Source organism: Hevea brasiliensis, chromosome 17 (assembly GCF_030052815.1).
Source record: "Hevea brasiliensis isolate MT/VB/25A 57/8 chromosome 17, ASM3005281v1, whole genome shotgun sequence".
Classification (NCBI taxonomy): Eukaryota; Viridiplantae; Streptophyta; class Magnoliopsida; order Malpighiales; family Euphorbiaceae; genus Hevea; species Hevea brasiliensis.
This window is the reverse complement of record NC_079509.1, coordinates 9,718,412-9,777,200: the sequence shown is the minus strand read 5'-3', so window position 1 is coordinate 9,777,200 and position 58,789 is coordinate 9,718,412. Positions and strand designations below refer to the sequence as shown.

General features: G+C 34.9%; 5 protein-coding genes across 13 annotated transcripts; 3 read left to right on the top strand and 2 right to left on the bottom strand.

Moving 5' to 3' along the window:
- Positions 1-16,413: 16,413 nt before the first annotated feature.
- LOC131175335 (transcription factor bHLH79-like) lies at positions 16,414-19,890 on the top strand. The gene is made up of 6 exons (XM_058139107.1): positions 16,414-17,089; positions 17,776-17,979; positions 18,140-18,205; positions 18,449-18,517; positions 18,624-18,701; positions 19,449-19,890. Exons 1-6 carry the CDS (start codon positions 16,790-16,792, stop codon positions 19,575-19,577), a joined length of 846 nt encoding a protein of 281 aa, XP_057995090.1. The 5' UTR covers positions 16,414-16,789; the 3' UTR covers positions 19,578-19,890.
- Positions 19,891-19,985: 95 nt separating this feature from the next.
- Positions 19,986-24,762, bottom strand: LOC110660520 (germin-like protein subfamily T member 2). Of its 7 annotated transcripts, none has more exons than XM_058139111.1 (8): positions 24,280-24,738; positions 24,000-24,167; positions 23,187-23,228; positions 23,017-23,062; positions 22,871-22,951; positions 22,467-22,535; positions 22,216-22,342; positions 19,986-22,123 (listed from the first exon to the last, which is right to left on the bottom strand). In XM_058139111.1, the coding sequence occupies exon 8, from the start codon at positions 20,818-20,820 to the stop codon at positions 20,158-20,160; it is 663 nt and encodes a 220-aa protein (XP_057995094.1). In that variant the 5' UTR covers positions 20,821-22,123; positions 22,216-22,342; positions 22,467-22,535; positions 22,871-22,951; positions 23,017-23,062; positions 23,187-23,228; positions 24,000-24,167; positions 24,280-24,738; the 3' UTR covers positions 19,986-20,157. The 7 variants fall into 7 exon arrangements, 6 of the variants coding, with proteins under 6 accessions (XP_057995094.1, XP_057995091.1, XP_057995092.1 ...); XM_058139108.1 differs by having other exon boundaries at positions 24,004-24,167; XM_058139109.1 differs by having other exon boundaries at positions 22,467-22,951; positions 23,187-23,253; positions 24,004-24,167.
- An 878-nt stretch (positions 24,763-25,640) lies between these two features.
- On the top strand, positions 25,641-29,121 carry LOC110660516 (serine/threonine-protein phosphatase PP2A catalytic subunit-like). Its single transcript, XM_021818854.2, has 6 exons — positions 25,641-26,067; positions 26,944-27,058; positions 27,486-27,594; positions 27,693-27,770; positions 28,396-28,587; positions 28,681-29,121. The coding sequence occupies exons 1-6, from the start codon at positions 25,815-25,817 to the stop codon at positions 28,852-28,854; spliced, it is 921 nt and encodes a 306-aa protein (XP_021674546.2). The 5' UTR covers positions 25,641-25,814; the 3' UTR covers positions 28,855-29,121.
- An 11-nt stretch (positions 29,122-29,132) lies between these two features.
- On the bottom strand, positions 29,133-34,385 carry LOC110660515 (probable myosin-binding protein 5). Of its 3 annotated transcripts, none has more exons than XM_058139105.1 (5): positions 33,380-34,385; positions 32,228-33,115; positions 30,647-30,875; positions 29,821-29,937; positions 29,133-29,713 (listed from the first exon to the last, which is right to left on the bottom strand). In XM_058139105.1, the coding sequence occupies exons 1-3, from the start codon at positions 34,110-34,112 to the stop codon at positions 30,670-30,672; spliced, it is 1,827 nt and encodes a 608-aa protein (XP_057995088.1). In that variant the 5' UTR covers positions 34,113-34,385; the 3' UTR covers positions 29,133-29,713; positions 29,821-29,937; positions 30,647-30,669. The 3 variants fall into 3 exon arrangements, with proteins under 3 accessions (XP_057995088.1, XP_057995087.1, XP_057995089.1); XM_058139104.1 differs by having other exon boundaries at positions 29,133-29,689; XM_058139106.1 differs by having other exon boundaries at positions 29,133-29,648.
- Positions 34,386-36,475: 2,090 nt separating this feature from the next.
- LOC110644149 (serine/threonine-protein kinase AtPK2/AtPK19) lies at positions 36,476-39,128 on the top strand. Its single transcript, XM_058138937.1, has 6 exons — positions 36,476-36,828; positions 37,959-38,106; positions 38,221-38,247; positions 38,350-38,421; positions 38,622-38,729; positions 38,844-39,128. Exons 1-6 carry the CDS (start codon positions 36,476-36,478, stop codon positions 39,126-39,128), a joined length of 993 nt encoding a protein of 330 aa, XP_057994920.1.
- Positions 39,129-58,789: the final 19,661 nt, after the last annotated feature.

Genomic DNA, 58,789 nt, shown 5'->3' with positions numbered 1-58,789 from the left:
CCTTGGCCAGCGAAAAGATAGAAAACCTTATGCCATTTACTATGCAAGCCGAACCCTAGATGAAACTCAAGTCAATTACGCTACAACTGAAAAGGAGTTCCTTGCGGTAGTATTTGCACTCAATAAATTTCGTTCTTATTTGGTCAACTCAAAGGTAATAGTTTTCACTGATCATGCAGCAATAAGGTATCTAATAAGCAAGAAAGAGGCTAAATCTAGGTTGATTAGATGGATTTTATTACTTCAAGAATTTGATTTGGAAATAAGAGATAAAAAGGGTGTTGAGAATGTGGTGGCTGATCACCTTTCTAGGATAAAAACTGAAAATAAAGATGATGAAATTGTGCCAATTGATGAATTTTTCATGAATGAGCAGTTGTATGTGTTGAATTTTGCACTTCCATGGTTTGCTGATATTGTGAATTTCTTGTCTTGTGGTGTTTTGCCACCTGATTTATCTTGGCAGCAAAAGAAAAGATTCTTGCATGATGTTAAATTTTATTCTTGGGAAGAACCTCTTTTGTTTAGGAGATGTAATGATGGAATAATTAGGAGATGTATACCAGAGGAAGAAATACATGATGTTATTTACCATTGTCATTCCTCTGAATATGGTGGTCATTTTAGTGTCTCAAAAACTGTTGAAAAAGTCTTGACATCAGGTTTCTATTGGCCTAATATGTTTAAACATGTGAGAGACTTTGTAAGCAAATGTGATAGGTGCCAAAGGGTAGGCAACATTTCCAAGAGAGATGAGATGCCCCAACAGTCCATATTAGAAGTTGAATTGTTTGATGTGTGGGGAATTGATTTCATGGGGCCATTTCCATCTTCTTATGGGAATAAATATATCTTGGTAGGGGTGGATTATGTATCTAAATGGGTAGAAGCTATTGCTACACCTACCAATGATGCAAAAGTTGTGGTGAAATTTCTGAAAAAATTTGTTTTGACCAGGTTTGGTGCCCCACGTGCCATAATCAGTGATGGTGGTAGCCATTTTTGCAACCACCAATTTGAAAAATTGATGAGAAAATATGGGGTAAAGCATAGGATTGCCACACCATATCACCCTCAAACAAATGGCCAAGTAGAAATCACAAATAGAGAAATCAAGCAAATCTTAGAGAAAAGCACAATAAGTCCAAAAGATTTGTCCCTTAAATTAGATGACACTCTTTGGGCATATAGAACAGCATTTAAAACCCCCATAGGAACTACACCTTATAGGTTAGTTTTTGGGAAATCATGCCATTTGCCCGTAGAGTTAGAACATAAAGCTTATTGGGCCATTAGAGCAATCAATTTTGATTTACAAGCTGCTGGACATAAAAGACTTTTGCAACTTGATGAATTAGAAGAATTGAGACTTGATGCTTATGAAAATGCTAGGATCTATAAAGAAAGAACTAAAAAATGGCATGATAAGCATATCAAGAAAAATGACTTTAAAGAAGGAGATTTGGTTCTCTTATTCAATTCAAGGTTAAAATTTTTTCCAGGAAAATTAAAATCAAGATGGTCCGGTCCATTCAAAATTGTGAAAATTTTACCTCATGGTGCTGTGAAAATTTTTGGTGAAAAATCTGGTAATTTCAAGGTAAATGGACAAAGGTTGAGGCACTATTCAGTTGGTGAGCCAATTGAGAAGATAGCAACTTGCTATCTCTCTCATTCTCCATAAAATTTTGATTGAGTATGGTCAAGCTAAAGACCTAAACTTAGCATTTTTCTGCATAACTCATAATTTTTCATTGATTCTTTATTTCTTTCATATATTTGTTTTAAGCTTTTCTATACTCCTTATTCAGAGTTTAACATTGTTCTAATTTCCTTGTGCAGATGGGATACAATTCATTGCAAGCAAATGAGCATAAAAAAATTTTTGTTTTTGTGTTAGCTTTAAATTTTAGCTTTAAATTTTAGTTTTAAATTTGTTCACTTATAATTTTCATCTTTTTTTTGTTGAGTATTTGCTGGTGATTTTTGCTGGATTCATTGCCCTTTTGGTTAATTTCAAGAGAAAATTTTTCCAAATTTTGACATCTTGGATTAAAAGGAAAATTATTTGAATTTGGATGTGTGAATTGGTGCTTTGAAAAATTATTTTGTGTGAGTATTTGATGAACATGACAAATTGAACAATTAGAATTTATGTTATAAAGGTTTAATCATTCGAAATCTAATTTGTTTCAATTTTTTTTAGGTGCTATGAAATTCGGTCATTTTTGGGCAGCAGACTGCACAACTTGCGACATAACCGAGATAAAAACTTCCTTCACCGGAATGGGCCAGCAGTAAAACCCAAAAGCCCACACCGAAAAATTAAATCTAAAGCCCAACCGATTAAAAAAACCCAAAGCCTACAAGCCCGAAACCAAACCTAAAACCAGCCCAACCGACTAAACCCCAATCCCCAAGCCCACAACCCGTAAACCCATAACCCCTTCTCCCTCTCGACATCGCTCCCGACACAACCCTCCCATCCCGCCGTCACCTTCATCTTCACCGTCGCCTCCACCACCCACCATTCTTCCCATATTTCTCTTTCTCCGATCAAGACCCTCCATTTCGCCATGTCCGACTCCCCATTATCCTTCGAAAACTCGCCTCCCCACTCCTCCCAGCTGGCACAGCCCCAAGGCACCCCACCCATGTACGCCGACCCATCGCCGGCCCATTCTGCTGACGCTCCGATCGCCACATTCAATAAGAAAAATGCGAAGAGTATTAAACCTCACAAATCAACGGGCGGCGTCAAGAGGAAGCGACATGACCCGACCACACAACAACCCCCAATTCCGCCCCCAATGCCGGCCGCACCTGCTGTCCGACGTGGCATTCCGAAGTCAGCGGTCAAGCGCCCCGGTACATCTAAAGGTAACCTCGCATTCCCCTCCTCTTTGCCTACTGCTACACACTGGGTATTACCTACTGCCGACATGAAGAAAAATAAGGCAAGAGTTGTAGCCCGACAAATGGTTCAAACTCGGTATTTGGATGTGTCTGCACTTAAATCCTTGAAGATTTATGATGAAATGCAGACTCTGTTAGAAGCTTTAGGTTGGGTGCGATTTGCACATAAACAGGAACTGGTCTACCCCATTTTAGTGCAGGAATTTATGGCCTCCCTATCCACTAATGAGCATAAAATTGCCTTGGACAATGACTTGACAATCCATTTTAGATGCCTTGGTCAAGATAGGGTGCTGTCTATGGATAATTTTCATCATATATTTGGCTTTCCACCTGATGGTATGTTCAAAATACCTACTAGCCAATGGGACTACAATGCGTGTGAATTTTGGAAGCGAATTGCACCTTCAGCAGGTACCTTCAAACCAGGACACAGTAAGGCCTCCAAGATTGAGAATCATGCCTTGAGATTGCTTTAGCGACTAATTGCAAATACAATTTTAGGCAGAGGATCTAGTGTTGGCACAATGTCACAGTATGATCTCTTCTTTTTGTGGTGTGCAAAAACTGGCAAAAAAGCTTCCCCTGGTTATTATTTCTGCCGCCATGTGATCCGCCAGACCACTAGGGGTACTGGTAATATTGTCTTTGGAGGATTGGTCACACCCATTGCCCATTATTTTGGCTTTAATCCTCAAATGTACAAGTGTCCTGCTCTTCCAACGGGTTTGTTATTTTTGGATGGACCCCATCTGGCCAACCAAAAATTTTGTATCAAAAATGAGGCTACCAAGCTGTATGAGATTCCTGCACTAACAGACCCACCACCTGGTTCTCCCACTGCAATTAGCTCCTCCTCAGCATCTGAGCGACCATTTGCACAGCCTTTTACACAACCTTCAAGCCGAGCTCCACCAGCTGCTCAACCTGCTTCATCAACAGCTTCTGGACCATCCATAGCAACTCTTTTGACATTCATGGAGAATCTCAGTGATGAAATTTATTCTTTTCGGCAAATGACGGATGTATCTTTTCAGACACTACGAGATTTAGCTGACATATATTTGGATAGAAGTGCTGAAATGCAAGACGAGTTGAAAGTCATGCGAGCTAAGCTGGAGAAGATCGAAACAAACCAAGCACTGATTTTGAGCATCATCTCTCCACAGCAGCCACCACAAGCACCACCACATCCACAAGATGACAAGGGCAAAGGACTTCTCATACCTGACTGACCAGCTTTTATTCTCCATTTACATTTCATGTCTTTAATTTCGTTGCTTAATTCATTAGTATTTTGAACTTGTTTAGTTAATATTTTGCTTGTGTTGTTTTTATTTTACTTGAACCATTTACTCAGTTTTTTTTTAGTTCCTCATAAAATACATTTTTCTTTTATATCTTTAATACATTGCTCACTTGCTTTTATGTGCTACTTCGAATTTACACTTGATGGTTACATTTTTGAGCTTAATTGATTTAATGGATTCCATTGCACTGTTTCTTTTGCAATGAGTGCAGCAGCTGTCCAAATTTTATCTAATTAAATTGGCTGCACTTCAATGAGGTAACTATTCTCATCTCAGCTTGTGTCACTGTCAACACAAGTTGTGCTATCGCTTATGCAACAGGGTAATAATTCTTTATGCACATATGAGCTACCCATTTTTTGCACATTATCCCATTCCATGCACTCTTTTAACATTGAGGACAATGTTCATTCTGAGTATGGGGGAGAGGGTAAATTTTTTGCAAAAATTACTTTTTCTTTTTTTCAATTGCATATAGTGACATTACTTCATACTTGTACATATTCACATACATACACTTGCATATAGCTTCATACACTTAGTTATGCATACTTAGTTACATATAGGTTGACTTGACATTTACACTCATGCATTTCATTTGTTCATTTAAAATTTTTGAATTTTTAAAACAGTCTTTGAATTCCATAAGTCACTTATTCAAGCAATCCAACTTGCCTTTAGATGGTTAGTGGAATGAAAGTTCCAGCTGGGTACAAAGTCTTAAGCATTATTCTTTCTCTTACTTAATAGCTGAAAATTAATATATCAATCTAGGTATGCAGTACTAGTTAGTTATTTTGAGTTTTGAGTGTCTGGATAAGCCTTTAAGGAAGAAAATGGTCCTTGTCGTCTCACCATTCCTAGAACAAGCATCTTAGATCTTTCAAAGCGAAATTTTTAACTTACATTTGATAAAAATATGATTTAGGCATTCCTTCATATTTTAAACCTCACATTTAGCCTTAACCTACCTTAATCTCATTTCAACCCTTGCAAACCCCCCTTGAACCTTAATTCCCTAATTTCTTTGGAACCCAAATCATTTACCTAGCCATAAAACCTAAACACTACCACCTATTATGAGAATAATACTTTAGCAATTAAGTGCATAAAAAAAATAAAAATAAAATAAAATAAATAATGATATAAAAAAAAAACTTGGAGGATTGAAACATCTTGAAAAGTGCTAGAGTAATTGTGAAAAGTTGATAAAAAAAAAAAAAGAGTCACAAAAATATCCCAAAGGTAATTTTGGGTGTGACGTGAAATAGAGACACATACAAAATAAAAAATATATTATAAAAGTAGTCCCTTTATTGTGTTAGCACTTAAGATTCATTGTGAATTTCTTTCCTCTTGATAAAAAAAATTACTAAAAAAAAAAAAATGGATGCACTTTGAGTTTCATGATTAATATTATTCTCATATTTTGTTTACCTTATTCCCTTTCTTTGTTAACCACAATCTTACCCTATTTGACCCCATTACAACCCTTAAAAAGACCTAATGATTCTTTGAAAAATGCTTGTTACATTAGTAGAGTTAGATCTTTTATGCTTACATATGGGTTTGGCAATATAATCTTCCATACATTACTCACCATCTATTTGAGACACATTGGCTATCTATTTCATTTAGGTTTGTTTTGGCACAATTGACTCTTGTAGCTGGTTGGTATTTGTTGCTTGGGTTGATTGGTTAATTCTTAGCTATTCTGTACTTGTTGAGAATGCTTGCTTCATTCTTTGTGCTTTTGCTGGTGGGAACTTGGAATGTTGGTGGCTAGAGGTAAGTTGGCGGTTTGGATTAGTGATTTTTGTGTTTTCAAAGACTAATTCTATTCCCTTCCAAATGAGTTTTAATGAAATTTTGCTTGGGGACAAGCAAGAGTTTGAGTATGGGGGAATTTGATGCATGCATTTTAGATCATCATTTAGGTGTAATTTTTGCACATAATTTACCCTTGTTCATAGCCATTATTATAGATATTAGTATATATTTAGTCAATTTTGCAATTTTCACTTTTCTTAGTTTAATTTTTGGAATTATTTGTTTTGTAGGGTAAATTTAGAGAAATTTGATGTATTTTGATCAGAGTAGCCATTTGGAGGAGATTAAAGTCGAATTGCAAAAATTTTGAAGTTGAGTAAAAAATGGCCGAGAGCGACACAACCTGCAGCATAACCGAGTTAGCTTATGTCGCAAGTTGTGTCGATCGTCAGATATTCAGGCCGAGAGCTACACAACCCGCGACACAACCCACGACACAACTGACTCGGCTTATGTCATTTTTACTAGAAATAATTGACGTGGCATACACTTGATAATAAATCTGGATAAATCTGGAAATGCACTTGACTTGGTGAATGCATAAATCTGGATAATAAGCAAGTTGAATACATTAAATCAGTCCTTGATGCAGTCAAGTATAGCAGACTACCAACTAAACTTCTATACATTGAAGCATCTACTTTCTTAACTCTGTCTTCCTTGCTAAGTTTCTCATTCACAATTAGAGGAATTGCAACAGATTTGCATTTACCCATATTCTACCTTTTTAATATTTCAAGAGCATATTTTCTTTGAGAGACAAAGATTCCTTCAGTACCTTGCTCAATTTCTAGACCAAGAAAGTAACTCATACTCCCCAAATCAGACATTTCAAACTCAGTTTGCATTTTCAATTTAAAATCATTCAATAATTGAAAATTTCCACCTGTCACTAACATATCATCAACATACAGTGACACTATCAGCTAAGAGTCATCTCCATCACCACTCACATACAAGGTTGGTTCATTCTCACTCCTCCTAAATCCATTTTGGATCAGATGTGAGTCAATTCTTGCATACCAAGCTCTAGGAGCTTGTTTTAGGCCATAAAGAGCCCTTTTCAGCTTATACACTTTGTCTTCTTAACCCTGCACCTCAAATCCTTCAGGTTGCTGCACATAAATTTCTTCAATCAACAAACCATTCAAAAATGCAGATTTGACATCCAAGTGAAACACTTGCCATTTTTTTTGAGCTGCTAAAGACAACAATAATTTGATGGTATCATGCCTACCAACTGGAGCAAATGTATCTCCATAATCCACCCCTGGTTGTTGAGCATGACCCTTAACAACAAGTCTAGCTTTATATCCAAAAATAGAACCATCAGGATTAACTTTAGTTTTGTAAACCCATTTTACACCAATTACATTTTTTCCTTTTGGTTTGGAAGTCAATTCCCAGGTTCCATTCTTCTTAATTGCTGCAATTTCTTCCTTCATAGCATGTTGCCATTCTTTAACTTGTGAAGCTTCTTCATAGCTGCTAGGTTCTGACACAACTAAATTACAAGTTTCATAAATCTCTGAAAGAGACTTGAACTTAGGAATATGTGCTTCACCATCAGAGTTGTACTCTTTTTCAGACTCAACACATTTATTGCTAGAACTTTCTAAATCAACTCTTTGCTGAACTGAATTTGTTACTCCAACAACCTGCTCTTTTTCAAAGTTCCAATAGGCTCCTTCATCAAATTTGACATCTCTACTAACAACCACCTTCTTTGTTTTCACATTGTAAATTCTGTAACCCTTGGATATGGCTGCATAACCCAGAAAGATGCCCAATTCTGCTTTATCATCCAGCTTGATTCTTTTGACATCAGGAACAAGCATGTAACATATTGATCCAAAGACCTTTAAGTGACTTGCAGAAGGCTTTGATCCAAACCATGCTTCAACTGGAGTTTTTCTTTCCACTGCTCTAGTAGGAAGTCTATTCAACAAGTACACAAATGTAAATGACCTCAGTCCAAAACATCTTTGGTAGCTCTTTCTCTTTCAACATACACCTAGCCATCTCAACAACTGTTCTGTTCTTCCTCTCAGAAACTCCATTCTATTGAGGTGAGTAAGGCACTGATAATTGATGTTGTATTCCAGCTTCCTCACAAAATTTGTAAAATTCATTTGAGGTGTACTCATTCCCATTATCAGACCTCAAATTTTTAATAACCTAGTCACTTTGCTTCTCAACCAAAGCTTTAAATTTCTTAAAAACACTGAAAACTTGACCCTTGCTACTTAGAAAATACACCCAAATCATTCTAGTCAAGTCATCTATAAACAACACAAAGTACTTGTTTTGGCTCAAAGAAAGCACACTCATAGGGCCACATACATCAGTGTGTACACTTTTTAATTTCTTAGTAGCTCTCTTAACTTGATTCTTGGGAAATGATTGTTTATGCAATTTTCCAAATTGATAACTAGAACATACCTCATCACAATTAGAAATAACAGGCATGTCTTTAATCATATCATGAGATTGCATAAACTTCAAAGAATTCAAGTTATAATGCCCATATCTTTTGTGCCATAGCTAAGAATCATCAGATGCAGCCGTAAATACATGATCAGTACCATTGCCAGACATTAGAGGAAAGCTATTATCAACCATTTTAACCTCCATTACTTTAGAATTATTGGAATCATAAATATGACACCAACAATCTTTGAAAGACAAAGAATAACCTTTTTTCATCATCTGAGCAACACTCAATAAATTTTGATCTAAGCTAGGAATGTAGAGAACATAAAAAATATGCTTAGTACCTTTCTTTGTTTCCCTTGCCCATAGCCTAAACCATCTCTCCATTTCCCATCTTGAAACTTGCTTTCACTGATCTGTTTAAGGAGGTAAATAAGCTTTCATCTCTAGCCATGTGACTTGTACAGCCACTATTAATGAGCCAAATAAACTTATCAATAGCTCTACATGATTGAGAAACCATGAATAAATGATCTTCTTGCTGCTTTGGTTGATCATCAGTAAAATTTGCTTGCTGGCCCTGTTGTTGTTTTTGAGCTTTACTTTGCTTGATTATGCAATCTCTTGAAATGTGGCCATATTTTTTGCAATAGTGACATTGTATGGGTTTTACACCATTCTTCTGCCAACAATCCTTGTCCAGATGATTTGTTTTTTTACAAGTTGGACAAGGTGGAAATATGCTCTTCTTGACAGCCTCACTTCTACTTTCAGGTTGCTTCCCATTGTTGTCTCTTTCTTTTGAACCTTTCTTAACCTCCATCACTTGCTTCCCTTTCTGTTTGGCAACAAATGCCTCCTCAGAAGCATTTTCTTGTCTAATAATTCTTCTTTGCTCAATGGCTTGCAAGGAATTTATAAGTTCAAGTAAGGTGATCTTACTCAAATCCTTTGAATCTTCCAAGGATGAAATCTTAGGCTCAAATCTATCAGGTAGACTTACAAGAACCTTCTCCACAACCCTTTTATCTGGTAAATCTTCACTCAATAATCTGATTTTATTGACCACAGACATTAATCTATCCGTGTAATCCTTAAGAGTTTCAGATTCTTTTATCTTTAAAACCTCAAATTCCCTTCTTAAATTCAGCACTGACATTTGCTTTGAGCTTTCACTTCCATGGAACTCCTCCTTAAGTCTGTCCCAAGCTTGCTTTGCAGTTTCACAAGCCATAATTCTTGTAAAAATAACATCAGAGACAGCATAATGTATACAAGACAAAGCCTTAAACCCTTTAGCACACTCCTCACTATGTGCTTTCAATTGAGCAAGAGTGGGATCTTCCCTTAAGGGACCTAGTTGCCTTCCAGTTTCAGTGACTTCCCACAGGTCAAAGGCTTTGAGATAAGCCTTCATCTTCACTGTAACACCCCAAAATTTTAAATTTTATGAGCATTTTTGGTATTTTAATTTTATTTAAATTTTAAGAATTTTTTTGAGATTTTTCGGATTTTAAAAATCGGGTTCGATTTTCCAAAAATATAAACTTTGATGATTTTTAAAAATTAATTTAAAGACCACGTGGCAAAACTAAAAATATATTTGGAGTCTACGTATTTTTCTGAGTTTTCTGGAATTTTTTCGAAATTTTTGGACCTCGTTTTCGGTCCCGAGGTAGAGTAAAAATTCAAAATTTTGTATCTTGAATCGGACAGGCCGAATCGAACGGGACCGGATCGGACCGGTCGAATCGGACCGGCCTTTTCCTTTTTCTTCTTTCCTTCCCCGCGCGCGTCTGACCCCTCTCCCTTCTCTCTCTCTTTTCTCTCTCCTCCCTCCTCCCCTTGCCGCGCCGCCGCCTCCCCTGCCTTCCCACCTCGCCGGCGCCCCACCTCGGTCCTCCCCCACGGCCGACCGCCGCCTGGAATGCCGGAAAACGGCCTCAGAAAAGACGCGCAGCGCGCGCGCGACACCTGGACTTCTCGGCCAAAATCCGGCCGATCCGACCACTAATTGGACCGGGTCTTGTGTCTAAAATCATCTACTCGGCGAGAGCTTTCCATAGACACCAAGAACGCCGAAATCCATCGAGCGATTTGTCCAATTTTTGCTCGGGAAGTTTTTAGCCCATTTCGACTTTTGGGCTAGATTTCTCGAAAACCGTGAATCCCAAGAGAAAACCGAGAGTACCAGAGCACTCCACACGTTGAGAGCTTCGCGGGGATATAAATTTCAAAATTTTCCGACACCATTTTTCGGTGGGTCCCACAGAACTTCGCAGTGTTTTTCCGAGCATTAAATGAGCTTAGAAAATTCTGAAAAGTTTATGTACTAACCCCCGTGTTATGGGCTTCGTGTAGGTATCCTCAATTCGCGGAAATTCGGCGGTTGTGCAGTGCGTGAATTTCCAGGCACAGCACAGTTCTGGAAAAGTCTCCGAATTGGATCGAGGTTTTGGCTATCCCCCCATTGTCAGACGTCCCGAGCGCGTCCCAAAAGTCGGAATCGGCAAAGGTAAACCCAAACCTTGCTTTTTCGTAATTTTCTAGTGCTTAAATAGGATTAAAAATCCATAAAATATTCGTGGTAGCTTAGAAAATTATGATTCTTTTTGCAATAGCCTAGTAATATTGCTAAGGACCGCGGGGCAAAGTTTTAGAATTTTTAGAGCTTATTTGGGCAGTTTTTGCAAAAATGGTCAATTATAGGGACTAAATTGAAATTTTACATGTTGTGATGGATGATTGATTTGGTGGGCCTAGGAGGGGCTATGTGATGTGATTGAGTTGTGGACATATGGATTGTGAATATAGAAGTGTGTTTTGAGCCCTTTTGCAGGTTGGGTAGGTCCTAGGTGTAGGGGAGACTCTGCCGGATTTTCGGCACGACTTAGGACGTATTGGTCTTTTTCTTTGTTTGTATTGAGTCAAATTTATTAAATGATTATAATAAAATTGTCGTGAGTGGATGACAGACCTTTTCCTCCGCCCGGCCACACAGAATCGTTGTTAAGTCTGTGAGTAAAATATTAATTTTAATTGTAATTTCACTATTATTATATGTTCAAGCATGCCCATGCATCACTTATATGCATATATCTATGTAGATAAACTTTAGGCACGATTTATGTTGCATTGATAACTGTTAAAGTGCCATGGATGTTGTTGTGGTAATTTGGAGCAGTGTGCGTGCGTTGGCGTGTGTGTGATGTGGTGTAGACTATGATAGGACGGGTAGTCACGGCTTCAGTTCTTCGTTGGGGCCCGATCCTTCGGGGGGTAGTCACGGCTTGAGCTCTTCGCTGGGACCCCCGATTTGGTTTATTAAGCGAAAGTCCGGCTTGAGTTCTTCGCTGGCACCAGGTTGGATTTAAGAGAGTTGTATAGGGGATCAGCTCCCATATATTATGATTGATACTACAGGGTGTGTGAGTGCTCCAAATTACCTTTTTGATGTTACGATGTGAAAATGTTGTTGATGTTGTATTTCACTCTACAGGGTGCATTAGTTTTAGATAGTTATAGAGATTATGGTTAAAATTGATATTTTACTCTCTGAGTCGAACGCTCACTCCTGTTCAATATTTTTCCAGGCCACAGGAGGATATTTTTGAGGTTAACCTGCTTCCTTTCCTCGCAGGTTGTTTATCAATGTATGTGTAATTTTATTAACTCCTAGAATTTTCGCATGTGTTAGAAGTATTTATTTGATTTTGGTCTATAATATTATTATCATGTTGGACCTGTAAACATATAATGATATGCCTGTTTGATGGATTGGATGAGGGAGCTGAGCTCCCATTTATTTTTATGCTGATGAGTATGCGGAGGGTGAGCTGAGCTCCCCAATTGATGATGTATTTTGTTTACAAGTCGGGTGAGCCAAAAACTCCCCGTTGAAAGGTCCACTTTATGGCCGGACTCCGTCCGGTTGATTTCTTGATATTGGGCCCAAATGGGCCTTAGAGTTGGATTAATGAATGGTTAGGCTTACTACGGGCATCGGGGGCTTTAGGCTGGCCCAGGTCTTAGTGCCGGTCCGGCCCATAGGTTGGGTCGTGACATTCACAGACCAAATAGAGTAACCTTCTCCAGAAAATACAGGAGGAGGTGGAGCAGAGTACCCACTTGAAGCCATCTCTCTCAACTTTCTAGTGTTTTGGTTCTTTTGTAAATGGGATTCTCACTTGTTTTCTCTCAATCACAGGCCCTCAAAGATCATGAGATGCTCGGATACCACTGTTGAATTTTGAGCAAAAAAAAAATTGTCAAGAACAGAGAAATAAAAACCAAAGCAAAACAGAAGAAAAAAAAATCTTCTTCAGCAGAACATCCCTCTTACACTGAGAGCTAGAATTTCATTCATAAAATAGGCATGAGAGAGTTGTTTACACTGATTACAAAAAACTAACTTTTCTAGCAACTAAAAATAAGCAAAACATGGCTGGAAGTGTGGTAAAAAGTTACCTAACACAGCTGCAAAATTACATCAATAAAAAATGCATTTTCAGTACAAGTTCCAGCATAAAATTAAGCAACTAAGTATTAAGGAAAAATCACATTTCAGTCAACAGGTTTGAACACTACAATCTAATTGCTTTCATAAGATTTTCCCTTTCATCTTCACTTCAAAAAGGGGTTAAATGACAAGTTGATGCACTTATTAAAAACGCAATCTAATATCCTTCCATTCTGACCCATGTCTCTTAATTCTTAATTCTTACAAAAACGTGACAGCTTCTCGTTGCTGTTTTGTTTGTCATGTATGATGTATCTTATGGCCATTGTGAGGTGCCCCGTTTCTTAAAATTTTGCCGGAGAAGAAGTTTTCTATTCTATGAGGATTTACTATTTAGCCTAAAAGAATTCAATACTCGACTCTACGACTATATATTGATGTAAACAATTTCACTTATTATCTTGTTAAAGGACCTCAAGTTTCAGACATTAGTCAATGAATTGGGTCCTGGGACTAGAGAGCCCCACTGGCCAGCCCACAGTGCTGCTATATTTCCTTATTTCCTTGCCCATCTGGGATCACCTGGCTTTGAAACTAACCTTCAACAATGCATTAGAGGAATGGAGGTGTGGGCTGGTTGTTGGAGTATGGAATGCGGCATGTAAAGGTTGGGACCAGAATTACAGGAGCCTTCACTTGCCGGAGAGAGCCGTTCTGTCCTGTCACCAAGCCATTAATTTTCATGTTTCTCTTCTGGGTTTAGGGTAACTTGTGCAAGTGATATGCCTAAACAAATCCCTAAATCCAAATCTAAATCATGAGGAAACATCAGAGTTGGGCATAAGCATGTGCATGGAAATAGTGCAACTATGCTGAAAAAACAGATCACCAAACTCTATATAGGCCATTTTCCGAAGTATTTATTGCAATTTTCACCCATATGTGTATAGGAAGTCCATGTTTGCTTTGCTATGCAAGATGGGAAAGCTTGTTGTTGGCTCAAAAAGTGGCATTCAGAAAAAGGAAAGAGACAACTTGTTTCTAAAAACTTCATCTAGATGTTTGCATTATTGATGGCTTCTCAATGAACCATCATCGAACACTCTTTGCCAGTTCTAGTGCCCTGGAGAAATGAGGCCTCTGCATTGCTCCATTCTTCCAAGAGGTGGCCCTATTAAATATTAATTGCACGAGGTGGAGGTGCTCACCACTATTTTATGCTCAATCTTTTAAGAAATTGAATATAAATTTTAAATTAAATATTTTTATTTAGATTTATATATTTATTATATATATATATATTTTAATTGATTTTGCATGTATTTTAATAAAATATTTAATTTATATTAAACTTATTTTTATATAAAACTAATTTTATATTAGATACACTATTTTATGAATATACTTACACGGTTCGGCTCGGCTTTGTAAGCCGCTTGTCATGAAGAAGCTTCAGCAATGTAACCTCGAAAAGTCCTCCAATCCAAGTAAATGTGAAATGTTTCCTATGATTAAAAAAGAAGGGTGAAATGTTTGCACGAGTAGTGGGTTGGCTGGCCTTCTGTCTCGATTATGCGTGAGACATCATTCTTTGGCATTACACTATCTGTTTGGTAAGTTTATCCGAACTGAACTTCTTCCCTTCTGAGTAAACCCCAATTTCATTTTTTAGTTTTGGTCTCTACTTTTATCCAAAAATTGACCTTTCATTTCCCCTCCATGAATAACCATTAATGACATATACAAGTACTATACGCTCATGGCCCTACCTTATCACTATCTCTTCTATAGTTACTTGAATTTAAACTATCGATACAAAATATGCATTTCACTTCTTATCTTATTTATTCTAGTTTGATTCAGTGGTCTCCGATCCCTCTCCTCAAAAAAGAAAAGGGGAAAAAAAAAAAAAGCACTTCTTGCCTTGCCGTGTGATGGGGATATGACATCCATGTTGATGTAACAGTTAAAGCAACCTTAAGGCAAACATCCCTTGTGTGTTTTGCATTTTTGTGCAATGTGTCGTGAGGACACTGGAAAAATGTGAAGATGATGCATAAACAAATAAAAGGCAAATTAATCAATTTCCAATACCCAAGTTTATTATCAAGCACGTGTTGAAAACTAAATTGGAAGAAAGAGAAAGGATTAGTCCTGAAAACCACATATACCCCATCAACGAATGGAATAAATCCTAGCTAGGCATGGAAAACAGAGGCTTTTCCAGTGATGAATTCATTTGCTTAGCTAAGTATGCATTTTTCTTCCATGCAAGTTAGGTAGCCAAGACAAGAGTGACTTCAAATCTTAATCTCTAACAATTAATGACGATAAGAAGATAGGGAGAGGGCACAAGGGTTAGGCAGTGGTGATGCACTCTCACCTGTGAAAATAATTGACAAAGATAGATGGCACCAAAACCTCCCTGTTTGTTACTTGTATTCAGTAGACACAGTGGCCATGCTCGCTTAAAATTAAGATGGTGACAAATTAAGCCTCTCACTTGTGCTTGCATTTTCCATCAAAATGTACTAAACTTCATAACATTGATAATTAGTCAAAGGGAAAAAAATAATTAAAAAAAAAACCTTTGGTCTCTATAGTCATACATTTTCCAAGTTTTTTTTTTTTTCTAAAGGCAATTTGTTTTCATAATAAACACTTTGATTGCTATTATTTGTGGGTTGATAATAATTTTGTGCTTTATTCCTTTTATTATAAAATTGTAAACTTTTCTTTATATTTTAATTATAATATTTTAAATTAAATAAAATTTATATAACTTACTCATAAAATCGAGTCAAGTAATCGAATGACTTAATCAAATAGTTAACTAATCAAATAGCTTAGCCAAAGAGTCAAATAGTTAACAGGCTCAATCAAAACAATTAAGAGAATTAATCAAGGAAGTCAAGTAGTCAATATACTCAGCCTAAAGAAACCCAATATAGATAACTTGATCTTCAGCAACAACAATTCGAACGATGACTAAGTTTAACTTAATGACTTGCATAACTCAAGTAACGAACTAATGAGGGACATGCAATTGGTAACGAATATAACTGTTAAGAATTTTCGAATCACATCTGAATAGTTTGAGATTCTGATAACTATCTTTAATGATTATTAAAGTTACAACTTACAAATATCAGAAAAATGCCATAAGACAATTAAGTTTATTCTGCTCAATTAACTATAACTCTTTGCTTACATTATTCATTTTCTCTAACTAAAATTACCAAATTGAGAATCAAAATAATTAGTTATAGACCACAAATTTTATTATTTATGTGTGTTACAGGCTAACATCATCATCAAGCTGGTCAAAGAAGTATTCTGTAGCATTAATAATTTATAAAATTTTACATCTAACCACGCTTTAATTTTAATTTTAAATAATAAAAAACATATATTTTTTAATTTTAAAATAATAAAAAATCGCAAATTTGAGGAAATTGAGAAAAAGTTTGGGGGAAAAAAAAGGTCTGATCTACGCCCCTTTGGCACAAAAATATAAACTAGCGAGTAAAAGAGTATGAACCGATGGAAGCCGTTAGCAGTATAAATGGTGCCGTGGGCGTAGTGCGCACACCATCCCCAACCTCTCAAGAGAAGTGAAAAGATCACTCATTTTCTGCTCATCTCTCTGTTAATCACTAGTTAAATAATCCATCAGGCATCACCGCATCAGCTTACTGAGCACCGAGTCATTCGTTCATTGACTTCACAAGCTCTCGAAACCAAGAAGAGAAAGGAACACGCCCTTTTCTAGCTACCCCCAGTTCGAATTTCAACTTCACACACCTGCCTTCTCTAATGAACCACAATCCCTGACAGGATTATGGATCCTCCATTGATAAATGAGACCTCCTTCTCTGCAGCTAATCCATCTTCCTACACTTTGACCGAGATTTGGCCTTTTCCCGCAATTAATGGACAGGCGGGCGGGGGTGGTGGGTTGGGTCTCCGAATGGGGAATTTGGCTGGGGTAGTTGGAGAGCGAGATGGGTCGGTGGAGGAATCCACCGTGACGGAGCAGAGCGTTGGCAGAGGTGGTGGGAATGTGAGGAAGAGGAAGGATTTGAGCTCAGAAGACGAGTCATTTAAGATGGTTTCTACTTCCAGCAGTGGCAACGAATTGGTTGGTTCTTTACAAAATTTGTTGTCTTTGGCCTGTTTTATCTCTCTCTCCTCTCTCTCCTTCTGTTTAGCTGCTGAGAAAATGGAAGAATAGTGTCTTTTTTTTTTTTTTTAGATGTTTGGCTTTTGTAGCTTTGTATTTTGGATTAAAGGGAGGTTCGAATTGACAGAATTGTTGATTTTTCTGGTCCCAATCGCTAGTTATTCCAAATTTTGCCGAGGAAGTGATTATATATATATATATATATATATATATATATATATATAAAGAGGAAGCTTTGTTTAGATTCTAGTAAGTGAGGATTAAAATAAAAGTTAGATTTATATCTTTGTGCGATGTTCTCTCGGCAATTTAACTAAGTATTTGGTTGCCTATTAGTTTTTGAGACGTTTCCTCCACCTGTGACCTTTGATCTGTAGATTTTCTTGAAACTCATTTGCTGTGTACCTCAATTTTTGTTTCTTCAATTGAAAATAGGGTTTCTAACTGTTACTATTATATGGTGTGATAATTCCAGCTCTATAGAATTAAATCTCGAGAGGTTATAAATGGGGTAGTTTCTAAATCGAACTTGATATATGTTTTTTTCGTGTATTTTTATTTTGTTACAATTTATCTTTTCTTTTTTTTTTTTTCCTTTTGATTTTCCTACTGTGATTCATCTTATATTTTTAAGTTTGTAACAGAATGATTCAAATGGTAAGCGGATGAAAATATCAGGATCCCGGAATGAGAGCAGCAATTCAAAAGCTGAAGCAGAACCAAATTCTGTTGCCAATAAGAAGCCATCTGAGCAAAACAGTAACCTATCCGAGCCACCTAAGCAAGACTATATTCATGTGAGAGCAAGAAGGGGTCAAGCAACTGATAGTCACAGTCTAGCAGAAAGAGTAATTCGCTTGAACAATCTTAAATTTTCAATTTTTAGTAATTTCTCATCGTCTAAAATGATGAACTCAATGCGATTAATAAGTTTAAGTTGATATAGAATTATATCATTTCTGTTAAAGCAGTATATTAATTCACTGTTGAGATGTGTTGCTTTGGCAGGCTAGGAGAGAAAAGATAAGTGAGAGGATGAAGATACTCCAAGATTTGGTTCCTGGATGTAATAAGGTGCTTATTATTGTGTACCTGCTGTTACGCTAGTCAAATTTCTATATTGTGTGCAGAAAAACTCTGCCTAGTTGAGGCTATGAAGACGACATACAATTAATCCACCTCGTCCCTATTATATTTCATGTTTCATAAGCCAGTATTGAGATTTGTCTGTAATAGACATTTGTTAACATCCAGGTGGTTCACTTAAATTCCTAATTCAGTCTCATTTGACTTGGAATTATGTCCTTCTATAACCAGGTTATTGGTAAAGCACTTGTTCTTGATGAGATAATTAACTACATCCAATCACTACAGTGTCAAGTTGAGGTACTCTCTACATTTTTTCAATTTGATTGTCACTTTACACGACGATACAAATTTTCTCTTCTGCTGAATCTGAACCTGGATGTGTGCTATTTTAACTATATTGTAGTTCCTGTCAATGAAGCTGGAAGCAGTTAATTCAAGAATGAACGTGAACCCTGCAATTGGAAGCTTCCATCCAAAAGATGTAAGTCTACTGTACTGGTTGGTTACTTGTCAGCATAGAAGTTATTACCCATTTAGTTTTCAACACATTGGCATCTTCAATTCCCTCTTTAAATGATGACTTTTGAGAAATTAAGGAATTTGTAGACGTTGTCAATATGGAATTTTCACCTTAGTGTGTGCACTTCTAAATAGCCTCTCCTTTATGACTACAACCAGTCTAAGACACCAATTGATGCTTGTCTTCATTGCACATCTTTTGAAAGTAACAATCTGTCTTCATAACTATTTGTATTTTCTGCATCGTGTTCTATGTTTGTTCAATTATTTTAGTATTCTATTTTGTTTATCATTTTACAGATTATTTCATCACTATTTGTGTCATACTATGTTTGTTCAATTATTTTAGTATTCTATTTTGTTTATCATTTTACAGATTATTTCATCACTATTTGTGTCATAATGCAAGTGAAAGTAAAAATTCTTTTATATTAATGTTCTGTTCAATGTGATCTTAACTTTTGTTTGATTAAAAAAACACAGACCAGCCTGCCATTATATTTTTTATATAAATTGTTTGAATCTTTGTTTGGGTAGTGGGATGGTGTTGGGCTTTAGGGTTCAAACTAGTTGGAGTACTTTAATCAAGCCAAGAACAAACTGCTGCTTAGAATGAGTAGGCTTACATCATTCCAAAATCAGATTCTTTTACATGCATTCTAAAACAATTTTTTTGTGATTTTTCTGACCAGTTAATTTCTTCTTGTAGGTTGGTGCACAGCCATTTGATGCTTCTGGAATGATCTTTGGCCCCCAGGCAGGAAGAGATTATGCTCAAGCATCACAATCTGAATGGCTGCATATGCAGATTGGTGGAAATTTTGAAAGAACAGCATAATCAATCAAGAAGAATTGTTCTTCTGTTTCTTTACTTGGAGGGAAATTCATTATTAGCTGCTTGCATGCGGTGCATAAATGTGTTGACCCATACGCATGTTCATTATTGAAGTTTTAATTTTATACCATTTGTAGAAAATGCATCTAATCCTTATTTGTACCATCAGGTTAGTAACTCAACAAAATCACCTAGTGACAAGATGTTGAATTGAAGATGCTTATAATGCAATGGACAAATTCTGTGTGGTATGAAAGACAAATGAGATCATTTTACCCTTGGAAATAAAAAAGCCAAGTGAAAAAATTGCAATGCCTGTTATTGTACCTTCATTTCTCTGGGATTTAATCTAAACCCCATCTTTTATTAGCTTCTGCTTGGGGCTGAAATCAAGAATCACCAATCTCAAGATTTCAGTAATTTGATATCATGTATTATTACATCCATCAAGGAAAGGGTAGGAAAAAACCACCATGACAAGCATACATTAAAACAGACACAATAAATCACAATCAGATGAATGACTTGTGATGCAGAAAAACAAGTGTCTTCGTACAAATTTTGGAAGGGTTTTCAAGAATGTTTAAGATCCAAACTTGGATTTTATGGTTTTGATTGTATCTTCCCCAACTTGGAAGGCCTTTGTTAACACTTGATTGGGAATTGGAGGTGTAGAAGCAAAAAGAGTAGTTGGGGCGACTGCAGAACCTGGGAAATGGCTGTTGAAAGCAGTGAAAAGGAGGGCCTTTTCTTCTCCAACATTTAGTTGAAAGTGAACAAGACCACGAGGAACAACAAACATCTGCCCAGCACTCAAAACTTTGGAGTGAAACACATTGCTAGTTGTCACAAATCCTATAAGGAGCTTCCCTTCTATGACCACCCCAGTCTCGGTTGCACGAGGATGTGAATGAGGAGGATTCAGCCCTCCGGGAGCAAAGTCTACTCGGTTCATCGAAATTCCTAGAGTATTGAGGCCAGGAAATGAAAGAACATTAGCTGCAGTCACAGACCAACCAAAGATGTTTGTTGTGTTGCCCTCTTTGCTCAAACCATCAAAGAAAAAATCATTAGAAGTTACTTCTTCTGCAGGTTTGCAAGGGAAGCCATTTAACGATGCAGAGGCTTTTAAGTCAGCAACACAGAAATCCTGCAGAGGATCTGGGTCAGCTGAATTGATATGCATAGGAAGAAGCAGCATCACTATCAGGCTACCCAGAAGGCGAATGGAGGAGGAAAAAGCCATGGCAGATATGAACTCTTGTGGCCAAAAGAAAGTATGTAATAATGGAGATTGTGCTTGCAGATATATGGCATCATTTGTGCCTCTAATTTATATCAAATCTCCATTAAGACTACTGGACTTGTAATAGCAAGTCAATGACCAAGTTGATAGATATATTAAAGGATGAAAATAACGTTCAAGACAAATTGCAATTGCAACTTTTTTTTTGAATCCAGATAATAATAAACAAGGGTTATTTCACTATTTTGCACAGAGTTGAAACGGTCAACAACAATTCAATAACTTATACTTATAGGGACATCCCACCTAATCTCAATACAAAAGGGAGGAAAAGTGGTTTCTTGTTGCCAAAACTTTGAACAGTATGTGTTTATGACCCATTAAAGCCAATGGAGCGTGGGAATTGTATAGTTGTTGTGATTTTAGTCCTCGAACTCTGAAAAGTTGATGTAGCTTACTGGGAAATTTATTGTTGGAGTGTTACTCGGGATAACTTGGGCAGACTTCTTCCAGCCATTGGAAATAATCCAGCTACATCCATGACTTTAGGGGCACATACTCTTTCAAGGTTTCACACTGTTATAATTACTTGTAGAATTTGATGTAGCTGTCACTGTCCATAATCATTTACCTGAAAAATTAACAATTGCTCTCCAAACTATTGACAGGACTTAAACCCGTTTAGGGCCCTTAAAATTATTTCAGAAGCAGCCTTCAGAAAACAAGCCTTCGCCCAGTCTGCACTTCGCAGCCAAAAGCACAAGCCTAGTGGTTGGCCAGCAGCATCTCAAAATATCACTGTTCACGTCATAAAATGTGTGGCAACCTACCATTTGGGATGTTCTAAAGGGCAATTTAACCGACTTCATTTCTTGACAATCACTGCTGGTCAAACTTTGCAGCTACAGTAACTCAATATTGCAATTAGTTCCATTTGATGATTCAAGCATGACAACAACTTCTGAAAATAAAAAAAAATTGAACAATGAACAAAAATCCTTTATTCTAATCCATATTTAGTTATTTACAAAATATCAAGTTTGATGGTTACACTCAAAACAATACAAATCACGCAAACTCATTTCACATTAGACTCTCTTTCTAGAAGGCTCATGCTTTGGAAAATTGACTATGGCCTTCCGGCAATGGCACACGGGAATCTTTTTGATGGCACTGGCACCAATCTAACATTTTTGCTCTTAACAACATATAATCCTCTTTGTCAGGTCATAAACCAAAATCAAAATTTTAGAATTCCATCCAAGAAAGCATTCTAGTGTCACTTCAACATCCAACATTAGATCTGCACTCCACAAAAATAAACATAATCATGCAACCACGGAAAGTAATAAAATTTTTATCTTTTAAAAATAACAGACAATTAGTTAGCAAAACCTTTCTAAGGCGGATGGGCTAATGGGAATCATGCCAGATGGAGTCACAAGAGCATCCACCAATAAGTCATGCAGAGTTACTGGTATAACTCCTCCATCCATGATTTGCAGAAAATAAGACAGTGCAACTGCAAAATCAAAGCAAGTTTTCTTAAATAGAAATAATAAAATAAATTGACCTAATTATAAAGGATTGTAGCATATCTTGCGCATCATATCATCCATTCTAGAAAGAGATTAAAAGAAACATACCAAAGAGGTTGTCTCCAATTCCTCTCCCTTGCTAGCTCTTGATACTTCCTCAAAAAGGCATCATAATAACTTTGAATTGCATCGCATATGTCAAGAAGAGAATACAAAAATTAAAGAATAGAAGAGTTGAGGGCAAAAATGAAGTTATGAAAATGTAATTGGCACAATAGAAAATCATAACATTAGAAAACTTCGTCAAATATGCGCAAGCCTAGATATGCACAAAGATTATAAGCAGTAATGATTACTCTCCAACAGCTATGAAAGTGGATTCTCCAATTATTTAGGACAATAAATATAAGCACAATCTCCACAGGTCTTGCAACGACTCATAATCCATGCCTCTTTCTAGGATATATGGTTGAGACTTAAAGCAACTAGTTATGGATTGGAAGGAACCTGACCTCTTGTCCTAGGCCTGGAATTACAGAACTACAAAGTGTGGGAGTGTGACTGAGTGTCTGTCTGGTGTGAATATGAAAGACCTGTCAAAAGGTTCAAGTCAATGAAGGGAGTAAATAGAAGCTTAGGCAAAGATGCATGACCTCACCCTCCGCCACGGCCCAGGCGTCTTCCACATCTGTCAAATGCGAGCCCTGGAAACACACACCAAGAATGTGTTGACTATTAAATTTTGGCTTTCTAGTTTCTAAGCATAGAATTCATTCTATGGAGTTTAACAACACATATAAAGCAAGGCATAAAAAATAAAAATTTTACCAGGCAGGAGGAACAAATCAACTGGGTCACTTGCCTGCATTACTGCACCACTACAGACCTTTAATATCTATTGGTATTATACAAAAAGCAAAAAAAAAAAAAAAAAAAGTAAAAAAAAAAAGAAATAAACAATGGATTAAGTGCTAGCATTCTAACTTCTAGAGATGATGCACATAAGAAATATAATATCTAAAGTAGCATTGAAATGTGTTCAAAATGAGGGCACAAAAAATGCTTGCACATAGAGAGATATGTTACACATATCTGATGTAATTTTTAGGCAAAGGAAGCAGAAACGTTGTCTCCTGAGGTTTTGGGAATCTGGCGATAAGTTTCTTGATATTGAACAGCTTTTGGACACGACTGTCAATTAGCACCATGAAAGGCAAACACTAAGACACGTTGATAAGTTACGTGCTTTTGTCATTTCTGACAGGAATCAACAGAACAGCCTGCCATTGCTTTCAACCACTCAAACTCATTGATTAAGAGGGGATAAAGAAGCAAGTTGGATGGCACAAAACATTACACCACAACATAAGGTTATGAAGGAGTTCCTCGCAAGGAGGAGGATAAGATCAAGGAGTAGTCCACATTCCACAACCAAATTCTCTATCACAGAATTTAATTTAAGCAGAGAATTAGCTAATCACAATGACATATCTAGATGAGAGATTTCTATATGCATACTTCCTAGGTTCTTACATCTAACCAAAGGGAGAGAAAAACAACTGTTATAAAAAATCAAGCACCACATGAGTTCATTGTTTATTATAGGAACATCAAAATTCTAATAAAAAAAGTCTGTTATACCAACCATCTTCTCGTGCATTTCAACATGATCTACTGGAGCAGGTTCTAAAATATTCATTGAGTTTGCATTTAGATCATCCATGCTTGAGATGTTGAGCATTCGCATATGACTGTTCTTGTCCTCTAGCCGCGGAACATAAAGCTTCTTCGCGGGCTAAGTACAGCCATCTATAGTTTTACAAAAAAATACATAGGATAGAAAAGTGAGAACTTCGCAATTGTTACAATAGAGAAGTGAGAACTTCGCAATTGTTACGAGCACAGAATTTAAAAATCTAACCTTTGGCCGGATTCCGCAGAATTTCCGACATCAATTTGGACGTATCAACCATATAGCGCGCTGCAACTTATATAAGCACATAATCTCCGGCTAGACTGCATCTAAGACAATACCCTGGATTGCATTGTGTAGCAAACAAAACACAGATGAGAGTTAATTAAGAGAGTATCTAAACAATGAGTTAATGATAGAATTCTGAAGTTAACTTCTAGGGATCGGAGGGAGGGATCCATGGACTTAAGGTCCTCGCGGAATTTTGGTTCGGAGAATCCGTTTTTGCTTGAATATTTCGCTGAGATGGGTGGTTTGAACATGTTCGATGCTCATGGTGAAGTTTGGGCGGAGAGTGGCGGTGGGTCGGCAGAAGCGGGCCGGGCGGGAGGGGAGGAGTAGTAGTGAAGTTGCTGGTGGCAGCAGTGAAGTAGGCCGAACATGAGCGCTGCCTTGAGTCGGCCCTAGTGCTGTGAAAGCGGTAAGCCACCTTGTCCACATTAATCATTCTTGCACTGCAGCCCCTTTGTTTTTCAAATTTACGCTTATACGCCAACGATATGAATTTTTCGCAGGCAAAAGCCGATAAATTTTCAATGATAAAATTGGATTAATTATTAAAAAAATAAAAATAAAAAATATTTACAAATCCAACATGATTTTCAAATTATTAATAAAGATAGTATTTACTTAGAAAAATACTCCTAGAAAAATGAATTTTTTTAATAAATCAAATGACTTATTTTCTATTAAAAAGTATAATATCATTGAAAAATGAACATTCTTAAATAAAAATTATTTTTATAAATAGTACAATATTTTCTAATAAAAATAATTAATTTAACTTGTTAATAAAAACTTATTTTTCAGTGGTTTTTTTTAAGTACACACTATTTTTATAGATAATTTTAAAATCACATTAAATTTATAAATACTTTTTATTTTTATATTTCTAATAATTAATTAGATAAAATTTGATAAATTTATTTTCTCTTTTTAAATATTATTTGAGAAATCTTAATCAAACACACCTGAAATTAGTTATATTAAAAAAAAATCTACTAAAATCTTTGAAAATTGTTAATAATGGACAGTATTACTTTTCTCAAATCGTTACCTGAAATAGAATTCAATGCCAATAAAATACAATTTTTGATAAATCAAATGATCAATGCATTATTAATGGTAAGGGAAAAAAATAGTTAAAATATTGTAAATAATATTTTTTTTTCAAAAAAATTTTTTTTTGTCGCATAAATAAATAAATATGGGAAAGAAATCAACAATTACAAAAATAAAAGTAAATAAATATAAATATGGAAAAAACCAGGGACCAGCACTATAAATGGTCTAAATAATGCTAACCTGCAACGAAACCAAATCCAATTCTCTCTCTCTCTCTCTCTCTCTCTCTCTCTCTCCTAGAAGGTTAACCCTAACCCCAAATCTCCTTGACATGACTTGAGCTAAGAGCCCAGTACGTCTAAGCTCCATTACTGGTCGAATCAAAAAAATTAGAATTAAAAATAGAAAGGCAGAAAACGATGCCGTCTCATGGTGACCTGGACCGGCAGATCGAGCACCTGATGCAGTGTAAGCCACTGACGGAAGCGGAAGTGAAGGCACTGTGCGAGCAAGCAAGAGCGATCCTGGTGGAGGAATGGAACGTGCAGCCCGTCAAATGCCCCGTCACTGTCTGCGGTGATATTCACGGCCAGTTCCATGATCTTGTCGAGCTCTTTCGCATCGGTGGAAACGCCCCCGACACTAACTATCTTTTCATGGGCGACTATGTCGGTCAGTCTCTTACTATTTAGTTATGGACATGTATTTTCTATTATGTTGAGCTGGAGCTGAGCTTCAATATCTGGAATTTTTTGTTTTTTAAAAGAACAAAAGATTGATCAAGCTTACTGAAAGAGATAATATAGATTTCAAAGTTTGAGATTTGTAAGTTATATGTTTTCAAGCCTTTTTTTTTTAGTTTTTGTTATTAGGTATTAACCTACATATCATAGAATATTTAGCGAAATTTCTGAAAATGATTGCCTGGGGATGTTGGAGTATGGTTGCCCACTGTTATGATAGTTAATGTGCGTTGTTTTAATTTAAGCAGTGAGAATATGATTAAAGTGGCGTAGATAACATAGAAGCTATACCTTCATTCTACTGGAAAGAGTTAGTTGCGCGTCAGCAGATGGGTAAGCACTGTGCAATGTTTATATTGAAGCGTTACAACCACATTTTATGATAAATAAAACTAGGATTACTCTAACAGGGGTTCTTGCCCATGTACACTAGGAGTAAACTGGTAGTTCTTTGCAGAAAATGTTATGAACAAAGATTTCTGGTATCAGAATGATGAAAAAAAGAAACTCTCCCCATAGTGAGAAATATGTAACCAGTTTTTTTTATGGTTCAATAGCAGCATTTACCCACTTTCAAAAGCTTTAAAGTTCCTCTCTCTTTTGATTACTTTAGGTCAATTGTTAGAGGACCAGAACTTATTTCTGATATGAGCATGCACAAGTGGAGTATCTATTATATTCCTTTCTGCTATTGAAGCTATGCTTCTCTGTCTCTGTAGTCTGTAATCATGTTTTCTTACTTGGTATACCAGAAATTGCAACTGTATTTAATTTTTCCCCCCTTTCTTCTTTTGCTATTCTGTAGATCGAGGATATTACTCAGTGGAAACTGTGACTCTTTTAGTAGCTCTGAAAGTTCGATATAGAGATAGGATTACAATTCTAAGAGGAAATCATGAGAGTCGTCAAATAACTCAAGTGTAAGAGCTCTATTCATTTGAAGTTCGCTTATTCATAGTTGCACTATTATTACCTGTGCTTGTGAAATTAACCTATACTAGCAGTTGTGGGTCTAAAACTGCTTCCTTGCATGCTTCCTAGTTTTAAATTTTCTTGAGTTATGACTGATGAATGCATTGTTTAAATGTCCTTATTTTTTGTCCAATTTTCTTTTGTTTTAAAGTCACAGAGTGAAATGAACAAGGACAGATAGCATGAATGGATAATTCTCTTCATTTTATTTATAAATATGAGCCATTCAATCAAATTCTTGTGCATAGGACAGTGAAAGAATGAAAGACGAAAGGTGTTGGTACCTTGGCGTTTTAGTTATTTGGATGTGTAAATGTTGCATTATAAAATCTGCAGTTTCTACAAGAGCTATTATTTTTTCCTCTCTCCTTACAGGTATGGGTTTTATGATGAATGCTTAAGAAAATATGGAAATGCCAATGTCTGGAAATATTTCACTGACCTCTTTGATTATCTGCCACTTACAGCCCTAATTGAGAGTCAGGTGTGAATTCTAGAATGCTGCCTTGATTATACCCATGATCTTAACTTCTAAATAATCTTTGTGAACTTATCTGATAATCATCTATTATTACCCTGTAGATCTTTTGCTTGCATGGTGGTCTTTCTCCATCTTTAGATACATTGGATAATATCCGCTCCTTGGACCGAATGCAAGAGGTACAGTTATAATGTTACTTTAGCAGTTTATTTTCATAACATTTTCTTGAGCCGCTACTAATTGCTTACTAAATTTATTATTCAAATTGATTTTTTCTTATCATATGTGTATAAAATCAATTTACATGATTTGGTAACTATGAGAAATTTAAAAGCCAAAAAATTTTGCACTTGGTACAATTTCTGCTGATAGTCATTTACATAAATGTCTGGACAACTTTATCTGGTTTTGGGTAGCCGACAACCTTATACTTCCCATCAGAAGTAAAACCAGCATATGTATTTCCATTGAGTTGAATTAAATACAAATTGCTTTGTTCCTCTTTTACGTATTGAATTTTTGGTTATGTTGTGCATCATTTATTGGTGCTGAAGATAAATATACAAAACAAAGTCATGTCATGGGAAATTTTGCCTAAGGAGAGAGAACTAAATAATCTAAAGATGGAACTAATGCCAGTGGTGCTGCTTAGTGAATGATATAATTAAACCAGCATCTGTTAACTGATTTGGTACTGTTTTTTCATTGTGCTAGAAATGACTAACTGGTGTGGTTTCTTTTATGTTCCTTTTCCAATAAGTTTACCTATCTAATTGGCTGCTTGTGGTTTCATGGATGACTTAGGTTCCTCATGAAGGTCCAATGTGTGATCTCTTATGGTCTGATCCAGATGATCGTTGTGGTTGGGGAATTTCTCCACGAGGAGCTGGATACACTTTTGGACAAGATATATCTCAACAGTTCAACCACACTAATGGGCTTACTCTCATTTCTAGAGCTCACCAGCTTGTCATGGAAGGATACAATTGGTCCCAGGTTTGTGGATTTTAAGTAAATAATGGAATTGTTTTTTGAACAATGGAGTTCTTATGGATTTATCTTTAATTGACCCACTTCAAATCTTTTCAGGACAAGAATGTGGTTACTGTTTTCAGTGCACCAAACTACTGCTATCGGTGTGGGAATATGGCTGCAATACTTGAGATTGGGGATAATATGGAGCAGAATTTCCTTCAATTTGATCCAGCACCACGTCAGGTTGAACCTGACACCACACGCAGAACTCCTGACTATTTTTTGTAATTGTCACAGCATGCCCTCAGCGGGCAATTTTTCAAATTCTCTGTCATGGTTTTGTAGAGGAATCTTATAGAATAGGGGATTTTTGGAGTTTACCTGATAAAGGGACAAAAAGAAACATTGTCATTGTCATTCTTTTGGTTGGAATTGTTCTACTGGTTCTGCATTTATGTGAATTTATAGGTTACTTTGTAGTTGGTTTTTGTCTTGTATTTTAGAAAGTGAAGGAACAGCAATAACAAGGTATTCTTATGCGATTGCACACTCAAATTATTTTTCATTTATATTATCAAATGGATAAATTGTTCAAAATTGTTACATTGCCTCGGAGAACATTCTCTTGTAATGATAGCAAGCAGCTAGTGGGATGCAGTCTGAATGGATAGATGGAAACTGTCCTCTAACCATTGCATCCTCTGCTGTTAGCTGATTTGAAATTCGTCCATCTTTCATATAATTTCATAGTTTTTAAACATATTCAATTCAATTTATTGCCCACAACTTCAATTCGATTGAAAACACATTCAATATTTTAAATCTCTGGTTTAAGAACTTCGTTCATTTCAGCTGCCCCTTTTTTCCCGCCTTTACCCTTGTACTGACAGCAAGCGCAGAAGTCACAAGCATAAAATTATATTTTGAGAAATTTTTTTGAATTAACTGGATTAAAAATTGAAAAAAGGAAAACTGCATTACAATAATGCGGTTGAAAAATACAGTTATGGCTGAGGCTATCCAGTACTCTTGGAGTTTGCTCATCAATTATGAAGACCCTTGCTTCTTCTTCCCTAGCTTCCCTGACATCACCAATTATCTCTTAGCGCCTCATGAATGTCGACTGAGAAGAACATGGAATGCAAAACTGAGTACATGAACACGTCGATTGAAGTTGTAGCAGCAGCCCATTGTGTAATTACTTGATTGACAAATTACCTGACACAAGAAATAAGAAACAAAAAGGCATCTTACCACGACAATCGAAGCCAGTAATAGCTAAGATGTCCACTAAGCTTCAAAGCCAGAAATCCAACCTCTTCCAGCATTTTGCATTAGTTGTATATACATCCTAACAAGAAAAAGGGAAAACTGCCAAAAAGAAGAAGAAAAACTACATTACAAATTGAATTCTGGTTGGTTTATGGAAGTATTATTGGAGGGTGTCCCATATCTAGCAGAGATGTTACTGGCCTAAGAAACATATATATGAAAAATGAAAACAAATAGAAGTTAATGATTAGAAGATTGAATTCATTGAAGAATTCATTAATCCTATGGGCTCATAAGCAGAAGAATGAGAGGAACTTCCTAAATAGCATGCAGCAACATCTTAAAAATTAAAATGCATGCATATGCATACACATTTAAACTAAGAAATCAGAACCATCAAATTCATGAGCGTTTCACAGCATGTGCTTCTTTGTTTATGGAAATCAACATGGTGGTTCAGTTGGGCTAAAATAATAAATTTCTGCAGCTCAGCTATTTGGCGGTTTACAATGGAACTCTTGCAGGAATATCAAAGCTAATTTTTAGCAAAAACTTCCCGACATTTGAGGAAATAGCTTCAACTTTATGATTTCAGAATTTAGAAACCTATCAGGGGTGGCATGGTCATCTCCCCGCTTGTGCAAGCGATGGGAGGTCCCGAGTCTCGTTTCCCACCAAATATGGCTGAATTATTGGGTGGGCAGGTGGCAGGTGCTGAGTCTCATTTCCCACCAGTATATAGTTTCTTTTCAATGTGTCATCTACACGAAGATTCATGTCAAAATCGAAGAGTTTACAGAGGAATTACCATGAAACTGACCAGCAAGAGAATCAAGCATCATAGTCATCATCAAAGGGCAATGTGATAAACTGACGAAGCTTCTGAAGATTATCACATATCTCTGTCAACAATTTTTCTCTTTCACTATCATTCTGAATTGTATAACCAGCGTGCTTTGAGAATTCATCATCTGCTTCACGGGCCTTCACCCGCTCATGAAGATGCAACAGTTCTTTCATTAATTTGCTTTCTTGTCCTGACATATCAAACGACAGTTGATAAAGGGCAGTGAGAATTACCATGGGTCTGTTTAGTATAACTAAAAAAAAAAAAAGAAAGTAAAAACTAAATATTTAAATATATTAATTAAAAATATTAAAAATTAAAATTAATACTTTTTTAATTATAAGAACTACTTTTTTTCGTTTCAATATCATTTAAAATAGTGATGTTCTAAAAAATATTTTTATTCTCCACAATCTTTCATCCCTCCTTCCCAACCCTTTGCTGCCCACTCAGTGAAGATGAATTATTTAGTTTCCTTCAATTTTGCACAAAGCCCTTTGTTGCCAACGGAAAATTGGGTTCTTTGTCGCATATCTTTGAAGAAGAGAAGCGCCAAAAATGAGGAGGAAAAACTTCGGTTTTGCTATGAAAATTGTGTGTGCAAGCTGGGGAGCACAAAGCCTGTGTCTATGATTTCCTAACTTAAAAAAAAGGGACTGATTTGAATCTTTCTCTTTCCTCACCCTCAAGGCCAAGTGGAATCACAGAAGTGTCATCAAATGAATTAGATGAACATGAAGAAAGTAGTAGTTGCAATAGTTTTCCATAGTCAAGTTCTCATTTCCAAATCAGAAAAAACCATCTAAGAGATCTAATGCTTTGCCATTAGGTTTCTTGTCTCTTATCTGTGATTATGACTAAACAGAAAGAGATATACAAAAAGCAAGAAAAGAAAAGGATAAAACCGGCTTTAAGTGTTATCTGTAATGTGAAGAGTAATGGATACTACTCTCTTTTTGCATATGAGACTCTTTTCTGAACATCTTTGGTCCCTTATGCTATTCCATTAGCTCATCAACCTTGTGCTTTTCCATTAATGAAGCAGAGCTCATTCTTTAACTAAAAGACATTAATTGAAGGAAATCTTGAAAGTTAAAATAGAGAAAGTGATAGAAAGGCGGTGGATCGATATTGTTTTTGGAAAGGAGATTGTGTTTGTTGATTTGCTAATTTGAACTTTATGGAGAGTCTCAATGCATTCTGAAAATATCTATCGTTTCTTTTTTCCTAATTTTGTTTTTTTCTAAGTTTGATTGTTTGATCTGAAAATGTCTATAGCTGGATGAGGGAAGGTAAGAGATGGGAGTGGAGCCGAAAGAGAGGGAGAGGGAGAAGAAAATAGAGAAAAAAAAGGGAAGAGTAAGAGAAGCTTTAAAGAATAATATTGGTATTATAAGAGTTTTTTTTTTCCAATTTAACTTTTATCTATTAATTCATGGCTAAAAGCCATTAATATAGAATAGTAATTTGAATGGAGAATATTTTGTAATCATGAATGCACTTGGATGGAATTATGACGTTAGCATACAGAACTACAGATACCTGTCTCTTCATCCATGCGGGTAACATTGTCAGAGCTGGCCTGTGAGGAAGGAGCTCCATCATCTGACGAAATGTGTGTTCTTTTATCCAGGTTTTTCAACCCACCTAGACGGCAGGATCTGCCCCCTTTATGTAATTTTTCTGGGTTCCCCTCTCCATTCTCATCCGACAAAGAAGAAGACTGATTGTTGCTATGCAGATTTTCTTGGTTAATACACCCATCAGTGAAACAATAGGCTGGGCTGATATATTCAGATTTTTCAGTATAGGATGAGAAAGATTGTGAGTTCATGTCCTGGTAACCCTCATCTTCAGATCCCTCGAAACCTTCTTCTCTTAAGAGACCATATCTTTCTCTATACTCGTCAAGTTCAGCCTCTAAAACCGTAATATCTTCCTCTCTCTTGGCAAGTAAATCATTTGTTGCTTGCAGGGCTTCTTGATCATATTCTGCCTGCTCCTCCATCATTCTTTGATATTGTAAGGCCTCCATCTGAACTGCTGCCTTCTCTGCCTGCAACTTGGTGATCATGGCCATTGCATTATTAGCGGCAACAGCAGAAGCACTTCTTTCTTCATCCAGTTCCATGTACAAAGCCATCAATGACTTGCGATCCAATCGAGCCTGTCCCTTCATATGGTGCAAAATCAAGTCACCATCTGCTTCACTTGGTGCACTGCCTTCCGTGTACTCTGAAGCAAATTCTGTTTTTTCAAGTAGTGACTTTCTTGGGATCCTAGTAGTCCACCTAGGGCTGGCATTAGCTGAATCTGTTAGTGGAATTCCAAAAAACCTATTTCCTTTGGAAAAAATAGGAGTTCTATCCTCATTCATATCCTCAGCTTCTGGCAGCAATGGCACAGTAGCAGCTTTCACATCTTCCCTAGCTAATACACAAAATGCATGAAAAAAAAAAAAAAAAAAAGAGTTTAGATAGAAGCAAAAAAGAAAATACAAGCAGCGCTTAAGCAATAGATTTCAAGAATTTGCATTGTGGTGTCCGCGAACAACTCAAAATGACTGAATTTTAACAGGTATAAAGATTATGTATGAGCAAATGCAAGGCATCTTCAAGAGTTTGAAGAATTCAAATCAAAACTATATAATTGAAGGAAAATAAGGGGAAAGTTTAATTGATGGGAAAAACTTACCAAGATGTGATGTATGGGGACCATCTTCATCTTCATGTAGCTCAGATTCATTATCTGAAAACTTGAGTTCTGTGTATCTTATGTGAGGTAATTCCATGTTACGATGATCCTCATTTCTCAAATTTGCAAACGGAGCTCTTGGAGAAGGAGTGGGAGCTTGTGAAACCATGCTACATCCCTTTCCTTTAAAATAGGACTTGGCCTTCAATGACTCGCCACAGCATGAACATCTATTGAGAATGATCTTCTCAGCCTGAACCGAATCATCTTTTCTTCCAGTAGGCAGAGTGAAATGATGATCTCGATCATTATCAACAAACATTTCAATATCTTTATGCAAAATCCCAACAAGAGACTTGTATGTATGGCCATCAGTTTCCTTCTCCGTCGCAAATGAAAGAAGGCAAGTCTCACACATTTTTCTTATATCAGAAAGCTTCTTGTGGTTGTGACAAAAAGCCAAACATGAAACCTCCTTCTTGTGAGATTCACATATAGAATCATTGTAATAAAAGTTAGCAGCTCTATGAACCAGAACATGATCAATCCTTGTGCAAAGCAAACAAGGAATTTCCAACTCAAAGAATCTAGCAAATTCATTAGCAAAAAATGCAAGAAACCCATCAATAAAAAGCCCAATTATCAACAACCATTCGAGTACAGCATAAATCAGGAAGAGTGGGAACTTTCCCAGTTCTTGTTCCACAAAATGTTTAAAAGATCTTTTAGCCATAGTATTTTTCAACCCAAAATCAACAACTAAAAATGGGTATCGAAATTAACTAAATATATAATCTCTTCTTTGTTGCCTATACTCAGCTGGTTGTTAACGATATAGAAAGGAGCTCTCAAGGTAAAAAGGCTCAGAGGCTGACAACAAAATAGAAGATCATGACCTTGGTTGTGGAATTAACCGGACCCAGATCATGACCTTGCCCTCTGTTATCAGTGTAAGAGCGAGAGGAGGAGGGGGAGAGAAACTGAAAGATTATGTTGCAGTTTTAGAATTCAAATTTTGGGTGGTCATTTTCTTCTGACTATAAATGGAGAACAAGTTTGTGGGAGTATTGAGGTTTTGATGCAGACCATGTACCTGAATTAACGGTCTATCAAGCACTCTTCAACAAACTGAATCAAAAAATAAAAGACCACCAACACAGTGAATGTTGCCATTTTGGGAATTATTTTAGGCCGTGACACAAATTATAGTCATTAGTTTTGTATAATATCCCCAAAAAAATATTATATTGAGAAATTAGATTGTTTGATAAGTTAATAGATTATATAGTTGAATGAATAAAAAAATAATAAATATTATTGTTCACAATTATTATTTTATATATATTAAAAAAATTGTGATAAAATATTTATCTATAATATAAATAAAAGTATGTTTAATTATTTACCCTCTATGTACTTATTTTAATTTTAATTTTTATTTATAATTACAATATTATAAATAAAAAAAATTAACAAGAAATATTGTGCAATTGATTTAATTTTACTTACTAAATTATTTGTTATTCTATCTAAATTATTATTTTTCCAAAAAAAAAATCCCTATTGAAAATTGAAATATTAAAAGGCCTCGTTTTTCTATGGCCAAATTTTTCAGGGTAATCTTATATATATATATATATATATATATTTACAGTTTATGAAGACTAATTCTTTAAAAGGTTTGTAATTTTTCCTTTTAATAATATTTTCTCCAATATTAACCTAAATTCTCTTTTTAGAAGCATAATTAACTTTATCACTCAATACTTGTCCTAACTCATCTTCTTAAATTTTTTAAAAATAGAAATTAGAATATAACGAAATTGATATTTTTATTAATATAAGCTGTCATATTTTTATTAAAATTTGAAAATTTTAATGTTATGTTTATTAATTTGAAAATTTTAGTGTTATATTTATTAAATTTGATAACTTTATTGTTATATTTATTGAATTATAAAGTTTTGATAAATTAAAAAAAATAGAAAACAAAATTTGATAATATAAGATTAATTTTTTTTTGTAATTATCAGGAAATAAAATTTAAAAATATAAATTTAAATTAATTATTAAAAATGTTTTTAATAAAATTATTAATCAAATAAATCAAAACTTTTAGCTTTGTTACTTACTATATATTCAAATCTTTTAATTTTAAATAATTTAATTATATCTTTTAAAATTCAATTATTTAAGAATTTATAATTAAAAAACAGTTTCAATAAAAAATATTTAATAAAAAAAATTTTTAAAAAATTATTTTAGAGCATTTACAAGGAAGTCAGATGACATATCAAAAATGCAGCATGCGTCATTGCCTTTGGCTGGTCACCATTATAAGTTCAGTAGAATTTTGCTTCAGTTTGTTCATTGGTTTGGTTCAAGCTTATTCTTCAGATTATTTTATTTTTAATTACATTATCATGTACAAAAATAGTATTACAACATTCTAGATTACTTATTTTATTTTATAATATTGTTTAAAAAATAATATTATTAAGTTTGCTTTTATTTTTATTTTAAACAAAACGTTTGTAATGAAATAAACTTATAAATATTTTTATTTAAATATTAAATTTATTAATAGATTTTAATTTGTTTAAACCAGCTTTAAAAAGTACTTGATATAGGATGAAGCGAGTAATTTTTTCAAATTTTTTTTTATCTTTATTAAAAATAATAATTATTTATATAATTTTTTTTTTAAATTTATTTTAATATTTTTAAATTAAGTGACATAAATATTAAATTAAGAGTATTATTTTATTATAATTTAAATAATATAATTGTGGATAATATATTGTATCACAGATTGGCGAGTGACGCCACGAGCACTGAAGGCGCGTTACTTTTTATTGCTCGACCGCTTCCTTCCTGGTTTCGGTATTTAATTCATTCCATTTTTGGGAATCTCTCTTTCTCCATTGTACTGCTCTTCCCTTCTCCGGTTATGGTTTAACTGTCTAAGCTTCTTTCCTTTTAAGATGTAATCTCAGCTTTCACGGCCCGCCTTGATCCAAAATTCTTGGCTGGCTCTTCTTCCTTTCTATTTTCTATTAATTTCTCTGCTTTGTATGTATTGGAATTGGATTGAAAATGGTTTCCAATTCTCAGAAGAAAAACCTTCAGTCTGTGTTTCCCAGCAACCTCAAAAAGCTCACAATAACGCCGCCCAACCCCACCTCTCACTTCGACTTCTCTGATGTTTTTGGCCCACTGACCCCACACCCAAACCAATCGCAATCTCCTTCTACATCCACTTCGTCTTCTTCCTCCTCTGCTTTTGTAGGGGACCCACTTGTCATTCACAACCGGTCCCACTCCTTCGTGGGTCCTTCCCCTCGCTATCCCTCTCCTCTTCCCTCCCTTTCCAAATCCATGAAGAGGAACTCGAAAATGAAAATGAGGTTATTGTTGAGGGGGAAGACGAGAAGGGGAAGAGTGAGCAAGTGAGTAGTAAGATTGGCCCTGGTGATTTTGAGATCCTGAGAGTTGTTGGACAGGGAGCCTTTGGTAAGGTGTTTCAAGTGAGAAAGAAAGGGAGTGATTGTGCGGATGGTGATGGGATTTATGCAATGCAAGTGATGTCATAAAAAAGAATCATGTCGATTACATGAAGGCTGAGAGGGATATCCTTGCCAAAGTCGTGCATCCCTTTATTGTTCAGCTTCGTTACTCTTTCCAGGTTCTTTTTACTCTCTCCTTCTCTTTATTTTTGTTGTGGTATAAAATGTGTTTCTTAATGTGGATGATCCATGAAGGAAAAAGGTGTTTGCTTTGCTCTAATCCGGCAATGTAAATGCATTTTGGAATTAAAGCTTGTTGTAGTTGAATTCACACGAAAATTTCTCCACTAAGAAGAACGCTTTATAGGTAGCAACACTTTGAAGAGCATTAATGCCATTCCAATAGAACATTATTGTTGTCTGTAAAAGTCGTTTAGGCCTTTCAACCCAACTTTGTTTCGAATTGAGACCTACTTGATAAATTATTGCTTTTCTTTATTTTGCCTTTTGTCTCCATTTGGTTTTTAAAATTATCCTTTTTTGATGATTAATGTTGTGGGTGTTTCTCTTTCTCTTTTTCAAGGATTTTTTTTTTTTTTTTGACTTTCTATAGAATGATAGCCTCGTTTAGCTTGAATATTTCTCAATAAATATAGCAATGTTAGTGGGCCATATTATCCAACTGTAATACGAGCAGGGAAAACATCATAACTGTAATCAAATTGCTAGTTTACATGAGCAACTTAATGGTACAAGGGTTGATCAATCTCATATGAATCTAGATAGTTCTCACAGTCATTGACACAAGTCACTCAACATTTCTGAATGTGTTGCTGATGTGGGTAGGTGTATACTTTATTGTTTATTTCCCTATGGAATAGAAGTGATTTCACTATGAATTACTAAAATTAGACTGTCTTCTTGACTTTTCAGACCAAGGCTAAGCTTTATTTGATCCTGGATTTTATAAACGGAGGTCATCTCTTCTTTCATCTTTATCGGCAGGGAATTTTCAGTTATCATATGTGCTAATTTTTAGACTTCTTATCATGATGTATATTCTTCTATTTTAGTTTTGACTTTTGGTATGTCTTGAGTAGTGAGGATCAGGCAAGGGTTTATACTGCTGAGATAGTATCTGCTGTTCCACATCTTCACAAGACCGGGATTTTGCATCGGTATCTTAAACCTGAAAATATTCTCATGGATTGTGAAGGACATGTAATAGCCATGCCCATGCCCATGCCCATGCCCTCCATTCTGTGGCAGTATTTATGAAACTCATTACATTACATATTTCAATTTTTAGATACTTATATTTGGTTAATGGTTCAGTTCCTAAAAGATATATTTGTCATTCAGGTTATGCTAACTGATTTTGGACCGGCAAGGGAAATTGATGAATCAATTAGATCCAATTCAATGTGTGGGACCACAGAATACATGGCTCCAGAAATTTAACAGTCTAAAGGCCACAACAAAGATGCTGATTGGTGGAGTGTTGGAATACTCTTGTATGAAATGCTAACTGGGCAGGTAATACGTAGCCTTACTGTTGAGCATTAAAGTCTGGTTAGAGGCATTTTCTTTTTTGCTTGAAGGAGTTCACAGTGATTGGTGAGGGTTTTGCTTTAGCCTACTCCCCTCTCCTGTTATGTAACAAGTCGGTGCTATTTTCGGTACCTAGATTTGACATGGGTTCTGAAAATGATCTTAATATATGTAAACATCTACAGCCTCCATTTACACACAAAGATAGAAAGAAACTTCAGGAGAGAATTATCAAAGAGAAAGTCAAACTTCCACCATATCTTAGCATTGAGGCTTACTCTTTGCTCAAAGGAGTAAGTACAATCATGTGGTTTAATCTTTTTTTTTTTGTTTTAACGCTATTTTTCCTTCTCTTCTTCCAATTTCAAACAGTCACAGATAAGAGAAAGTTCTTTTTATTTTTGCAGTTGCTGCAGAAGGAACCATCAAGAAGGCTAGGCAGTGGTCCTGGTGGAGGGGATGCGGTCAAAGGTCATAAATGGTTTCGGTCAATCAACTGGAAGAAGTTAGACGCAAGAGAATTGCAGCCAAAGTTTAAACCAGATGTGAGTGGAAAAGATTGTACTGCAAATTTTGACCAGTGTTGGACGACAATGCCTCCTGATGACTCACCTGCTGCCACACCAACAGCTGGTGGACATTTCCAAGGATACACCTACATTGCACCAAACCCTTGGCTTTCATCTAGATGAATTAAGGGTATTATGAAGCCAGGCCATCCATGTTTTGTAAGTTTATATTTCCTAAACTTTTTTCCTCTAGAAAAAAGAATAAAAATGAAAAATAAGTACATGCTGATATCTCGCATGTGTTGTACATTGTTCTTGAATAAAAGATTAAAGCTGGTTGTTGATTGCTTGGTCTATAACTTCTTTTGGTAAATGGGAGGTGAAATTTGTGCCTTCTTTATTTTCATTTTTCTGTATAACTCAAAAGCTTATAATTAGAGAAAACTTTGTGAACTTCAAATATTTCCAGATTGCATTTATGAGTTTGAGTCATTAAATATCTCCAATTTTTTTTATTGGAGCAAACTTCTGAAGTTTCAGAACACGTATGAGGACAATCTTGAAAAAGTTATCTCTAGAAATCATTATTGTGTAATATTTATGTCAGCTGGAGGATCATAATTCTTACAATCTCTGGTGCAACCTTTAAATCAGTTTGTATGTGTTGAAACTTCTCTTATGGGGAAATGCATTGAATTCTATTAAGACTAATGTGCACATCCATTGTGAAATGAGTAAAATATGAAGTGACAAGGATATATTTTAATGTTAAAATCACCCTTAAAGTATTGTTTGGCAAGACAATGAGGACTCCATCTTATCTTGGCATGACAATTTAGTATTTGGTATCTCCGACATTCAGATATATTTTTAGTTGGTTAGGAACATGATTACTTAAGTAATCTATTGAATGATTCCTTTAATTGGGATATAGCTTTTGTCCAGAATGTTAAAGAGTGGCACTGGCACATAGGGATCTCTGTTACATATTATAGAAGGAAGAAGAGAAATAATAATGTTAGGCAGAATAATCTAGTAGAGAATGTTTTGGAGGGAAATGTTGAGAACTGAATCTGGTCACAGTTAAGGAAGAACTGAATCTGGTCACGATTAATCAACCTGGTCACAGTTAAGGAAAACTGAATCTGGTCACAGTCAGTTGTGTATCTGCTCTATAAAAGGAAAGATCCTCATCTGTATTCATTCATTCCATTAATGAATCAAAAACAGACTTTCTCTCTCTGATTCTACTCTTTTCTTTTCTCATCTAAATCTAAATTCTCTTCTCATCTATTTCTATTCTCTAAATCTGTTTTCAATCTTGCATTCAGAGGATGAATTAGGGTTGAACCCTAACAATTTGGTATCAGAGCAAGGTTACGATGGGATTAGATCTGCAATTGTGATTCTGGCAGTCGCAGGATGACCAGATCTAGAGTAGTTACTCAGGATTCAACTAATTCAGCTAAAATAGCTGAATTGGAGGAACAGATTAGGGTTATGCAGGAGGTATCGAAGAAGGATAAGGAAGAATTGAGGGGAGAAATTAAGCAAAATGCAGACAAGATCTTGGAGGAGATGCGATCCTTGTTTGCAGTTGTTATGATGGATAAAAGTAAGGGAAATAATTCTGGAGAAAATGAAGTAGCTGGATCTCAGAATCGCCGCTGCTCTCGGAGGGAAGGGAATTCTGCCCAAACCAAACGAGAATGGGAATCAAGAATGTAAAGAAGATAATAATGCTGGATCTACAGCAGACGATGAAGGTATGTCAAAGATCTTGCCTAAAGTCAAATTAGTGACATTTGATGGGAAGGAACCTAGGGCTTGGGTTAGGAAATGTATCAAATACTTTGAGGTGTATAGAGTACCTAAGGATCAAATGGTAGGAATTGCTAGCCTGTTTTTAATAGATAGGGTTGATGCCTGGTATCACAATTGGATAAAGGCGGATGGACCTCATGCTTGGGATGATTTTGAAAGGGAATTGTGTGGAAGATTTAGAGAGGAAGGGCTAGAGGATATTGTGGAAGAATTTATGAAGATGAAACAAGAGAGATCTATTGAAGAATACTTGGATAAGTTTGAGGATATTAGAATAAGGTTGGAAAGGATGATGCCTAGTTTGGGAGAAGCCTATTTCCTTCTGGTTTCATTGGAGGATTGAGAGATGACATTAGACCTATGGTGAGAATGATGAGACCTACTAGCCTTGCCCATGCTTTTGAAATTGTAAAATTTCAAGAACAGCTACTTAATTGTAGTAAGAAACCTAATTCTTTAACCAGAACCTACTAGAACAGTACCAGAACTTCCTTTGTTCCATCATCATCATCTTTTCCTTACAAATCTGCCCCAACTTATCAAAATTTCCTTATGCACCCAAACCACCCAATTCTGATCAAAATAATAACCTGAAACAGCCCATCTCCACCCAAAAACCAAGATTTGCAACCATCAAGCTTCACAACCAAATCGCTACTAGACCAAATCCTAATACTGCACCTAATTCCAACAACATTAGACAACCAAGGCCCTGCTTTAAATGTGGAGATAAGTACTTTCCTGGTCATCAATGTAAGCAACAGAAATCTGTGATGGCTATTCAATCTGGTGAATATGAGGAATCTGCATTTCAAATGCAAGGGCAGGATATGGAAGATGGGGAAGAAGTGTGGCATGATGTTATGGAAGGAAATGGAAGTGGAGAAGTAGATGAGATAACCCTTTCTGTACATGCTATTGAGGGTAGACAGGGGATAAAAACTATAAGAGTGTTAGGGAAGCATAAGAACAGGGAGTTATTGATTTTAATTGACTCTGGCAGCACTCATAGCTTCTTAGATGTTAAAGTAGCAAGGGATTTGAAGGTGCTCAGAGTAGATGTGCTTTTGCGAGAATAATGAGTTGATGGCAGAAGAATTTTCAGCACTTGTATCAGTCCTAATTTTAACTGGAAAATGCATCATTATTCTTTCTGTTTTGACTTTAGGTTGCTGGATATGGGGAGCTTTGATATAATACTTGGAGTTGATTGGCTGAAAACTTTTAATCCAATTTTATTTGACTTTGAGAGTTCCTCAGTCAGTTTCCATAGGGCTGGTACAATGATTACATTATGTTATGGAAAGTCAATCACTATGTTATGGAAAGTCAATCACTATATTATTTTTCTGTATATTTTGTATTCTGTATTCCTATTTAGGATTTCTTATTTAGGATTTCTTCCTAATCAGTAGAATACAATTATAGGAATCAATTGTATATATATACCCATGTACAGATTAATTGAAATCAATAAGAATCATCTCTTTCTACATGGTATCAGAGCAGGTCATCAATCTAGGATGACTATTTGTTCTCACTACCCAGCTCAGGAGAGACCTTGGTCGCCGACCACTGCTTTCAACCCCGATTAACATTGCGGCTGCCTCAACCCCTCATTCCACCACCGTGTCTTTGTTGCACGATCCAAAGATAACCATTAAAGTACTTATGAGGTTTGGCTCTCAGATCCTATTTCAGTATTTGCTTGATTTGTGATTTTGGATTATTTTGCTGCGCTAAGCACTTTGGATTAGCGTTTCGGTTAGTTTTCTTTGTCTCAACAAATGGCAGACAATAAGAATGTTATTTCGATGTGATTCCTGATGACTAAGATCACGGAACACAAACTTAATGGTTCGAATTACAGAGTGGAGTAAGACTGTTAGGGTCTATTTGCGTAGCATTGATAAGGATGATCACCTTACTAAAGATCCACCCGCTGATGATACACGACAAACTTGGCTAAGGGAGGATGCTCGATTGTTTTTGCAGCTTCGGAGCTCGATTCATAGTGAGGTAATTAGTTTAATTAATCACCGGAATTTGTTAAGGAATTGATGGATTACTTAGATTTTCAGATTCGCAAAGGAATATCTCCGTATTTATGATGTTTGTAAGGCATTCTACCGTGCTGAGAAAGAGGATAAGTCTCTCACGGCTTATTTTATGGATTTTAAACGGGTATATGAGGAACTTAATGTATTGTTGTCTTTTAGTCCGATGTGAAAGTTCAAAGAGCCCAACGGAGCAATTGGTCATTATGAGTTTTCTTGCAGGCCTTCCTTCGAGTATGAGATGCTAAATCTCGATTCTCTCCGATCGAGATTTCCTCTTTGCATGAAACGTTCACACGGGTCCTTCGTACAGAGAGTACTCATCTTCACAACCTGTCAGTAGTGCTCTTATTAGCCGTAATCCAAATGGACAACAGGGTAATAGAAGAGGAAGTAGAGGAGGAATTACAGCAAATGTAGTAATCAGCGTAATGGAGAGGCTAGTTCTAATCAGGACTCAAGAGGAGTCATTTGTTATTATTGCCATGAGCCTGGCCATACAAAATATAATTGTCCGCAACTTCAGAGAAAAAATCAGCGATCACAGATGGCAAATATGGCAGCAGAGAATTCTACAGTATCTTCCTCTGAGAAAACTATTTTGGTATCTGCAGAGGATTTTGCACAATTTTCCCAGTATCAGGCATCTCTAAAGCCTACCAGTTCCCCTGTCACTGCGATCGCTGAGTCAGGTAAATCTACTACATGCCTTGTGTCTTCTTCATCCAAATGGGTTATTGATTCAGTGCGGCATGCATCACATGAGTAATTCTAGTTTTCTATCCGCTTTGACCTAATCTCACTTCTTCTCATTACTTTAGCCGATGGCTCTACTTATTGTGTCATGGGTTCGAATCGCGAACCCGACTTCACAATTTCTTTATCTTCTGCTTTGTGTCTACCAAAATTCTTTTTAATCTACTTTCATTAGTAAACTTACTCGTACCTTAAATTGTTCTGTTTCCTTTTTTCCTGACCAGTGTTTGTTTCAGGATCTTACGACGAAGCAGATTATTGGTAGAGGACGCGAGTCAGGTGGTCTTTACATTCTGGAAAATCATGTACCGCGGTCGCTTGTTTGCTCCAGTACCTTAACACCTCTTGAAGCTCATTGTAGATTGGGTCATCCTTCTTTGTCTACCATGAAGAAGCTGTGTCCTCAATTTCAGTCTTTATCAGTACTAGAATGTGAGTCGTGTCAGTTTGCAAAACATCATCGTTTGCCTTCTGTGTCTAGAGTCAATAAACGGGCTTCATCTCCTTTTGAGGTAGTTCATTCTGATGTTTGGGGTCCTTGTTCTGTTACATCTAAAACTGGATTTCGTTATTTTGTTACTTTTGTTGATGATTACTCTCGTGTTACCTGGTTTTATTTAATGAAAAATCGTTCTGAGTTGTTTTCTATCTTTTGTGCCTTTTGTAATGAAATCAAAACTCAATTTAATATTTCTGTGTGCATATTAAGAAGTGACAATGCCAAAGAATACTTTTCAGCACAATTTCAGCCTTATATGACACAAAATGGCATTCTTCATCAGTCTTCCTGTGTGGATACCCCATCCCAAAATGGCGTGGCCGAAAGAAAAAATCGTCATCTTCTTGAGGTAACTCGTGCTCTTCTTTTTCAGATGAAAGTACCTAAACACTTTTGGGCGGATGCAGTTTCCACGGCATGTTTTTTGATCAATCGTATGCCGTCTTCTGTCCTTAATGGGGATATTCCTTATACTACTTTGTTTCCTATAAAATCTTTGTTCCCTATTGAACCCCGTATTTTTGGTTATACCTGTTTTGTGCGTGATGTTCGTCCACAGGTTACTAAATTGGATCCAAAATCTCTCAAATGTGTCTTCCTTGGGTACTCCCGGCTCCAAAAAGGGTACCGTTGTTTCTCTCCTACTCTTAATCGTTATCTTGTTTCTGCAGATGTCACATTTTTTGAGTCCACTCCATTTTTTCCTCCATCATCTGTGTATGAGAGTCAGGGGGAGGAGGATGATCTCTTAATATATACTGTCCAACCAATGTCTAGTACTCTCCCACAGCCTGTTCCTTCTGTCTTTAGACCTACTCGACCTCCCGTTGTTCATGTTTATTCCAGGAGATTGGAGATTCCTGACTCAGATCCTCCACCAGCTACTTCGTTGGGAGATCCTGCACTCATACCGATCATGATTCGATCTAGACTTACCCATTGCTCTTCGTAAAGGTAAACGTTCATGTACTTACCCTATCTCTTCTTTTGTTTCTTATAATCAATTGTCTTCTTGTTCTCGGTGTTTTGTTACTTCTTTAGACTCTGTTACTATCCCTAATACTGTTAATGAGGCACTGTCTCATCTTAGCTGGTGTGATGCTATGAAAGAGGAAATGGAGGCTTTAGATGCTAATGGTACATGGGAACTATTGCCTTTACCCACTGGTAAGAAAGCTATTGGTTGTAGATGCTAGTGGCTAGGTTAAAAGCACGCCTTGTAGCAAAAGGATATGCTCAGACATATGGGGTTGATTACTCTGATACTTTTTCTCCTGTAGCTAAACTTACTTCTATTCGCTTGTTTATCTCTTTAGCAGCTACGTATGATTGGCCCCTGCATCAATTGGATATCAAGAATGCTTTCCTTCATGGTGATCTTCAGGAGGAGGTGTATATGGAGCAACCACCTGGGTTTGTTGCTCAGGGGGAGTTGGGTAAAGTTTGTAGGCTTTGAAAGTCTTTTTATGGCTTAAAACAAAGTCCTAGGGCATGGTTTGGGAGATTCAATGAAGCAGTACAGGAATTTGGTATACAAAAGAGTAAGTGTGATCACTTAGTATTTTATAGGCAATCTGAGGCTGGTCTAATTCTCTTGGTAGTCTATGTGGATGACATTGTCATCACTGGGAGTGACTCTGCAGGTATTTCATCTCTTAAAACCTTCCTCCAAACTCAGTTTCAGACCAAAGACTTGGGATTGTTAAAGTATTTCTTGGGTATCGAAGTTATGAGAAGTAAGAAGGGTATTTTCTTGTCTTAAAGAAAATATGTCCTCGATCTATTGACAGAGACAGGAAAATTAGGTGCTAAGCCTTGTAGCGCACCAATGACTCCAACTTTACAACTGTTAGCAGGGGATAGTGAATTGTTTGAAGATCCAGAGAGATACAGGAGATTGGTAGGAAAATTGAACTACCTTACAGTCACTCGTCCTGACATTGCTTATGCCGTTAGTGTGGTAAGTCAGTTTATGTCTTCCCCAATTGTTGCTCATTGGGAAGCCTTGGAACAAATCTTGTGTTATCCAAGGGCGCTCCAGAAGAGGTTTGCTATATGGTAATCATGGGCATTTGAATGTTGAATGTTTTTCGATGCCGACTGGTGGATCTAAGGTTGACAGAGGTCAACTACGGATATTGCGTTTTTATTGGAGGAAATTTGGTATCTTGGAGAAGCAAGAAGCGAGTGTAGTTTCGATCTAGTGCTGAATCCGAATACAGAGCCATGGCACAATCGGTATGTGAGGTAATGTGGATTCTTCAATTACTAGATGAGACAGTTTTAAGACCTCCCGCTCGTGAAATTGTGGTGTGATAATCAAGTCGCTCTTCATATTGCTTCTAATCCGGTGTTTCATGAGCGAACCAAACATATTGAGATTGATTGTCACTTTATTCGTGAAAAGATTCAACAACAGATCATCTCAACAGGACACATCAGAACTGGAGAGCAGTTAGGAAATATTTTCACAAAAGCTTTGAATGGAGCTAGGATTGACTACATTTGTAACAAGTTGGGCATGATTAACATCTATGCTCCAACTTGAGGGGGAGTGTTATGGAAAGTCAATCACTATGTTATGGAAAGTCAATCACTATATTATTTTTCTGTATATTTTGTATTCTGTATTCCTATTTAGGATTTCTTATTTAGGATTTCTTCCTAATCAGTAGAATACAATTATAGGAATCAATTGTATATATATACCCATGTACAATAAGAATCATCTCTTTCTACACATTACAAGGAATCACAGATGCTACTCCACAGCAAACACTTTTGAATTGTATGAACTGTGGTAAGCTAGTTCATAAGAAGGGAGGAGACTTTCAAACCCCATTATTCTGTCTACAAATATCTCCAGTGCAGGGGTCTAATGCTGAAAGTACTGCCATGGCAACTAATTCATCCTCTACTACTTATCCTATGGATTTGCAACTATTATTGGACAAATTCCATTGTATATTTGAGGATCCTAAAGTGTTGCCACCTTTTAGAAGCCATAATCACTCAATTCCTTTACTGCCATCTGCTCAGCCTGTTAATATCAGGCCATACAGGTATCCACACTTCCAAAAGACTGAAATAGAAAAATTGATGAAAGAAATATTAGGGAGTAGAGTCATACAGCCGAGTAACAGCCCTTATGCTTCTCCAGTGTTGCTTGTCAAGAAAAAAGATGGCTCATGGAGGTTTTGTGTTGATTACAGAAGATTGAATGATCTCACCATTAAAGATAAATTTCCAATTCCTATTATAGATGATCTTCTAGATGAGCTTCATGGTGCTTCAATCTTTTCTAAGATTGATTTGAAAGCTGGATACCATCAAATTAGAATGAATCCCTCAGATATTCATAAGACAGCCTTTGGAACACATCATGGGCACTATGAGTTTACTGTCATGCCTTTTGGGTTGACAAATGCTCCAGCCACATTTCAAGCTCTTATGAACCACATTTTTCAATCTTTGCTGAGGAAGTTTGTTTTGGTATTCTTTGATGACATTTTGATATATAGTTCCTCATGGAAAGAGCATTTGTAGCACCTAGAAGCAGTGTTTAAAATCCTGCAACAACAGCAGCTGTATGCTAAGCTTAGCAAGTGTTCTTTTGGGCAGCATGAGATTGATTATTTGGGACACATTATTTCTGGCAAAGGTGTAGCAACTGATCCTACTAAGATACAAGCCATGATATCTTGGCCTACTCCCAAATCAGTTAAAGAACTTAGGAGTTTCTTGGGATTAACTGGCTACTATAGGAAATTTGTTCCTCATTATGGAATAATTAGCAAGCCCCTTACTGATTTACTCAAAAAAGATGCATTTCAATGGGATGAGAAAGCACAACAGGCCTTTGAGCAACTTAGGGCTGCTATGTCCCAAGCTCCTGTGTTAGCCTTGCCAAATTTTACAAAACCTTTCATAGTGGAGACTGATGCTAGTGGTATGGGTATGGGAGCTGTGCTGCAGCAGGATGGGCATCCACTTGCCTTCATTTCTAAGGCATTTGGTCCTAGGACAAGGTCTTTATTAGTTTATGAAAGGGAATTATTGGCTATAACATTTGCTGTGTCAAAATGGAGACATTACTTGGAACAGGGACCCTTTTTTATAAAGACTGATCATGAAAGTATCAAACATTTGTTAGAGCAGAGGTTGCATACTAACTTGCAACTTCGAGGGGTTTCTAAATTGCTGGGTCTGCAATACAGAATCCTATACAGAAGAGGGGTGGACAATAAGGTGGCAGATGCCCTGTCTAGGAGACCTGCACCTTTGGAAGCTACTTTACTGGCCTTGCATTCTTCTTCTCTGCAGCCTACTTGGATGTCACTATTAATTCATAGCTATGCTACTGATAAGCAAGCTAATGACTTAATTTCTCACCTTTCTATTGATGCAAATGCACATCCTGGGTACTCTTTAAAAGATGGATTGTTGTTTTACAAAGACAGACTTTATGTGGGCAGAACAGGACATTTGAGGGAGCATTTATTAGCTCTCTATCACAACTCACACTTAGGAGGACACTCAGGAATTAATGCTACTGCAGTGAGACTTAGCAGGCATTTCTTTTGGCCTGGGATGCTTAAGGCAGTAGTTGAGTGCGTAAGAAGTTGTGATGTTTGTGCCAGGTGTAAGGTTGAGACTTGTGCCACCCCTGGGCTGTTACAGCCCTTGCTTGTTCCTCATCAAGCTTGGCAGCACATCACTATGGACTTTGTGGAGCAGTTGCCAAAGTCCAAAGGCAAAGACACCATTCTTGTGGTTATTTGCAAATTTACTAAGTATGCTCACTTTTTGCCACTTCAGCATCCCTTTTCTGCCTCTGATGTTGCCAAATTATTCTTGGATTTTGTCTTCAAATTACATGGTTGTCCTATTACTATTATCTCTGATAGAGATAAGATTTTTACTAGTTCTTTTTGGAAAGAACTATTCAGGTTGTTGGGAACCAAATTGGCTTATACTTCAGCATATCATCCCCAATCAGATGGTCAATCTGAAAGGTTAAACCAAAGTCTGGAAGGGTACTTGAGGTGTAATTGTTATCAACAACCACATTCTTGGGCCAAGTGGTTACCATTGGCCGAGTGGTGGTATAATACTAGCCATCATTCTTCCTTGAAAATGACTCCATTTGAGGCTCTCTATGGTTACAAGCCACCTCCCTTGACATTTCTGCCTTTGGATAATACTGTTGTAGGTGCTGTTGTTGACTTTGTGAAGGATAGGCAGCACATGTCTCAGCTAATTAGGGACAATCTATTAATGGCTCAGAATAGGATGAAACAGTATGCAGATAAAAAGAGGTCTGAGAGGACTTTTGAAGTGGGGGACTGGGTTTACCTTAAGTTGCAGCCCTACAGACAAACATCAGTGGCTCTAAGAAAGAATTTCAAGCTAGCAGCAAGGTTCTATGGTCCATTCCAGGTAGAGGCTAAAGTGGGTTCTGTTGCTTATAAATTGAAGTTACCTCCCACAGCATCCATTCATCCTGTTTTTCACGTGTCACTCTTAAAGAGAAAAGTAGGTGAAGGTAATGTTGTAGTCCAAGATCTTCCCACTTTTCAGGATGACATGATTGTGGTAGCTCCTGAGAGGGTGTTGAAGACAAGAACTGTAACTAGGCAACAGCAGCAGGTCCTTCAAGGCCTCATTAAATGGCTTCATTTGCCTGAGGAGGAAGCTACATGGGAAGATCAGTCTTTTATCCAGAGCCAATTTCCTGACTTCAAATCTTCTTGGGGACAAGAAGATTGTCTTGGGAGGGGTATTGTTACATATTATAGAAGGAAGAAGAGAAATAATAATGTTAGGCAGAATAATCTAGTAGAGAATGTTTTGGAGGGAAATGTTGAGAACTGAATCTGGTCACAGTTAAGGAAGAACTGAATCTGGTCACAGTTAAGGAAAACTGAATCTGGTCACAGTCAGTTGTGTATCTGCTCTATAAAAGGAAAGATCCTCATCTGTATTCATTCATTCCATTAATGAATAAATAACAGACTTTCTCTCTCTGATTCTACTCTTTTCTTTTCTCATCTAAATCTAAATTCTCTTCTCATCTATTTCTATTCTCTAAATATGTTTTCAATCTTGCATTCAGAGGATGAATTAGGGTTGAACCCTAACAATCTCATACTTTTTTAATTTGTTGTGCATTATGGTGTTGGATATATAAAGAGAGGATTGTGCTTGGTGGATGCTTACTAAAGGAGGATGCTTTGAAATACTAAAACTATTCCCTAGTCAAGGAGAGCAAAAGCAATGGGTGGTTTACTTCCCAAGGAAGGCAATTTGGAAGAATTATGCTCCTAGAAATGTGTCCATTTTGCTTGAGAAGTAAGAAAGGCGAAGATTTTGATTATTGATAGCCTCCGACAATATGTTATGAAATCACATTGCTTTCATGGGATTTAGATTTGGATTTAGTTAGTCATGAAACCACTGCAAGAGTTGCAGTGGTTTCAACGACATAGATAGTTCTATGTTTTATATGCGACTGTACAGACAGGACTAAGAAACAGAGATAAAGATGAATTTGAGATAAGCTTATTGCTTATGAAAATCTGTTGAGAGTGAAAAAAGAGGAGTGAAAGTTGATTTTTGATGGTTTGTAGTCACACACCATATTTGCTATTCATATTTAGAGAACTAACATTGATATTGTTTGAACCATTCTTTTGAAATGGTTTGAGCTATTAGTAAGGGTACCAGATGCAATTAGGGTATTGAACACAAGGCAGGATTCTCGTTAGTTCTAAATGGCAATTGGCAAACAAGGTTTAGTGCATTAAGTAAATTAACGCTTTGAGAGAGAGAGAGAGAGAGAGAGAGAGAGAGGTCCCAATCTGATAGGAAGTTCATGTTTTTCCTGTTAACCTTTTATTCCCTTAATTTACATAATCTTTGATGTGACATTTAACAGTATAAACGTTGGGTTTCTTGTCACGGATGCACGGTGTTTCTTGCCGTAGTTGCTTGACCATTCTCCTTGCGCAAGTTAGAAAGCACAAGAACTCGAGATGGTTTGCGTTGTGGTTGTTAATTGAAAGCATCTCAGAATATCCAATCTGGAGCACTAGAATACCTTATGGGGGTTGTGTGGGTTGTTGGTGGGAGAGAGAGGGCTGAGATTCTGTGTAGGAACTTCTTCATGAAGGTCATACAAAGTGATGGTGGGGTGTGTGGTAAAGAGAAGCTTTCAGAAAGTACAAAGAGGAAAGCAGTGTGGAAGAATCTTGTTCCTCACTTGACTTGCAAACAAACACCACATTGATACCCTTAAGAAAGGCTCCAATTTAGGAACCTCAAGTTTTGTTTAGTTTCAGCAGCATATCTGAAAGCATCAGCCAATCATATTTTAAACACATTTAGAATAGATTGGCATGAATGCGCTATTGGTACAAATATTCCTTTTCTAGACCTGTGGGGAAATTGCATTAATCCATAATGCAAGTAAAACTTTGCTGGGAGATTATGATTGAATTGATAATCAACCATGTGACTTTCATCAGTGAGATATTTCGCTAGATGCACACTTGTCATTACGTAAGCTAGTGGGGAATATTTGATTCTTTGGGGTCTCCCTAATTAATTTATCATCCTTTAATGAAGGAACTTACCTGAAGGGTTGAGAAAGGAATCTCCACAAAATAGAGGAAGTCTATATTTATAGGGGTGGCCATAATTAAGAATTTGCACAAACTGAGGAGAACCTAAATAACAGTTGCCTCATCTGTCCCCTAGATTGTGTCAAGAACAAGTTTTGCATGCCCATTTGGGGTTAATTCTGCAGTCAATCTTGTTTGTTCTATGAGAAGTTGAAACTAGAAATTTCTTAGAGCAGCCATGAATAGTAAGGACAGGAGCAATGATTCCCTTTGGGAGAAGTCGATGAAGATGGTGGTAAACATCATTAAACTTTCTTCTTTTTCTATTGTTAAGATGAGTCTTGGAGCAACTGGGCCTACAGTTGTTACAAAACAACTGGCACCTGTGACAGGCTCTGTCATGGATGCTGATGGACCATTACTGCCTCAAATTCCTCGCAATCACAAGTCACAACAGGTAAGGAGCAGGACAAAGCCTTTTTCATTTGTAATGCAGCTTGATGATGGGAATGGTTCTCCATATACCATTTATGAAGAGAACAGTGTTATAGATGGAATGGCTTCTGACTATATCAGGAAGTTCCATGAGAAGAATAGCTACGATGCATATCTCCACGAGACATCAAATCTTTCTTCAAGAGCAGTGAAGTAGTCATCTTGAACTGTATCTGTATTTCAATATTTACCCATATCTGCTATAATTAATGTTTAAGCTTCTAAATAAGATTATGTGTTTTGCTTGCTCGGGCTAGTTGCTGATTCGTAGTATAGAATCTTTATTCATTTTGTCCACTGGGTTCTTTACTGCTTGTCTACCAGGGAGGATTCATGGTCCTAAACAGATCTCAATATGGAAATATTTTTGTAAGAGCATATCTTATATTCATTAATCATGTGATTAAAAAAAGAGCCAGACGAAGAAAGGAAAGAACCTCTTTATCTATTATTCCTTGTTGAGGCTAAAATTTCAAAGGATTCATTCCATTTTAACAATACTAAATCATCTTGAAATAGTGCCTTGTTCTTGTTGGGCATCTTAGAGGAGATTTTCACTTCATGTTGTGCTATTTGTTTTTATTTTTTGCTTTTTAATATTTCTTAAGAATATTCATTTTATAATTATATTGTAAATTATACAATAATAACCAATTTGATAATGTTACACATTTTAGTTATTTTTTAATAAGAAAATTTAAATAAATTGAGTTGTCCACGTAAGAAAAAAAAATTAAATATACAAACAAAAGTATAAAGATGTTCGTGATTCATGAAAAAAAATTTTTTTGAAAAAAAAACTCTATAAAAAAAATTAATAAAAATCTCGTATTGGGTGCCAATAGAAAGTAGGAAAGTTTTGAATTTGAGTTTTTACATTTACATATTGTAACAGCCTATTTGGCATTGAGTTTAGAAGACTAAAACTGTTTTTTTAAATAAGAGTATCATTTTAGATTCTGTTGAAAAAATTAATTTGAAAAAAAACTGTTTTGTTATTTTAGTATTCTTATAATTAAAATTGATCAAATTTAATTTTTAATTATTTTTTAATACTCTCTAACTAGTATATTTAAAAAAATGATTTTCTCAACAACAGTTTCAATAGCAATGTCAAACGGGCCTTAAGAAGTGTTTGACTTAACTTATTAAAATCAGTTTATAAACACCTAAATCTTATAAGATAATTTGAACTTATAAGTATTTAAAATTTTAAACAGTTATATGTTTGATTTAAATATGTATAAATGATTAATAAGCGGTTAATGTATTTAGTATAAAATAAATTATAAATATATTTATTATTAAAATAATTAAAAATATATTAATTAAGATTTATGATGAAAATTTAAAAACTAAATAAGAATAATATAATAAAATACTTATTAAACTAAATTATAAACACATGATTATAAATACTAAAATAAAAAATTGTGAAAACCCATATACATTTATTATTTATTATTATTTTATTTTAATTAGCTAACAATAATTTAATATATTTACAAAAATATATATATATATTTTTTATTAGATGGTCTGCTTATTTATTTTTAGATAAATATATTATTTTTGAAATTAAATATATATCTGCAATCAAAAACCCAAATAATATAAATTATCTCATCTCAACAACAACCCATAATAAATAATAACTATTATACACCTAATAGAACTCTTGAAATATATATAATCCCTAATCATCTCTTCTCTAAAAACTTTCTCTCAAAAAAAGTTTGTCACCTCCTTTTCTATCAAATACTCTCAATAGAGAATCCTAAATTTTTACTAAATTTTTACTTCTATGCATCACGTCGATTCTGTTTTCAATGTAAGAATTCTCATTCCTTATTCAATAATGGGTGAATTTAATTTAATTTTATTTTCTTGATCTGTTACAACTACTCTAAAAATTTATTTTCGATCATTGGTATTAAATTGGATTGATCATAATTATTATTAGATAATAATTAATTATTATTATTATTATTATTATTATATATATATATATATATATATATATATATATATAAAGATATATATATATATATATATATATATATATATATATATATATATATATATATATATATATATATATATATATATATATATATATATATTTTTTTTTTATTTTTATTTTTATATTTTTTTTTTTTTTTTTTGTATATTAAAATTTTTAATTTATTTTTTTTATTATGTCTCTCTCTTTATTGAATGGCTATTATTTTTTTTGTTTTTTTAATTTAATTATATTTAATTATTTTTTTTTTTTTTTTTTTATTTTTTTATATTTTTATTTTTTTTATATATTTTTTTTTTTTTTTTTTTTTTTTTTTTTTTTTTTTTATTTTTTTTTTTTTTTTTTTTTTTTTTTTTTTTTATTTTTTTTTTTTTTTTTTTTTTTTTTTTTTTTTTTTAATTATAATTATTGTATTATTTATGATTTTTGATTTTTGAAATTTATTGTTATATATTTTATTTTTTTTTGTTATTTTTTTTATTTTTTTTTTTTTTTTGTTTTTCTTATCATTTTTTTTTTTTTTTTATTTTTATTTTTATTTTTTTTTTAAATATTTTTATTATTTTATTTTTTTTTTTTTTTTTTTTTTTTTAAATTTTTTTTTTTTTTTTTATTTTTTTTTTTTTTTTTTTTTTTTTTTTTTTTTTTTTGTTTTTGTTTTATTTTTTTAATTTTTTTTATTTGAATATAGCCATATTCCGTATTGATGCATCATTTATTGCATATTGCATAGTTATTATCATTATCATTAGCATCATTATAGCATGGATTATGAATATATATGAATAGTATCGATATAATATTTTCCTGATTTAGGTGGTATCATAATCGTCATATCATATATCCATTATTGATTTTTTTTTTTTTTTTTATATTATTTTTTTTATATATATTTAATTTTTTATTTTTTTTTTTATTTTTTTTTATTTTTTTTTTATTTTATTATATTATTTTTTTTTTTTTTTTAATTTTTTATATTTTATTAATTAATTAATTTATAATATTTATTTTTATCCATCTATCTCACAGCTCATCATTCCTGCTTCAGATCTATCTTTTCATCTTTTATAATTTTCATCTCAAAGAATTCATTCTTATTTGATTTATTTTTTGATTTGATTTAATTCATTTATTTTTTAATTTTATTTCAATTTTATTTTAATTTATTATTATTTTTATTTTATTTATTTTTTTTTTTTTTTTTATTTTAATTTTATTTTATTTAATTATTTTTATAATTTTATTTTTTTGATTTTTTTTTTATTTATTTTTTTATTTTTTTTTGATTGATTTTTTCATATTTTTTTAATTTAATTAGTATATTTTTTTATAATATTAAAATAATTTAATATATTCATGAAATATTTATTTATAATTATGAATGATTAATTGAGCCTCTCAATTTTTTTTTTAACTTATAAACTCAATTTATAAATTCAAAAATTGTTATAAATAAACAAATTAAGATATTTTTAAAACTTATAAATTAAGACAAATATCGTCTAAAACTATTTATCTTTATTATAAAAGTAAACCTTACTTACACTTCGGTGTATACACCCAATAATCAATAATTGGGTGCCAAATACACATAAGAAAAAAAAAATTAAATGTACAAATAAAAATACAAAGATGTTCATGCTTTATTAAAAAAAATTAATAAAAATCTTGTATGAGTGCCAATAAAATAATATTTTATTTTTTACCGAGGAAGATAATTTAATTTTATTTATTTTTAAAATATAAAGTATGAAAAGCTTTTGAATTTGAGTTTTTTTATATACGTATTCTAAGATTATTTATCTTCATAGTAAAAAAAAAATTAACTTTTGTTATATAATCAATTATTAACCGATCCATTGTTGAATTATATATATATTCTCTAATGATCGAATGGAAAGCTACCAAGAATAAATAAAAGGAAAATGATTTGATAAAGGCGGTTCTGTCTCGCATTTATATAATAATAATAATAATAATAATAATAATAATAATAATAATAATAGATCCCGTCCATCCATTGCTTAAAAATAAAGAATTATTACCTTATGAGTGGTTGCATCTAAGTTTTAATACGTACTCACATCTAATGTTCAATTAAAGAATCATTTCCTTATGGGCTACGAGTACTTCCACGTTAAAACTGTTTTTTTTTTTTAATATTAATTTAATTAGACATGCGAAGCTCCAGTTAGATAAGTAGAGCACATTAGGTGAGAAGATAGAAAGAAAAAAAGGAGTAAACTTAAATTGACTTTGAGGAGAGTAGTTTAACCCATTTATGAGGATTTAATCCAAAATTATTTAGAGTGAAAAAAGTAAATCCATATAGCCGACCCCAAATTTTTAGGATAAAAATTTAGTTGAGTTGAGTTTTAATATTAATTTAATTTTAAATCATTTTAAATTAAATTAAATAAATCATTTTGGCTCAAATCATATGAGCAATCAGATTGATCTTTAATTAAATTCTTCAAATTATTTTATTTAAATCAAATTAAAATTTATCATCATTACATTTTATGTCTAATACAAATGGTAATAGCAGTAACAAGGAAGCACACTGTTGATATATAAAAAAAATAAAAAAAAGAAACACACCAAGTCCATGGGTTTGGTTTTCATATCTAAAAAGTAATTTTAATTCATATTTTGTATTAAAAATAATTGCTAGTAGAAATAAATTGGATAACAAACCTGAACTCAAATCTATTTAATATAGAAACCTTTTGAATCCAATTAAAATTCATTTTTAACTATCTAAATTCGTATCAAATCTAGTTATTATTTGAATAATATACAAATTTATTTAATTTTATATATTTTAATTTTATGCAAAATCTGAACATGCCATAAGTAGTATGAACCTACCACAGATATTACTTCTTACACTCAAATTTATTTTAAATTTAATTATATATTATTTAAATTCATCTTATTAAAATTTGATCAAGTCAAATGCTCACAAATACCTTATTTATTATCACCCTTAATTACTAATTTGAACTTTGAATTATATTTCACATTTACAATTTATCAAGCATGAATATTATGTGTATAGGAAAAATAAGATCTCCAACTACCATTCTTTATATTTTTTTGGGTATTAGTCTTACCTTTTACTTTATTTAAAGATTCCACAAGAAAACAAATTAGCTTCAGCCTTTTATTTCATGAATATATATAAAATAAGAAAAGTAAATGTACATTTAGAAATTATTTTCTTATTCTTATCCTGTATTATTGCAGCACTTCGTCATCTTTCCCCTTTTTTTTTATGTGGTTGGGAAATTTTCTTTTTTTTTTCTTATATTAGATATGTCACGACCCAACTTATGGGCCGGACCGGTACTAGGACTTGGGCCGGCCTAAAGCCTCCGAGACCCATAGTAAGCCTAACTATTCCTCAATCCAATTTGAGCCCAATTTCAAGAATCCAACCGGACAGAGTCCGACCATAAAATGGATCATTTAACGGGGAGTTTTTGACTCGCCCAACCTGTAAACACAATATATAATAAATTTAGGAGCTCAGCTCACTCTCTATATAATCAAAATGTCATTACTCAAATGGGAGCTCAGCTCCCTCGTCTAATCTCATCATGCATACAGTTAATAATTTTACAGGTCCAACATAACTTTTATAATACAGGCCCAAAATAAAAATAAGTACTTCTAACACATGCGGAGTCTAAATTTTAACTCAATTGTACAAAATGCATTAAATACTATTAATGAACCTACGAAGAAGAAGAGCATGTTAGCCACAACAATAATCATCTTGTAACCTGGAAAAATAGATGAACAAGAGTGAGCGCTCGACTCAGAGAATAAAATATCAATTTTAATCATAATCTCTATAGCTATTTAAAGCTAATGCATTATGTGGAGTGAAATGCAACATCGTCAATATTTTCATATCATAACAGCAAAAAGGCAATTTGGAGCACTCACACACCCAACACTGTCAAACAATACATATATGGGAGCTGATATCTTATATAGTCCTCTTAATCTAACCTCTACCAGCGAGTGTCTCTCAAGCCAGACTTTCCCTTAATAAACCAAATGCGGGGTCCCAGCAAGTGTCTCTCAAGTCGTGTCGACCCCGAAGGACCGAGTCCCAGCAAGTGTCTTTCAAGCTGTGTCTACCCGTCCTGTCCATATCCAATACCATACCACATGCACGCCACGCACACACACTGCTCCAAATTACCACAAATAACATCCATGGCACTTCAACAATTATGAATGCAATATAAAACGTGTCTAGTATTTAACTACATAGATATATATTTATAAGTGATGCATGGGCATGCTTGAACATATAATAATATCGAAATTATAATTAAAATTAATATTTTACTCACAGACTTAACCGAAGTCACTGTGGCGACTGAGCCAAGGAATAAGGCTGTCTCGGCTCACCTGACAATTTTATTACAATTATTTATTATATTTGACTCGATACAAACTAAGAAAAGACCAAAGATGTCCTAAGTCATGCTGAAAATTTGGCTAAGTCTCCCTATACCTAGAACTTACCCAACCTGTAAAAGGGTTTAAAA

What these genes read in the sequence shown, in the direction of transcription:
- LOC110660520 (XM_058139111.1), bottom strand. Translation starts at nt 20,820, where the DNA reads ATGGCTTTTTCCTCCTCCATTCGCCTTCTGGGTAGCCTGATAGTGATG.
- LOC110644149 (XM_058138937.1), top strand. Translation starts at nt 36,476, where the DNA reads ATGGTTTCCAATTCTCAGAAGAAAAACCTTCAGTCTGTGTTTCCCAGC. An exon ending in AAGATATATTTGTCATTCAG is followed by an intron (nt 38,248 to 38,349) that starts GTTATGCTAACT and finishes GAAATTTAACAG; the next exon opens with TCTAAAGGCCACAACAAAGA. An exon ending in ATGAAATGCTAACTGGGCAG is followed by an intron (nt 38,422 to 38,621) that starts GTAATACGTAGC and finishes AAACATCTACAG; the next exon opens with CCTCCATTTACACACAAAGA.
- LOC110660515 (XM_058139105.1), bottom strand. Translation starts at nt 34,112, where the DNA reads ATGGCTAAAAGATCTTTTAAACATTTTGTGGAACAAGAACTGGGAAAG. An exon ending in TCCCCATACATCACATCTTG is followed by an intron (nt 33,116 to 33,379) that starts GTAAGTTTTTCC and finishes TTTGTGTATTAG; the next exon opens with CTAGGGAAGATGTGAAAGCT. An exon ending in CCGCATGGATGAAGAGACAG is followed by an intron (nt 30,876 to 32,227) that starts GTATCTGTAGTT and finishes TTGATATGTCAG; the next exon opens with GACAAGAAAGCAAATTAATG.
- LOC131175335 (XM_058139107.1), top strand. Translation starts at nt 16,790, where the DNA reads ATGGATCCTCCATTGATAAATGAGACCTCCTTCTCTGCAGCTAATCCA. An exon ending in TGGTTCCTGGATGTAATAAG is followed by an intron (nt 18,206 to 18,448) that starts GTGCTTATTATT and finishes TTCTATAACCAG; the next exon opens with GTTATTGGTAAAGCACTTGT. An exon ending in CACTACAGTGTCAAGTTGAG is followed by an intron (nt 18,518 to 18,623) that starts GTACTCTCTACA and finishes ACTATATTGTAG; the next exon opens with TTCCTGTCAATGAAGCTGGA.
- LOC110660516 (XM_021818854.2), top strand. Translation starts at nt 25,815, where the DNA reads ATGCCGTCTCATGGTGACCTGGACCGGCAGATCGAGCACCTGATGCAG. An exon ending in CCTTGGACCGAATGCAAGAG is followed by an intron (nt 27,771 to 28,395) that starts GTACAGTTATAA and finishes TGGATGACTTAG; the next exon opens with GTTCCTCATGAAGGTCCAAT. An exon ending in AAGGATACAATTGGTCCCAG is followed by an intron (nt 28,588 to 28,680) that starts GTTTGTGGATTT and finishes AAATCTTTTCAG; the next exon opens with GACAAGAATGTGGTTACTGT.